Source organism: Populus trichocarpa, chromosome 2, assembly GCF_000002775.5.
Source record: "Populus trichocarpa isolate Nisqually-1 chromosome 2, P.trichocarpa_v4.1, whole genome shotgun sequence".
NCBI classification, from domain to species: domain Eukaryota; kingdom Viridiplantae; phylum Streptophyta; class Magnoliopsida; order Malpighiales; family Salicaceae; genus Populus; species Populus trichocarpa.
In genome coordinates this window covers 16052427-16114377 of record NC_037286.2, presented here as the reverse complement: position 1 = coordinate 16114377, position 61951 = coordinate 16052427, and the positions used below count along the sequence as shown (strand labels likewise).

At 34.4% G+C, this 61951-nt stretch overlaps 4 protein-coding genes across 4 annotated transcripts; 2 read left to right on the top strand and 2 right to left on the bottom strand.

Annotated features, from left to right (window-relative positions):
- Positions 1-4649: 4649 nt before the first annotated feature.
- LOC7460443 (transcription factor MYB63) lies at positions 4650-8237 on the bottom strand. The gene is made up of 3 exons (XM_024595213.2): positions 7962-8237; positions 7693-7822; positions 4650-5930 (listed from the first exon to the last, which is right to left on the bottom strand). Exons 1-3 carry the CDS (start codon positions 8092-8094, stop codon positions 4985-4987), a joined length of 1209 nt encoding a protein of 402 aa, XP_024450981.1. The 5' UTR covers positions 8095-8237; the 3' UTR covers positions 4650-4984.
- An 8450-nt stretch (positions 8238-16687) lies between these two features.
- Positions 16688-21127, top strand: LOC7460444 (dnaJ protein ERDJ3B). Its single transcript, XM_002301465.4, has 10 exons — positions 16688-17055; positions 17142-17290; positions 17403-17535; positions 18106-18217; positions 19117-19233; positions 19416-19502; positions 20231-20290; positions 20386-20463; positions 20586-20657; positions 20760-21127. Exons 1-10 carry the CDS (start codon positions 16985-16987, stop codon positions 20916-20918), a joined length of 1038 nt encoding a protein of 345 aa, XP_002301501.1. The 5' UTR covers positions 16688-16984; the 3' UTR covers positions 20919-21127.
- A 15464-nt stretch (positions 21128-36591) lies between these two features.
- LOC7478864 (phospholipase A1 PLIP2, chloroplastic) lies at positions 36592-40588 on the top strand. The gene is made up of 5 exons (XM_024596077.2): positions 36592-37473; positions 38207-38707; positions 38982-39041; positions 39273-39689; positions 39774-40588. Exons 1-5 carry the CDS (start codon positions 36847-36849, stop codon positions 40350-40352), a joined length of 2184 nt encoding a protein of 727 aa, XP_024451845.1. The 5' UTR covers positions 36592-36846; the 3' UTR covers positions 40353-40588.
- Positions 40589-44266: 3678 nt separating this feature from the next.
- Positions 44267-46130, bottom strand: LOC7478865 (uncharacterized). Its single transcript, XM_002302717.4, has 3 exons — positions 45829-46130; positions 45443-45662; positions 44267-44649 (listed from the first exon to the last, which is right to left on the bottom strand). Exons 1-3 carry the CDS (start codon positions 46020-46022, stop codon positions 44434-44436), a joined length of 630 nt encoding a protein of 209 aa, XP_002302753.2. The 5' UTR covers positions 46023-46130; the 3' UTR covers positions 44267-44433.
- Positions 46131-61951: the final 15821 nt, after the last annotated feature.

Genomic DNA, 61951 nt, shown 5'->3' with positions numbered 1-61951 from the left:
TAAATTATTTTAAATAAAATAAATAACAAAAAAATTAAATTTTTTAAATTTTTATTTGTTGAGTATGAAAATAATTTATAAATATAGTACAAGTAAGCAATAAATGTCCAAATTTCTCTTGAGTTACAATTCCAATATGATCTCATTGCACCATTAGCCGGCCCATACTCCTCTTGAAAGAATATATTTTTCAAATGCAAAAGGTCAGTATCATCCCCTGAATTAGTAAATTGGAGGAAAGACTTTTTTGTGCAGAACAACAAGAGGCAAGTTAATCTCCCTAAATGGGAGATTCTAGTCATAAAATATATAAAGAAACCATAGTTAGAATTGAGATCTCATTTAAAGAGAAAAATATCAAATATCTAGAGTTTTTATTTTTTGTATATTATACAGATGATTCGATCGGCAAGAATTATGATTGAGAATTGTTTGATCATCTTTCTCCGAGAAAAGAACGAGACATAATCAACTTGAATTCGAGACAACTATTCAAAATCTTAGTGAATGACTGAATTTTTTTATAGAATTGTCTCTTACTAATTGAGAAAGGGTTGATTGATTCGGAGTTTCTAACTAGTTATTAAAAAAACTAAGGATTCTAAAATAGACACTGGTTTATTCAGAGATCGAGTACTGAGTTAGTTATATTTAAGGAAAGATAGATACCACCCTAACTGTATCTTTTTATATGAAATGCTATCGTTGTCCGTGTTTTTTTTTAAATTATTTGATGTTATAAAATTTTGAGTTTATTTATAATTTATTTATTTAAAACTTGACATCAATCCTTAAGAAAACCTTAATTTATTTATTTTACCAATTTGAATTTTCAATAAAATCTTTAGCGAATAAGAGATTTTGTCAATTTTTGAACAAGCACCCAACTTCACACTCAAAACTTGACTTTATGCATACAAATGACAAATAATAAGTATGTGCATGTGCGCATGGCTTGAAGATACATCATGAGAGCGGCATGCTATGTGATTTATACACAAAGGAAATAAAACCGAAGGAACTAAGTCCTAAGCATGCATATAAAAAAACTTTGTTAAGGGTAAAAACGGGAGTTGCAGTTTTGGCATTGTGAACATTCAGACAACCTGCATTCAGAATCTAAACACATTAAGGCCATACTACGGGCATTCCCAGGGACTCTTGTTCTTTCAAAACACAGCAAAAGCTAAAGTTCCTCTCATTCTGGCAACAACTGCCCCCTGTTTTCCTTCTTGAAAGCTAAAACAGGAGACGAACCTCGTTAATTGAGCAATGTTTTCACATGATTTCAAACAAAAGAACATGGCAAAGAGCCAAAGATCAAAGCTTCATAGCAAACCCAATAGTTAATGCCATGACCGAAACCAAAGAGAAAAAGAGATTCGTCTTCTTTCTTACATAACTACACCCACAGACCAACTGGTTTGTGTTTTTTTACCTGTACACTTCATTCAGCACACAAAGAGGAATGGATCGGACCTCTTGCCCGTCTTGTTTTTTAAAGACAAACTCATGCTATAGCATACTCAGGGCATCTCCATAATTCCTCTTTGTGTGCTGAATGATAGTTTGTTGAACTATTTAAGTATTATTTGATCATTCATAATAATGTGTGTGCTATGGGATGTAAGAACGATGTAGTTTTTGCTATTCTTACAGTCGTTCATGGGTATCATAGAGTTAAACTATTTAACTATCATGAAATTTTATAGAAGTTTCTTTTTCAGCTATGAACATCCCTCTCATGCCAAGTTCTATCCTTTTCTTTTTAATTTGCATATTTATGTTGTCTGCAGTGCTGCTCTGCATTCATGTTGTTGCATGTCTAAATTGACCATGAGATTTATCAATTAAACAAAAATAAAATAGTGAAAACACCGATGAAATTACTGATGGACTTGTTTATTATATCAACAATTTCACACTTATTTATTAGTAAAGATACAAAAGATTTGGGTATTTTTGACGGAATTAATTATTAAAAATTTTATCCTGACGGGCTTGCTAATAAAAAATAGGTGATTAAATTTGATTTTTTAATGTGAATTATTTATTGATATTTTACCAAAAAAATATCACGACGAACAAATTTCTATTGAAAATTCCTTGGAGTTTTTTAAATCTAGTAATGAACGGAGGCAAAATAAAAATAGAATTAAATTATAGGAGGTTTGATATAATTCTTCACGCAGCAATGGCATGCATGCTTGGTGCAAGGGGAACTGTCTATCGAGTAAACGTCGACGAAGATGGGCCGTGCCTCTGGAGGCTTTTAGTGCACGGACCATTATATGCCGATCTTCCTTTCTGATTTCTTGATGTTAATTTTTTTTTGGCTTGAATGGTCGGTAGATACTCAAACACCAACGATGCAGGTAAGCGCGGCTACGGGTGTTATTGAAAGAGTGATTATGATTATTTTTTAAAGTGTTTTTATTTATAAATATATTAAAATAATATTTTTTTTAGTTTTAAAAAATTATTTTTGATATCAACGCATTAAAATAATCTAAAAATATCAAAAACATATTAATTTAAAGTAAATAAAAAAATAAAAATTTTAAAATATTTTTGAAACATAAAAAAATAAAATCAACTATGCTAACATGCTTAATCATTTTACAAATCATGTGGATTCTAGAAATTGGAGTATTCTTGTCACAAGGAAATCTTTTTTTATAAATTCGAGATTCTTGTTACAGATTGATATTGCACATCATGATTTTGGAATTAATGTTCTAACAAATGGTGGGAGCATAGTCACCATCGATGACCCCAAATGGCTCATTACCCTCTGGTCCTTCTACCTGTTTATTTTTATATTCAGAAAGTTTTTTTTTTAATTTTTTTTAATTTATTTATTTGTTTTAAATTAATAGTTTTTGATATTTTCAAATAATTTTGATACTATGATATCAAAAATAATTTTTTTAAAATAAAAAATATTATTTTGATGTATTTCCGAATAAGAAACACTTTGAAAAAAAAAACCAAAATCACACTCCCAAACACTCAGGGAACGTGCAAATTATGATTTTTCTTGTTTGGTATTGCATTTTAAATAGGGGTTGGGTAAGTTTTAAAACTTTTTTGTTTAAAATTATTTTGTTTTATGTTTTTGGATTGTTTAGATGTGTTAATATAAAAAATAATTTTAAAAAAATAAAAAATATATTATTTTAATACATTTTCAAGTAAAAATTTTTAGAAAACAACATCATCTAAACTGTATATATTAATGAAACAGTTACAGCAGAGGGGTGATTCTCATGCTATAACTTATTAGGTGAATTTGGCAAATCCACCACTCTAAATTAATTAAGATATATATAGTCAAAGTTTCCAATGCATGTATATCATTAACTTACTTTAAAAATGTATAATTAAACAATAGCATTATATATAGTTCTATATAGAAAAAACAAATTAAGAACTTCTTTTTTATATATATATATATATCCAGCCATTTTCATCAAGGATTTTCTCTTCTCAAATTACGTATATATGTAGACAAATCCCCGAACATTTATTCAAATTAATTATCTAATCTCTCAAATCTAAAAATATAAAACTTTCATATAAAAGGAAATTAAATCATACCTACAGTAATCATCAGATCGATCTAATAATTTCAGTGATATTTGAATATTATAAGAAATAAACAAAAAGACAAGAAAAATATGATCATCCGTATAAAAGAATTCAAGAAAATTAAGAACATTAAGAAAGGGGATTGATAGGGTGGTGAACAAAAAGACAAGAACTTTCGTTACAATCGCTCTCAAAAGTCAAAATTAAGCTCTCAGCTTAATTTATTGCTGGAGGTTGACCAAAAAAATTAGGAAAAGACAATTTGTATTAATGACTTAAGTATTTGCCTAACTACTTTAATTTGCTCGCATTAAATTTGAGTCGAAGATCACTTCAATGTCAGCCTTGCACGGTTTATAAGGAAATTAATATGCTATTTTTCTTGATTTTTTAAGTATAAATCCTTTCAGAAAATTAAGATTTCAATATCGACTTCAAGAAGTTGATTTAATATATATATATATATATATAGTTAATTAAAGAAATATTTTATATTCCTTGATTTTTGAGTATAAATCTTTGAGGAAAAAACTTAATAGCTTTTATATGGGGAAAAAAATCACTTCGATATCTCTTGGGAGACGAGAGGTTTATTTAATTTTGCAGCCAATTTTCCATAGCTATACTGTATGTGGTCCATTCTGATTTCTCTTCTGTTGGAGGATTATTTTCTTTCTCTTTTTTTTCTACTTTATTATTATTATTATTAAGTAAACGATATGCGGTATTAATTTTAAGGGATATAACTTAACCGGTCAGGTTTTAGATTTATTTTCTAGAGATCATCAGTTCAAGTTCTGTAAATCTTAGGATCACTGGAAATTTACATGGTTTTAATTTTAAAACTCGTATAATTAATTGAGATGAATGTAAGCTGATGAAGATATAAATGTTATATTAAAATCAGACAGATAAATCACAGATCGACCCATGCGAGGGCTTAGATGATAAAACTGACAGAAGAATTGAAAGAAGAAGGCTAGGCTAATAATACAATCAACTGCATAAAAGTCTTGTAGGATTTAAGTCAAAGAATATTTAATATATTTTTCCAAATTAAATAAATAAAATTGAATTTATTTAATTGAAGACATGTTTATTAATCTAAGTAAATTATACCGGTTCTTATTTTTAATTAGTTCCGGCGGACAACTATATATATTTATCTTAAAACAAATGTTTGTTTCTCTAGTTAACAACTAATCAACCAAGAGCTCGGTTTCCTAAGAGCTAGCTGCTGCTCTCGCATCCTGATATTTTACAAACAGAAATAGGAAATCAAACCAACCGAGAATTAATGCTGTCTGCTAGCTAGCTATATAGTATAATCAATCTTTCCGGTAGACTAATAGGAAATCAAGAGAGAAGCCACGCAGCCATGGCATTTTGCTTCTCATAGTCCAGTGCCTCCTCCTCCCCACTCCACCTGATCGCTCTCCCACAAGCAAGATAGCATGTTGTCTTCTTGAATCAAATGATCTCCTCCTCCTTCGACATGTCCTCCCATCACATCATCCCAGATCCAATCATCAAAACCTGATATACTTATTGAAGAACACGAGTGCCACTCACCACTCTCTCCATTTGAGCTCAAATAACCAATGGAGTCATAAACTGTTTTGTTTGGACTTAAAACCCCATTTTCTCTCTCTTCACTGCGAACCACGAGACCATCTTGTCGCTCCTCATTTAATGTCGAACCCCCATTTGGATCCAGCAACTCCTTGTCCGTAACCTCATCAAAACACAGTGTGTTCTCAATGCCTTGATAGAATGGCCCTGAGCTGTCATTTTCTATCTCGCCAACACTAGGGCACAACATTGAATTCCCACTTGTAATTTCGTCACTGTGGCTTACGACCAGGGTTGCTTTCTCCCCACTTGAACCCACCATTCCTCTTCCAGTTTCTGGATAGGGACTTGGCATAACGAGGTCCATTTGTTCCTTATCATCTTCACATGGATCCCAAATTACCGTATCATTGATTGCACTTGACAAGGTTTCTTTTTCTATTGCTGGTGTCTGCAGCAATTGCATGACTTCAATGTTTGAATTATGGCAATTACTGGTATTGTTTTCCATGAGAGGTTTCTTTGTCGACGCCCTGGTGGCATCTTTTGGAGTGTGGCTATTTTTGTTTTTCTTTACTGCAAATCTACCTGCTCGACCTCCTTTTCCTTTGGTTAACACGCCCTCCTTGGCTGTTTCCGTGATCAATGGTAGACTTTCACTTGCAGACCTTCTAAAACTGTGGATCCTTCTGCTCAGATGAGAATTCCAGTAGTTCTTTATCTCATTGTCCGTTCTTCCTGGTAAGTAACTGGCTATCAAAGACCATCTGAAGCCATCGAAATAATTAGCGATGAACATTAAATGCCATATTCCCATACAAATAAAATAAAATAAAATATAATGCATGGCAAAAGTGGTGACCCACCCTGCTCCTTTATGGTGGGAAAGAAAACAACGTCATCAAAATAACAAAACTGTGTGATCAGGAATCATCCAAAAATTTAGCTGGGGATCTTTTCATTTATAAAATTTTCTCTAAACAAATCCAATGTGTGACTAGAGAGCAGGAGAAACGTCCCCAGTTCCGTTGGTCATGGTTTCCTCGTATATATACCCTTAAGAAGTAAGTCGTCTCCATAACTCTATCGGCATATTGTCTCATCTCTATCCCTTTTATTTATATATATATTTTTATTATTAATTACATAACATGTTTAAATTAATGTTATGATCAATATTTCTATAGAACAACTGATATAACCATGGATTGCAAATAAATAGCATACCTTAAGAAGAAATGATTAAAATATAAGTAAATATATAAAAGATTTAGAGCATGACATGAGTTATTAACCTGCAATGAACATGACATAGCTTATGGAAGTATAAAAAGAAACGATAACGCTAGCTAGCATCAGTAACGGGCTGCATAATGGCTGATATCATCGAGATGCTTGCAAAATGTCATATCGATTTAAGAACATATTAAACACACAGCGGGTATGTCAAACTCCGTCGTTAACAGCTAGCCTGTTCTTTAAAACCATGTTAAACACATCTATGACCAGTAGAGGGTAGCTAAATAGCATCGGCCAACAGGGGCAGGACAAGTTCGATCAGAAGAGATTAACATTTAATTAATTAAACTCACCAAACCCCTCCCGAGCGAAGCTAGCTAGGGATAGTCACTAACTAAGTAATTAATTAACCCATATATATATATAACACTAAGTGAAGCTTCTGCTAGCTGTCATCTTTTAATTATTAATTAAATCACAGCGTCTTGCGATTAACCTTGACTCGGTTCCCAACTCCGTAGAGATCTCAATCTAGCTACCTGAGTCTGTTTCACTCACCGTTTGTTTCCCTTTCATCTTGAACATACACTTTGTAATTATGCAATTCTTTAGCTACTTCCCCCCCCCCCCCCCCCCCCCACTTTTTTTTTATTACCAATGGATATACATTACTGGGAATTCTTAAATGATTTGGAGTAATCTCATTTTTTTTTTAATATATAGTTACTACAGCACATGAATTATGAAAAACGTCATAAAAATCTTAAATACTCGAGTAAATAAAAAAGACGTTGTGGAAAACATATATTTCTTAGATATATTCTTTCTTTTTCGTAGCAAAGGCTGTGATGATTCCAGTCACCTAATTAGGCATTTACAACATTGTTTTTTTCTAGTTCACTACGCCAAGGCAGGCACGGCCATTTTTCTCTGTGGCCTGCGTATCATAGCAAAAAATATTAGAGGTTTTATTTAAGTTCACTTTGCCTTTGAAATGAATATCACACGGGTAGCATATGACTATTTTCTCCAAAGATGCTTTCTTTTTCTTTTTTCTTTTTCTTGACAGCAATTTTAGAGTTAAAAAAATGTTGTTGTTTAGTGGCCATCATTCCAGTTCTTTCCCAACTAATTTACTCACTGAACATTTATGAAGGGAGATTCCAAAGCTGTCAGGAGAGGAAGTGAAAGAAAAATAGAAAGGTAAAGCAATGAAAAGAAAGCAGGAAGGAGGGACCAAGAAGTTGAAATAACTAATGAAGGAAAATGCTGCCCTAATAATGCACTTACCTGTTGCCCAAAGAAGCATGCAATTGCACGATGATCTCTTCCTCCTCTGTCGATATGTTTCCTCTCTTCAGATCAGCTCTCAAATAGTTAATCCATCTCAGTCTGCAACTCTTCCCACACCTCAGTAACCCTTCAAAATGACAAAATAAAATGAAAACAAATCCCATGAAAAAGTCAACAACATGCTCAATGTAACATTGCATTCAATTTCAAAAGAAACAAGCTCGCAACCCATAACGAGCGACGTTCTTTTGAACAAGCAAGTATACCTGCATTCTTGGGCATTGACCTCCAAGACCCTTCTCCATTAGCTTGAATATACTTGGCCAATTTCTCATCCTCTTCTGCAGTCCACCTCCCTTTCTTCAAGCCCACTTTTTCACAACAAGGTGCCCTTCCCATTCTGTATCTAGTGAGAAAGGGCTGTTGCTACAGATTATAGTGTGTAACTTTTGGTGTAGACGAAAAAAAGTGTAACTTTGTATTATATAGCCAGGAGAGCCAAGTAGGATTGGTTCTTTTTATAGACGAGTGAAATGTTAAATTTGTGGCGGCAGACTTTACAAGGAGAGGGACAGCGAGGGTGGGGGGCTAGTGCTGTACATAGATCTGTGGTTGTTCGTTGGGCCACGTGAGCAACAAAATAACAACACATTCGTGGCATATCTCCACCGTCGAGAACCTGGTGCATCTTCACGTTGATGCCCCTTGCACAACTGTAGAACCCATGATAGCTATAACCTATGGTTTACCTACCTGTAGTTAAAATTATGATAGAATTTATTTATTAAACTTTTTATCTTTTAAAAATTTATTTTTAACATTAATATATTTAAATAATTAATTTAAAATAAAAAAATTAATTTTTAACGGTTAGACTAAAAAATATAAAAAGAAAAAGGGAGTTAAATTATTAAAAAAATATAAAAAGATAAAAGCTAATATATTCAAATTAAAAATAATTAATTATTCTAATATATTCAAGTTAAATTATTTTTTAATTTTTTAGAATAGCTAATATATTCAAATTAAAAATAATTAATTATTCTAATATATTCAAGTTAAATTATTTTTTAATTTTTTAGAATTTATTTTTGACATAAATATATTAAAATAATTTAAAAAAATTAATTTTTTTAAAAATATGGTTGGACTACAAATTAAAAGTACTAAAAATTATAAAAATAAAATAAAAGGACGTGAATTAATTTATCAAAATTAAAGGAATTGAAGAAATGCTTTGAATCATTCTTTAGGATTTTTTCTTTCTAACGAAATATATATACAATAAATCTTTTATCTTCATAGAGTGTTACAGTCTAACAATATTTTTTTATTTTGCTCCCTTTCTTTTTTTTATATAGTTTTTTTAGTGTTTTGAATTATTAAATTCCTTGGACCATGTACTTAATGATTCCAATACCTTTTTGTATCTTAATCTTATTCTATACATGTTAGTTAGGAGATTTATTTTGGGTGTTTTGCTGAAGAGAACATGGAGAGGAGATTTTTTTTATCGACGTGAGTGTTCGGGTCAGCTTGCCCGCATCTCGACTAATCCCACAGGCCCTAAAGTTAACGACCATGTAAGCCTCCAGTGGCCTTAAGGTTTGTGTGACTCGAACTGGTAACTTCTAGGGAACAAACTCAGGACTTAACCAATTGAGCTACACCCCTCAGGATTTTAGAAAAATTACATTGAGCTAGCACTGACAACCCCATGTCCATTATATGTCTATATATGCTTTCTTTCTGCAATACCGTTTTGTTAGGAAGTACGTGGACATATAAGTCGATGATGAATCCCACTTGATGTTAGGAAATCTTTAAATTGCCCAAATATATACTCTCCCTCATTCTTAGTTTGAATTTGTTTGATTTTGCAAGAAAGTAAGTTTTCAGCAAGTAGTTTAAAACGAATGAAGCAAGAGAAAACTTCAAATGAATCTAGAGTAATCGTCAATGAAAGAAACATAATAACGACTCCCATCATTAGACACAACTGGTGATATCCATACGTTTGAATGAATAAGATCAAGAGGAAATCCATAAACTTTGTCTGAGAGAACAAAATGTGACTGAGTACTCTTTCCTAGCTAGCCTGTAAGATGAGCAAACAAAATCACAAGGAGTAGTGCCGATGATGGGAAGATTAAAGGAATTGGTTACATTTTTTATGACTTGTAGAGACAGATGGCCAAGACGAGCATGTCACACATCAACAAAAGTTTTAATTCCTATAAAGGAAACAAGGGATCGAGTTTTATTTGCAGAATTAAAAGACACATGAATGAGATATAGTCCTTCTTCACTTGGCCCTTCTAGTAGTGTGCATTCTGTTTTGCTATCCTTTGTTGAATAAAATGAGAGAAGTAGGAAAATAGATAACAAGATGACATATTATTTTGCAGAACTGAGTTGCTTTATATAGGCAAGTCAGTTAAATAAAAATAGGAACTAATAATTACATTCATTATTCTAGCCATAAAATCCTAAATAGACTTCTAAGAATAGGAAAACAATATTGAAACTAAACAATCTAGAGAAGAACCGATAAACAAAGTTAACTTGGTCAGTTATTTTGATTGACTAGTGTTGTAGTTTTAACATCCCTTCTTAACATCAGCGTCTTTTCTATTAACCATCCCGAGCTGATGACAAAAACTTTCAAACTTATTGCCACTCAAGCTTTTTGTAAACAAATCTGCAACTTGATCTTTTGTGTTAACATGTTTCAACTCAATTTCTTCTTGCAGAACCTTTTGTGATAAAATGATAATGCACTTCTATGTGCTTAGTTCTTGTATGAAAGACTGGATTTTCAGCCAAATGTATTGCTGATTAGTTATCACAATACAATGTAACTGCTATCTTTATTGGCTGACATAGATCCTTAACTGGAGTCTTGTATCGTTCTTCTTTGAGAATAGCTTGGCAAATGTATCCCAAGCTTCTTTGGGAGTTTTGGCATCCCTTATATGCTCCAGCATATCATCGTCAATTGTTGTCTTCAAAGCGAACAATGATTTGCCCATTTTAATCTTCCACTTCCTCAACGTACCATGTGTGTCTTCTGCTTCTGGTTGTAAAGTTTCACTTTCATTGACAACCTTCCACAAATCTTGACCTTGCATGTAGGATCATACATGTAGACCAAGTGTTGTAGTTAGTATGGTTGAGTTTTTTTAATTCTGCTAAGAACTTATAGATCACCCATTTTACAAACAGAAGAAAGAAAATACACAAGAATATAACGCCCATGATTGTGAGGCTCTGATATCAAACTGTTGAATAAAATAAGAGAAGTAGGAAAATAGAGAACAAGATGATATATTATTTTGCAGAACTGAGTTGCTTTATATAGGCAAGTCAGTTACATAAAAATATAAACTAACAGTTACATTCATTATTCTAGCCACAAAATCCTAAACAGACTTCTAAGAATAGGAAAGCAATATTGAAACTAAACAATGTGCAGAAGAACCAGTAAACAGAGCTGACTTGGTCAGTTATTTTGCATGACTAGTGTTGTAGTTTTAACATCCTTCACATAATAAGGTGTTGGGGAAGCCATATCACTACTGTCATTGGTGATATGCCTATTTGCTCCACTATCAGCAACCAGGTATTATCTTCCAGCATGGAGCTACCATGGCAACAAGTTGAGTGGGAGGATGTTGATCTTGGTAGTTAAAGTCAAACTTGTGGAAGAAAACTTAGGCAATGTGGTTAATTTTCCTTTGGCGAATTTGACAAGCATAAAGATTAAGAACTTCACTGTTCGAATTTTGATTTTTTATGAATGGTTGAAAATCCCCTTGTAATTGAGATTAACGAGCCATCATAGCAAAATTGCCTATCAAATAGTTCAAGGTTGATAAGTTAAATTTAATGAAAATATTAAATAATTTTTCATGATTTATATATTTTTTGTTATGTTTAAAAAGATTTTCACAAAGTGAAGTCGTTATGCCATGAAATTTCTAAGTGGGATCCATAAGCTCCCATTCAGGAAACCAGGATGAAAAGAATTGTTATCCATGGTTTGAGATCTAAATACAGGGGTTTCATTACTATAGTACATGGATGGCAAGATCAACCATCACTTGTTGAGTTTGAAAATTTGCTTGCTGATCAAGAAGCTTTAGCTAAGCAAATGGGAGGAGCCTCACTAAAGAGTGAAGAGGAAGCACTCTACGCCAACAAAAACAGTGGGAATTTCAAGCAGTATGGAAATGGTGGATTTAAAAAGCACAATGACAAGATTAAAAATCATCATGGTGTAAGAAGTAGTCGTGCAATGAGAGGTTGGAAAAATCAGGGTAACAATAAGAAATTTGAAGGAAAATGTTACAATTATGGAAAGAAAGGTCATATGGCAAAATTTTGTACGTTGCGAACAAAGTTCATGGATAGTAATGCTGTTACTTCTAAAATTAAAGATGAATGGGATGTTGGGGCATTATTTGTTATAGAAGAAGAAGATGATGAGCTAGCCTTTACAACAACAATATTTGATCAAATCAACTATGAGAAAGATTGGATAGTTGACTCCGGTTGCTCCATCGTATGACTGGAGATAAAGAGAAGCTATAAAATTTGACAGAATATAAGGAAAAACGTGTGGTGGTAACAGCTAACAACTCAAAATTACCAATAACTCACGTTAGTAATACAATGGTCTCTAACTATTACAGTGATAATGAGGTATCACTTCAGAAAGTCTATCATGTTCCATATATGAAGAAAAACCTTCTTTTTGTATCATAATTAACATCTTCAGGGCATTTTGTTTTGTTCGGTCCACAAGATGTGAAAGTATATCACAATCTTGAGATTGCAAAAGAACCACTGATAAAAAGGCAGAGGCTAAAGTTAGTCTATGTAATGTCTGCAGAAACTTCATACATAGACAAGACAAAAAAGAACGAGACAACAGACTTATGGCATATGCGTTTGAGTCATGTTAGTTATTCTAAGCTAGCTGTAATAATAAAGAAGTCGATGTTGAAGGGACTTCCTCAACTTGAAGTAGGAACAGGCATAGTGTGTGTAGGATGCCAGTATGGGAAAGCTCACCAGTTGCCTTATGAAGAGTCCAAGTTTAAAGCTAAGAAACCACTAGAATTAGTCAACTCCGATGTTTTTGGACTTATGAAGCAAGCTTTTATCAGTGGGATGAGATACATGATGACTTTTATTAATGATTTTTCAAGGTATGTGTGGGTTTATTTTCAAAAAGAGAAATCTAAAACCTTTTTAAATTCCAAGAGTTTAAAAGTGCAGCAAAAACAAAGATTGGTGAGAAAATTCATTCTTTACACACAGACAACGGGGGAGAGTACACATCAGACGAGTTCTTTAATTTTCTACTGGAATATCGAATACATCATCAATTCACATGTGCCAATACTCCACAGCAGAATGGCGTCGCAGAAAGAAAAAACAGATACCTCACAGAACTCTGCTGCAGTATGCTCTATGTAAAGAATGTTCCAGGATGTTTTTAGGCAGAAACAATAAAAATTGCCTTTTATGTGATCAACAGGCTTCCTTGACAACAGTTATGTTTCCTTTCACCTTTTGAAAAAATTTGGAACATGAAACCTGCAGTAAGTTATTTTCGTGTTTTTGGATGTGTATGCTATGTGTTTGTTCCTGATCATTTACATAACAAGATTGATAAGAAAGCTATGAGGTGTATTTTTGTGGGATATGACAGTAAAAAAAAAGGGTGGAAATGTTGTGATCCTTTAACTGGGAAGTGCTACACGTCACGAAATGTGGTGTTTGATGAAGCATCCTCATGGTGATCCTCAGAAAAGAAGACATTACCAGATTCAAATTCTTTGCATTCTGTCCAACTTTAACTGGATTTAGGTGAAGGAGAAGTTTCAGATGATAGCAAGCACAACGTCCTTAGTGAACAGGTGTGGATGAACAACCAAGTGAAGAAGAAGAGCCTAGCAGAACAGAGGAACCAAGACGATTAACAAGAATTAAAAGGCCAAATCCTAAATATGTCAATACTGCTATAACAGAAGAAAAAGACGCAACAGAACCTGAGACATTTGAAGAAGCACAACTCAGTTTGGAGTGGAATAAAGCCATGGAAGAGGAATTTGCTGCCTTAGAACGAAATCAGACCTGGGAACTTGTACCAAAACCAAAAGATGTGAAGCCTATTTCTTGCAAATGAGTTTACAAACTAAAGCGTTGCACAGATGGATTAATTGAAAGATACAAAGCACGTCTGGTAACTCGAGGTTTCTCTCAACAATATGGACTGGACTATGATAAAACATTTAGTCTAGTTGCAAAGATTACAACTGCCAGAGTCTTACTTGCACTTGCAGCTAACAAAGGTTGGAGTCTGTGGCAAATGAATGTGAAGAATGCGTTCTTACATGGAGAGTTGGATCGAGAAATCTACATGAACCAATCGATGGGATTTTAGAGTCAAGATCATCCTGAATATGTCTATAAGTTACGAAAGACACTTTATGGATTAAAATAAACACCAAGAGCCTTGTGTGGTAAAATTGCAGAATTTCTAACTTATAGTGGCTATTCAGTGACATCTGCAAATTGTAGCGTGTTTGTCAAATCAATTTAACACAAAGCTAGCTATTGTGCTAGTATATGTTGATAACTTAATCATAACAGGAGATTGTGAAGAAGAAATTCTCCTAATAAATCAAAATTTGTCAGTTCGCTTTTAAATGAAAGAGCTCGGGCAACTCAAGCATTTTCTTGGTCTAGAGATTGATTATACTCATGAAGGGCTGGTTCTTCATCAGAAAAGATACTCCAGAGATTTATTGAAGAAGTTTGGAATGGTTAATTGCAAACCAATCTCGACACTAATGGAAGCAAATGCAAAAGTTTGTGCTCTCGAAGGGAAGGATTTAGAAGATGCAACAATGTATCGACAATTGGTAGGCAATTTGATTTACTTAACTTTAAGTAGACCAGATATTTCTCATGCAATTGGTGTGATGAGTCGATACATGCAAAATCCAAAGAAACTTCCATTTAGGCTATGTTTGTTTCCCGGAATTCACTTTCCGGGAAACCATTTTCCAAACTTTCCTGTGTTTGTTTGCCATTAGGAAAGTTGGTCAACGAAAAACACTTTCCAGTCAAAGAAAAATTTGGCTTGGTTTCCAGGAAAGTGTTTTCCTGGAAAATTTGAGCGGAAAACACTTTCCGGAAGTTGTGAAAAATTTAGAAATGTCATATTATTTGCTGATTATATCAAATTTGGTCCTCAAACTTTTGATTGCTATATATATTTTGTCTTAAATATTTATTTTTCAATTTCATCTCTTAAAATTTATTTTTTATTTTAACTTTGGTCCTCATTTTTATAATTGTTATTTGCTTTTCCCTTATCATTTTTTTATTGAAATTTTTTATCTATCAAATTTGGTCCTCATTCTTTTGATTGTTACTTATTTTATTTGAAATAATTTATGAAATGTTTATTATTATTATTTTAATTTCTTCATCTTTCATTTTTTTTATTTTTTAGATTTGATCTCTATTATTTTGATTATTATTTATTTTATTTGAGATAATTTATGAAATTATATTTTTTTTCAATTTCATTCTCATTCAAATTTTTAATTTGTAAGATTTGTTCCTCATTATTTTAATAAACTTGAGAAAAATAAAACATTAATAAGTTATTTTCCAGCTCATTTTTCATGACATAACCAAACACTGGAAAGTGTTTTCCAACTTATTTTTCATTACACTACCAAATATCAGAAAATAATTCACTTTCCCGGAATTCACTTTCCAAAAGAAAACTACTTTCTAGCAAACAAACAGGGCTTAGAAGCAGTTCAGCGAATTTTAAGATATGTGAAGGGCACACTCGATGATGACATTCTTTATAAGAAGGATGGAGACCACAAACTAGTTAGTTTTTGTGATGTTGACTGTGCAAGTGATCATGATACTCGACGCTCAACTACCGGGTATGTCTTTATGCTTGGAAGGAGAGCAATCTCTTGGTGCAACAAAAGACAACCAACTGTGTCATTATCAACGACTGAAGTAGAATACCGACCTACAGTAATGACAGCACAAGAGAGCACTTGGCTCATATGATTATTGAATATAAAAGCATGTTAAGTGATGAAATTATATAAAAAAATTATACATAAATTAGGTTTTTTATGATTGGGGTGAAAAGCTTGACTGATAACCGTTTGAGTCATTTGAAAAAAATAAGTTTTTTTAAAAATAAAAATATTTTAATGCTCAAGTCAATATATGTATATATATATATATAAAATATTAGAAAGAGAAAAAATAAAATGAAAATTAGAGTGTATATCTAGCCTAAAATTTGTATGGTATAGAGGAAATCTTGAAAATTTCCTTTTGAAGTTTCAGTAATAGAAAGGTCTATTTAAATCAATATTTTTAATAATTTATTTTATATGTTTATTCATTAGAAAACTTTAATTCATTTAATCATTTCTCGTTAATAATCCTCCTTAAAGAAAGAATGGCGTTAACTCTCAAATATTAAAAGAAAAAGAAAAGGAAAAAAAGAATTGGGTTCACCGGATGCATGCAATTACGAATATAAATTGGCAGTTCGCCGCCGCCATGAATCGCTGATCGTTGAAAATCAGATTTGCAAAGATGGCCTCAAATGGAAGGGCCGGGATGTTCTTAGGCCTTACCCATTTCTCTCAATCCTTTTCTCATTTCATTCATTACAGATAAAAAGGTTAAGGGCTAAAAGGCCCAATTCTTAATGGACCTGTGCCCATTTCCATGACTCCTTTCTTGTTAAAAGTAGCGACGTCGTTTAGAACTATACCTTCAGTCAGCTCTCTCCATGTGGGTGCCGTGTGTAGCTGGCTAGGCAGCACCATGACCGAAGAAACAAAACGAGGCAGAGACTCACGTGTCAGTACTTCATTGGTTTTAGCAACCTAGAGCCTCCTCTCATTGGTTAGTTTGAAGAGAGAACACGTCGCCAAAGCGTCATGTTTTTTAGCGTTTTGGTTTAACTTCCACCACGCCATGCAGTCTCTCCCTGGAACACAAATATTATAGCATAGCAAGAGATCTTGTATTCTTTGTGACGATTCGAGAGAGAGAGAGAGAGAGAGGGCGTGTGTGTTCAGAGGCGACAAGTCATTCAACATTGCTCTGCTTTGGCAGAAATCAATCATCAGCAAACCCTAGTGGCTTTAAGTTAAGTTTTGGAGAGATCCACCAATTCTCTGTCCTCCTCCTGCCATCTTGTAATCTTCTCTTCTGAACAATGGCCAACAAGCTCTTATTCTTATTATGCGTGGTGGCTCTATCACACTACGCTCTCGTAGCCATTGCAGGGTGCGCATCTCTTAATCTCTCGCTCTTTTACGCTTACGGCTTATTATTAGAGCGTTGGATTTGCTGATTAATAATAGTGGGTGCAGGAAGAGCTATTACGAAGTGTTGCAAGTGCCGAAAGGCGCGTCGGACGAACAGATCAAAAGAGCGTATAGAAAGCTAGCTTTGAAGTATCATCCTGATAAGAATCAGGGAAATGAAGAGGCTAATTTGCGATTTGCTGAGATTAGCAATGGTATATTTCTTCTTCTTCTTCTTCTTCTTCTTCTTCTTAATTTACTTACTATTTTTTTTTATGTTTATCGATAATCTGATTGATGTGTTGGGTGGGTAAATTAATTGTTCAGCGTATGAGGTGTTATCGGATAGTGAGAAGAGGAATATATACGACAGGCATGGTGAAGAGGGACTTAAGCAGCATATGGCTAGTGGAGGCAGAGGAGGAGGAGGAGGAATGAATTTTCAAGACATTTTTAGCCAGTATGTTCAATTCTTCTTTTCCAATATCTGCTTGCTCACTTCTTCAATGTTTGTTTTAAAATGGCATGATGCTCATGCATTTCGCTCAACTTTAATCAACAAAGGGTTACAAGATCTTGCAAACATTTTGTTGCATTCTAGTTTTGTTATGAGGTTAGGATCCTTGCTATATTTAGATTTAATGTTCCTTTTGTTGTACTCTGATCTTCAATGTTCCTTTCGCTGTACTCTGTCTTGCCCGCAGCCATTCATTATTCTTATCCTGGTTGTGCCTGCATAAACTGCTGTTTAGTTGTGCTGGTCATCTATCGCTGTCTGAAAACTAAGGTTACCATCGTACTCATGCACAAGTGGAGAGTGTTAGTGCTGACTGTTTTTCTTTGAAATTAGTGGGTCTGTTATGCGTGCATAAAAATTCCATTTCACTTGAGCTTCAGTAGATAACGACATTTCTGCTAATTTATTAATATGGTTTTGTGTTGTGCATTTGTTTGTGCATAACCATCAATTTTTTTTCCTTTTAAATCCTAATGTCAAAATCTCATATTACTGACCAAATGGTTCTTCTAGATTTTTTGGTGGAGGTCAGATGGAAGAGGAAGAGAAAATCGTGAAGGGTGATGATGTAATTGTAGAATTGGATGCAACATTGGAAGACCTGTACATGGGTGGGTCACTGAAGGTAAGGGACGCTTAAATCTGTAATTGAACATTCTTGTTGTAGAAATTGAATTCCATTGGTTAATACAAACACATTTTTTGGAGGTCCTATAAACCCTACGTGATGCAATAGTTAAACGTTTGATTTTAGCCTTTCAAATGGGAACTTGCATGTTGTTTGGTGGGATAAGGCTTAGTTGAGTCAAGTCGTTAACTATTGAGTTACAAGCTCAAGCAGCAGTCTTTGAGATATATTTTGTACTCTACTCATTTTCTGAAAATTGTCAATATGCTATGTAATAGAATGCAGTCAAAGTAGATCATTGCAGTATGTGTTACCAAACTTAGGATTTCATGATATGTTTGGTAAATGTAATGAAATGTGGTGGTATAAGAAAGCATGAAAGTCTTTCTTAGATTACATTTCATGATGCCAAACCTAGCCTTTTTAGTATGGTGCTAGCATCAGTGCGAGAATTGTTTGCATTAGCATCGATTGATGCATCTGGACCATGCATGCAGTACGCCTATGATTGGTCTCTCATGCTCATGCAAGTAGACTATTTTGCATGCACGGTCCAATTGTGACAGCCGCCACTGATGCACTTCTCTTAATGAATATGCAATATGGGAATGTTTTTGTGCAAACATAGTGAGTATGAGCAAACATAACTTCAAAGTTGTGGCAATTATATGATTATGTTAGTGTCTTGTGTTCTTCTTGGAAGCTAGCACGGAAAACACGAGCTAAGGGGACAAATTTGTGTATGCGTGTGTGCATTTACTTGCAGCTGTAATCCACAAAAGTTAGGGTCATTTCTGTTTTTATTTTCTATTTTGCTCGAGAGAAGTAGAAATTGATTGCAGTAAGATTTTCAATTGGTTTGTTTTTGAGCTTGACTTCTTTTTTCTACCCATCAGGTTTGGAGGGAAAAAAATGTTATAAAGCCAGCCCCTGGCAAAAGACGCTGTAACTGCAGAAATGAAGTTTACCACAAGCAAATTGGTCCAGGAATGTTTCAACAGATGACAGAGCAGGTATACTATGACTCAACAATCCTGTTGTACAAGTTCTGATGGATCTTGTTTGAAATTATTTATAAGTAATATAGTACTTGGAGTATATTGACCCCTTGTTGGTTTGAATGTTTAGTTTCACCCAACTCCAGTACTGTAAGATTTCTCTCTATTCATCACATTTCCTATTATTTTTCTTTCAGGTCTGTGAGCAATGCCAAAATGTCAAGCATGAAAGGGAGGGATATTTTCTTACAGTTGATATTGAGAAAGGGATGCAAGATGGACAAGTAAGCTCCCTGCACCTGCACCATTATGCTTAAGATACTTAAATATTGCTTTCAGATGGAAATTTTCGTTTCCTTTTCTGTATCATTATGAAAGCTGTCATCAACTTCTCTTTTCTTTTTAAATGCTTACTGCCTATCTTTTATGGAAGTTATGTATATACAGTAATAGTAAATTAATGTCTAGCTACGAGCAGCATGCATGACCTTAATCGGTCCTTTGTTTTGGCTTTCCATATTCTGTTTCCATTGCATTTTAAAGAAGGCTTCTTGTTTGTGTGCCTCACATGGGCAATTTCTTTAGATTCCTTAATTGACTTGCCTATTTGGGGATGATGATAATCAATTAGAACCCTCAACTGTTATTTGGAACATTATCAAGCATGGAATTGTGGGTACCATACGCCATTGTCCTACTTGCCATCTGAATATGCATTTAACGTGTGCAATCGGCAGATTTATCGGTCATATGTTATGCAATTTCAAAATCCATGGAAAATTATTCTCTCACAATTTGGGTGGCAAACTATAACTCTCATTGTTAGATCCGCAATTATGTTTCTTGTCATAATTCTTCCTAATTATTAATCTCATGTCAGATATTTGGATATGATTTTTGCCAAGAATATTTACAGCTGGGATGGTATTCATCATTAGTTATGGTTGTACGGGAATCCTTATTTATGCCATTGTCATGTCTTTTTAGCATAATGTTACTGTGCATGTTACAGGAGGTGGTTTTTTATGAAGACGGCGAGCCTATAATTGATGGAGAGCCTGGAGATTTGAAGGTTAGTTCAAACACAGTTGTGAAGTGGTTTCATTACCGCTGCTGCCGTTGTTTTTGTTCTTGAAACAAAAAATAATTTTATCATGCTTCTGGCAGTTCCGAATTCGGACAGCACCCCATGACGTCTTCAGAAGAGAAGGCAATGACTTGCATACTACTGTCACCATAACACTGGTAAATTTTGTGATGATTGACGTATCCTTCACACACACACCCTTCTTTTCCTTTAAATGCTCTATGAGATGAGTTCTGCTTCCACCGCTGAGTTGAATTTATGAACCTTTACTTTTCATCAGGTTCAAGCTCTTGTTGGTTTCAAGAAGACCGTTAAACATCTTGATGAACATTTGGTGGACATTAGCTCGAAGGTAAGTTTCACATGTTCTTTATAGTTCTGTGTTTGTTAATAGATACTTGACTTGGTAGGTCAGAAGGTTAAGAAACAGCAATGACATGTAAATTGTGTTCAGGGAATCACTAAACCCAAGGAAGTAAGAAGGTTCAAGGGGGAGGGAATGCCACTGCATTTTAGCACAAAGAACGGTGATCTTTACATCACGTTTGAGGTTCTTTTCCCCGCGTCACTATCTGAAGACCAGAAGACAAAGATCAAGGAAGTTCTTGGCTAGGCTGTAGAAATTAATTTCTTTCGCGTCCTGAACTGTTCAAATTGTAAAATGGCATTATATAGAAAATCAGAAAGCGGCATGGTTTTTGTTTCTTACACTTTGTTGAGGAGTAGCATACATACTATTTGTTTCCATCTAAGCTAAAATCTCCCTTGTTTCTTAATGGATTGTTAGTGAAAAGTGCAATAGAAGGTCAAATTAAAGATGAATTGCTTTAGGTGTTCGCGTGTTCCACCTCTATTGGAAATGACTGCTTCAGTTTCCTGATGTGCGCTTGATTTCCGATTTTAGATAATTCAACCTGTACTGCCATGGATGACATTTTATTAATAATCGAGTTCTAAACCTGCGTTATCTCTCAGGCTTCCTGAAGTTGGTTTCGAGGACCTTTCAGAGCTGCGGCTTACCCAAAGTGAGGTTATCTTCTATGGTAAATGTCTGCTTCGTTAGCCTGCGTCCTGCACAGCCAATCCTTCTGAAGTGGAGCTTTTGGAATACGTTCATAAGCACCCAAAGTGAGGTTATCTTGTAATTCAATTTTTTTTATTATTATGTTTTTATTTTAATTTGTTCTTAAAGCTACGAGACAATGATGCAATAAGAGTCTTGATAAATGAGTTATGGAGTCGACTATGATTAATAGAATAAAATTTTAAAAAATAAAAATAAGAAAATTAATGAAAAGGTTAAATGAAAAACAACGATTGCTGTTATTAGATCAAATCTAAAATCTTATTAAAAACATATTTTAAATAAAAAATATTCAATTAGATAATTTTCAAGAATTTATTTAGATAATATGTCTTGATGGATTTAAATTAAAAGTGAAGACCGATTGCATGGGTAAAAAAATATATTTTTTAAGCAATCTATTTAGAGTCAATTCTATTTGTATTAAAGGTAAAAAAAAAAAAGGGAACAAATTTAAAGAAAGAAACATGCTAGGCAGTTGGATTTAAGTGGGTTAGGCCGTTAGGGAGCCTTGTCCTTTTAAAAAAACCACGTGGGCTTGCTTAGCGAGGCATGGCCGCCTGTCCTGTTGGTATTTTCTTTTCTAGGTAATAGAATGAACGACATATCATCTGTTTTTTTCAGATAAAAAAAATAATAATTAAACAACACCTTATCTGTTTTTTTTTTTTTAATTCTGGCCATCAAGAACGTGGATAAAAAATCGAGTTGCGAGTTTCTTAACCCCAAAAGTTATTTTCTGACCTATTATAGCCTAAAAACACATAAAAAAAAAACCCTTAAACTTTCAAACAATTAATTTATCAACCCATAAAACATGTAATTTTTCTCAAACATACAATTAAACTGAAATAAAATCTTCTTTCTCAAACTCGATTTATCCTTTTCTCAGTAAGATAATGGGTAAAAAACAAGATAAAAGATTAAAAAAAAAAAAAACACCTCAATGAAACTTCTCTTGTTGAATGAAACTCATTTAAATAAAGTGTTGCTACTCAACATTGCGATGATCTTGGAAAGAAAAAAAAACAAATATCTGACATCTTGTTCTTTGAGGAGAAAGATCTTGTTTAAGGAGTTGTTACCTAGTATCATGGTCACTATAAAACCTAATTAATCAATAGAGATTCTATGGTACAAGACTGGTTATGCTAAAAAAAAAAACAAAGCAATTTTTTTTTACAATGCTCAAAATGCCACAATGGTGTTTTTTTAAGTACTTGGCCACAAAAAAAGATTAATGGAACACTAATTTTTCTCAATATTCTTTTTTATCAAAGGATGGCTATGGTTCTTTTTTTATCAAAGGATGGCTAAGCTATTATATATGCAGCATACACACACACAAAACAAAATTAGAATGATTCATGTCCCCTCCCAACACAAAGATATTGTTAAAGTAATTGAGATCAAATACAAAAAGGAGGCTACAATTCTGAATAATCTGTTTATTATGAATGCATTGTGTTAACCTAAATACAAATAAAGTATATATAGGTCAAACTGAAAGTACTATTCTACCCTTAATAAATAAGACTACTTAAATATTATTTAACATCTCCCCTCAAACTCACGATGCGGCAGCTACAAGCATCGAGAGTTTGCCAACCAGAAAACAAAAACGAGAGATGGAATGCGCCTTGGTAAAGAAATCTGCAATCTGCAAAGAAGAAGGAACAAAAGGGAAAGCAATGGTGCCATGTTTGAGATGATGACGAGTAAGATGACAATCGATCTCAATGTGCTTAGTGCGCTCATGAAAAACCGAGTTATGAGCAATCTGAATAGAACTCTGATTGTCACAATACATAGGAGTAGGATGAGAAAAGGAAATTCCCATATCAGCAAGTAACCAACGTAGCCAAACAATCTCTTTGGTAGTAGATGTTATGGCACGATATTCTGCTTCGGTGGATATTGAGAAACAATAGATTGTTTCTTGCTCTTCCAAGAAATAAGAGAATCACCTAAAAAGATACAGAACCCGGTAACAGACTTGCGATCTGTGGGATCACTACCATGATCAGCATCAGAGTATGCACGCAACTCCAAGGAAGAGGTGGATGAAAGTAACAGACTCTGAAAAACTGTACCCCGAAGATATCGCAAAATACGAAGAACAGCTGCCCAGTGAACAGTAGTAGGAGAAGCAACAAACTGACTAACAACATGAACAACATATGCAATATCTGGACGAGTAATGGTGAGATATACCAAACTCCCAACAATAGTACGGTATAAAGTAGGATCTATCAAAGGTAAACCATCAGAAGAAGAGTACCTCGCGTTGACCTCAATAGGAGTATCTACAGTCTTGTTATCAGTAAGTCTAGCCCGCTCAAGAATATCTGCAACATATTTTGACTGAGAAAGAAGGTAACCTCTAGGTGAGTATGCTACCTCAATACCCAGGAAATATCGAAGATAACCCAAATCCTTCATTTCAAATCGTCTAGCCAACTCTGTCTTCAAAACTGAAATACCATCAATATCATCACCAGTAATAATCATGTCATCAACATATAAAGACAGAATGATACGACCTGCATCAGTGCACTTAATAAAAAGAGCAGAATCATGACTGCTAGAAACAAAGCCAAGAGAGGAGATCAAAATAGAGAATTTCTCAAACCAAGCACGAGGTGCTTGTTTGAGACCATATAATGCTTTCTTAAGCTTACAAACATATCCAGAGTCATGTGAAATACCAGGAGGGGGTGTCATATAAACTTCTTCTTGAAGATCTCCATTCAAGAATGCATTTTTAACATCAAGCTGAGAAATATGCCACTGACGAATCGAAGCTACGGCAATAAGAGTACGAATAGTAGTCATTTTGGCAACCGGGGCAAATGTCTCCTCATAGTCCATACCATACTGTTGAGAGTATCCTTTTGCAACCAGCCTAGCTTTGTATCGCTCAATAGACCCATCAGAATTAGTCTTGATCTTATACACCCAACGACAACCAACAACACTCTTACCAGGAGGTAGAGGAACCAGATCCCAAGTATCTGTCTTATGCAAAGCAGAAAGTTCCTCATCCATAGCTTGCTGCCAAAGCGGATCAAGAATTGCCTCTTTATAGGAAGAGGGCTCAAAGAGACAATGAATAGAAGCTAAAAAGGAAGTAAATGATGAAGAATAACAAGAATAAGCAAAATCTGGTAGTTTTGTGGACTTACGAATGCGGATGGACTGACGTGGAGGTGGATCCACAATCTCAGATGAAGCTTGAGGGGCTGTAAATGAGAATGGAGCTTCAGGTGTGCCAGAGAGTAAAGTACCAGTACCTGCAGAGTTATGAGTACAAATTGATCGAACATAGGGAGAGGAATCATTACCAGAATCCTCAGAAAAAGGATCTATATGAATAAGATCAAATTTTGTCAGGCTATGAGTAGTGGATGGAATAGAAAAGAAAGGTATATGCTCAAGGAAGACAATATGACGAGACACATAAAGTTTCTGAGTTATTGGATCAAAACAACGATACCCCTTTTTACCTTCACCATAACCCAGAAAGACACAAATAGCGGATCGAGAGGATAGCTTATTGCGTTCTACATGAGGACGAAGAACGAAACAAGTACAACCAAAGACTCTAAATGAGGAATAATCAGGGACATGCCCATATAGCTTTTCAAAAGGAGATAGACCCGAACTATGAGAAGATGGAATTGTATTAATCAAACTTACAGCAGTAAGAACAGCTTCTCCCCAAAATTCACTAGGAACAAAAGCAGACAACAAGAGAGAACGAGCAGTTTCGACAATGTGCCTATGTTTTCTTTCAGCTACACCATTTTGTTCAGGAGTATCTGTACATGAAGTTTGGTGGATGGTTCCATCTAAGGCAAGCATTTGACAAAATTTATTAGAGGTGTATTCCCCACCCAAATCACACCTAAAGCATTTGATCACAGCAGAATGTTGAGTTTTGATAAGAGCTCGAAAAGCTGCATATATCTCAAAGAATTCAGAACGATGTTTCATTAAATAAACCCACCAATAACGAGTATGATCATCAATAAAAGAGACATAATATCGAGACCCTCCTTTTATGGAAATAGGAGAAGGTCCCCATACATCAGAATGAATCAAATCAAATGGTGAAGATGAAACAGAAATACTTCGATTAAAAGGTAAAGCAGAAAATTTTGCTAGTTTACATCCACTACAATCAGAAATGTCACAAGTTTTCAAATTTCCTAAAGCTCCTGTGGATGCCAAAAATCTCAAACGAGAAGACGAAACATGACCTAGACGGGAATGCCATAAATAAAAACTAGAAGATGAAAGACTCAAACGAAAGGAAGACAAATCAACAGTAGTAGCAGCAGCGGCAGCAGCAGCAACTGGCACTTTTAACTCATCCAAAATATATAGCTCATTCTCCCTACGGCATGTCCCAATCAGCTTCTGAGACTGCAGATCTTGTACACAACAAAAAGAACCAGAAAACATGACTAAATAATCACCAGAATCACATATTTGACCAACAGACGCAAGATTCAATTTGAGTTTTGGAATAAGATAAACATTAGGGAGAGACAAGTGAGGTGTGACAACAGAACCAACACCTGCTAAGGGCATAGGAGTGCCATCAGCAGTCATAACAGGAATGGAGGACAAAGGGGACACTGAGGTAAAAGATGAGGAATCTGGAGACATATGATGTGAAGCACTAGAATCCAAGACCCATTCAGAGTGTGACATACCTGAGGAATTATGAGGCAACTGACCTATGGAAGAAGCGGACATTGCTTGTGGCTGCAAGGAGAGAAACTTCTGAAATTGCTCAGCTAAAGTATTAGGATCGGTAATAGAGCCTGGGGAAGCTACTGCTGCAGTATTGTGGTGTGGTGGTTTATAACCCTGAGGTGATCGATGAGCATTAGATTGTGACTGACTGCCAGACTTCCAAGCTTGATTCTGTTGTCTCAACTTAGGACACTAAGCCTTCCAATGACCTTTCTGCTTACAGAAACTGCACTCATCGAAGCCAACCCTTGTGTAAGGCTTGTTCTGATGATTAGAGAATGACTTAGAAGGTACTGCTAGTACAGAAGGATTTGAAGCAGAAAGAATTCTCTTTTCAGAATAAGACTGAAGACGTATTTCTTCAGCCAATAACTCACTGACAACAGAGTCAACAGAGGGCAGTGGAGAACGATGCAGAATTGAACCTCTAAGTCCTTCGAAATCACTGCGAAGTGCTGTTAAAAATTGTACCAATCGTTGCTGCTCTCTACGTTCAATATAAGCACCACATGCTTTTAATTCTGCCGATTCTGTAAGAGCCAATTGATCCCAAAGATCTGTCATGGCAGAATAGAACTCCTGAATACTCATATTCTTATGGTGAAGAGCTCGTATGTCATTCTCTAACTGATACTGTTTTGCAAAATTTGATTGCGTGAATAACCGTTGCAGATGATCCCAAACCTCCTTTGCTGTCTCATACTTTGCCAACTGTGTACCTATAGAATGCTCAACAGAATTGTTGATCCAAGTAATGATCTTTGCATTGTTTGCTTCCCATGTATCTATCGAGACAGTATCTCCTTCTTCAGTATTCTTAGGTACCACATAAGTTCCACTAACATATCCCCACATCTTCTTACCCTTAAGAAAATTTCTCATTACATAGCTCCAATACGAATAGTTCTTCCCATCCAACCTCACACTCACAGACTGAAGCGAATCATCTCTTTCAGTAGCCATAATCAACAATCACAAAGAACCAGAATGCAAAAGCAGCGGAAAACAAAATACCAAATTGCAGAAACTGAACAGAGATTGCAGAAACTAAACAAATATCTTCTCAAACTTATACGATTACTCCAAAACACAAAACAAATTTGCAGAAACTGAACGAAATTACCAAATTGTAAAAGCTGAAGGGAAGACGAAATACCAAAATAATTGCAGAAACTGACGAAATACCAAATAGTTGGATCCGCGAAGCTGTGTTCGGGATTAAGCTTCGTTCCATAAAACCAGCTCTGATACCATGTTAAAGTAATTGAGATCAAATACAAAAAGGAGGCTACAATTCTGAATAATCTGTTTATTATGAATGCATTGTGTTAACCTAAATACAAATAAAGTATATATAGGTCAAACTGAAAGTACTATTCTACCCTTAATAAATAAGACTACTTAAATATTATTTAACAGATACATCATATAATCCCTGGTAGTTGAAGAAGAGTGCTCCCTTTTGTCTTGCCAAAGTTAAAGGCGGCAAGAGAGTTGATAGGCATGCATGCCTTGCACTGATATTCATCACTAAGTAAAGGGTATAGCCAGGATTCCATACAAACCAGACACATATGTACTGATATTCATCACTAAGTAGAGGGTATAGCCAGGATTCCATACAAACCAGACACATATGTACTGATATTTTTTCAACTTTAATGCGAGTGATTTGGGTAAAGCCTGTTACGTTATGTTATTTGCTTAGAGATTCATAGAGACGGGTCTAAGAAAATATTAGATAAAATGCTTACTTTAAAAGGGTTTCGGAAAGATTTAGAATGTTAAATTATATACCTTTAATAGCACCAATTGTCTAATGGGATAAATTCAATCAAATCAATGCCCATAAAATAAAGAAAAAGAAGTAGTCGAGTAACATTCATTATGCATCAGCAGTTGGTAATTTGATATGTGCACAAGTATACACTTAACATTTGCAGTAGAAATATTAGAAATGTTCTAAAGTAATCCAAAAATGGACCATAGAAAATCTGCTAAAAACTTTATTAGCTACCTATAAAGAAATAAGAATTACAAGTTGACTTAGAGACATACTGATCACTTTTAAGTGGTTGGTTATTCAAACTTGGATTTTGCGGGTTGTGTAGACACAAGAAAGTCTACTTCATGATTTATTTTTCTTCTTGCTAAAGAAATTGTGTCTTTAGAGATGTAATAAGCAAACTATTATTGTTTCATCTTCTACTATGGAAGCAAAATTTATTGCAAGCTATGAAGCAATGACATGCAATTTGTTTAAGAAATTTTATTTATGGTCTTAAAGTTATCAATTTCATATCAAGACTATTAATAATATATTATGTAATTCGGCTGTAGTTTTCTTCTCTATGAATAATAATAGTGGAAGTCAAAATAAGCATATCAACACAAAGTATTTCATTGTGTGAGAAAAAGTGAACGAACATTAAGTGTTCATTAAGCACATTGACACCAAGCTAATGATTGCAGATCCCATGACTAAAGCATTATCGGTAACAATATAGAAATCATCTGGATAGTATGGGTCTAGTTAACTCATTTGATGTTTGACTTTAATTTTTTTAGTTGATTATCTAGATGTTTTTCTTTATGTTATTCTTAGAGACTAAAATGATGTTTCGTTCACACAAAGTATTATTTTGTATATCTATCGTGATATATAAAGTTGGGCCCAAATGACTTATTGAAAGTTCATTCATAAAATTTATTTCATCATCAAGTGCTTATTTTGGGGATGCAATATATTGTAATACATGAAAGGAAGTACTTGATTATAAAGTGTGTCTGTTATGATTCATATGTTGTATTCTTGATTTAAATGTGAGTGTTTCCACGTACCACATATCTTAAACTCTATAAAGATATTGTAATTTTTCAAGTGATGTCAAATTAATGGATCAAGTGGTAGAATATTAGAAAAATATCTTTGAGATAACTCATATATCATATAAACTTTAAATTAAACGACAATTAAAGTTCAAAGTTCATTGGACTCTAGTAGTGGGACAAGCACATCCATGATGAATAAAGATGCAAAAGTTAGATTATATATAAAAGTTCCCTAGTCCAGAAATAAAAAAAAACAAAAGTCATGTCTTTCATCCACGCAAAGCAACCCTGCAGTTTAGCATAGATTAGAAAAAAATTTATTCTTTATAGCTAAAAAATTTCTGAACAATTACTACAATGCTATTAATTTTCAGCGGTGTTTATATATTTTGCGTATTAAAATTATTTTACAGTGGTCACAGTACCTGTCTACTTCAGTCACTCGCAACAGTAGGCCACAAAGGAGGCCGGTGCAATTACGAGCCCACACTGTTGTTGCCATGGCTTGTGGTTTTGACATAAATACATTTGATTCTAGTGAGAAACATGTGCTGAATTTATTTTTATTTGGGTGGTGGCAATTGTTATATGCCACTACTTTTAGGTGCCGATGAGTCGGAGCACATGCATGATGGAGCAGCTCGATCGAGTATGGCATTAGTATTTGGAGCTAGGATCGGATTTTGGAGTCTTGATCTCGGGTTGTGTGACCGGTTCACCACCAGAAAAGAGGGTTTTTTTCTTTTAATATATATGGCGGTAATTTTGGTTATTTTATGAAATTTAAATCTTTTTGAGAAACCAACCTCAGTCCAAACCATCCATTTTACAGTGAGTGAGTGGTGAGAGTACGTACAGACAACAACACTTACATTTGGGTCATCGCCAAAACCACACATCATGTGCTGCACTGTTGCATCCATGTATCCATCCATCAAAAAAAGAGAAAAAAAAAAGATAGCTTGAAAAACATCGAAAGTCGATTCAGTCACTTACATTGTTGTCTTGCTGAAAGATTCCTCGCTTATGCTTACAGTAAGCTTCCAGAGGCTGTGAAGAATGGACCCTCCTCCCCTCCTTTTGGTTTCGATGCACTAGATCTGGTGTAAGTTGCTTATCTATCTGCCTGCGATATATATATATATATATATATATATATATATATATATATATATATATATGAACATGTCCATTAATTCCAACAAAAAAACAAAGGTGCAGGAAATGTTACTATTCATGTCGGAGTGGGGTTGGGATGGCGGAGTTCGAGACCGGCGTCCTGAGATTAGGCCAATAGTAAGCTTTGTCCCAGCAAGACTGTGATCATGCACAGGCGTCGGCCCTGGGCTTTTTTAATCCTCTTGTTTTTGCATTTTAGTAAATGTTATTATAATAATGATAATGGAATTTTTTATAATTATTTAAAGTTATTACTCTTAAAGAATAATATAAATTATATTCTGGTATTTTATCTAATAACTTAAACTATTGGGTTGAGATGATTCTTTGACATGGTATCAGAACTTTGATGACCAAGTGGTCTTTAGTTCGAACCTCACCATCCCCATTTATTTGATAAAAAAATTAAGCATAAGGTAATGTGGGCTTGTGCAAGTTTTAAGCCCAAAAGGCGGGTGTGTTAGAGAATAATATAAATCATATCCTGGGACTTTACCTAATAACTTAAACTATTGGGTTGAGATGCTTCCTTGACAACCTATAATAGCTATAAAAAACTTTTATTTCTTATGTTATTACTCATCAATTTAATTAATTAATCATCTCGTGATTTCAATAATTTCAGTATTAGGGTACAATTACAACTTAAAAATTGTATTATTATCTTTAAGAAATAATTAAGTAAACACATTTATTTTATAATAAGTAAATGATTATGAATTGTAGTTAAGTAAATCTAATGTACAGTAAAAAATTATACAACCCTCCCTCTCTAATTTTGCTAATTGCTCTGTAACTATAATAATTATGAATATAGAATGGTTTTTGGATTTTGGATTTTGGAACGTCGGAATATGAATTAATATGGGATCAATCCTCTGTGCCAGAAAGAAGGAAAACAGCAGGGATTAATCCTCAATCCCACTTTTCGTTTTCTCAGAGTAGCGATTTTCTTACAGTCTGCGTGAAATGGAACCGAGAAATAATTAACTTCGCGTTTAGGACGTGGTTTCTGAGTTGTCCATGGGAAAAGCAAAGCTATTGCCCTTCATATGCTCTCACCAGTCACCCCCACCTTGCATAAATTTTAGCACAGAGAAAAGGAATATTTACGAGGAGCTTCTATTCCCACTGCTAACACAAGAAGTCAAGAACAGGAGGTGAAGGTCATGGCGATCTTGGATATATAGGGTGTAGAATTAGATCATTGCACCCTAGAACGTTGGAATATTAATTCCCTTTCTTTGAACGATTCACCCTTGTCGGCAGTGCACTGTTTTCCCCTCTGATCGAGCTACCATCCCAGTTCACGCTTGTAACTGTTTCATTTAACTGTGCGCTAGCGATTCACACAGTAGCTACAGCCTTCCCGAATTTCTGCATTTAAGAAGATTGATATCACCACCAGTCTAATCTAGTTATAAATCCGCGATGCCGTTTATTGCTGGATGTCTTGCGATATTAATTTTGGAGTATGCATACATAAATCAACCATATAATATTTTATATTGTAACTCGATGCTTGCTGTGTTTTGTAAGCTAGCGGGATGAGCTCACAAATAAGGAAGAATATTCCTAGGCTCGTGGGGATTCATATAATGGACTGTTCTTCTGTCCAAAAGTAACCAAGGAAAGCCATCATCAGAGCTAGGAGTGAGGCACACCTAAAGGTAGAGGAACCGCTTTCCAGCTCTCAAAGCTCAAATGGACTCACCATGGCCACAACACCTTACGACTCTCAACAACCACTATTAGGGTCTTTGCCTAGTCCCATGTGGGACGCACACCATAGTGAATATTATGAGCTCCAATAAGTCAGAGGTCGCCCCACATATCATTTTCATGGCACGCACTTAATTTTTTATTACAACATTCGAACTCATATGTTTATGAATGAATTGTTGCTGTTGGTGATTTTCTTATTAATAACTATTTTCACAACTTGTTTTTTTAATAGATATCAATTTTGTTTTCTTAATTTTTTATTACAACACTCAAACTCGTATGTTTATGTATGAATTGTTATTGTGCCTGATTTTTTTATTAATAATTATCTTTCATCAACTGTTTTCTTAATGGATATCAACTTTTTTCACCAATCACTTATAAGGACCAACTTTATCATCAATGGTATAGCGAGACACAATAACTAATAAACATATGAGGAAAAACAATCACTTTTTATGAAGTCATAGCTCCACTCTCCATGAGGTAAACTCATGTGACCGAGGTATATCATTAGATAAATAGACAAGTCCACTCCATTTATAATTTTTGTTCATAAGAAGAACCATAAGAGATCACAAAACACAAGTTCATACAAAAATAAATATATATTCTCCCACGTAATTCACTTTCATATACATTATTTCTCTTTTTATATTTACTAACTTAGACATTAAAGGTTTTCTTATTCTAATAGAGACCTCTTTTTCAGGAGAGCATTGAATGACCTAACATAGGCACCCCATTGGCTCATCAATCATGCCAAATACATTTACCCTTGTTTTCCCGTCAAACAATTGTAAAAAGACCTAGATTCAATGCTTTCATCATATATATATATATATATATATATATATATATATATATATATATATAAGCTGGGTTTAAAAAACCTACAAATAATACAAATAATAATATATGTTTTTGTTACTCAAAATATGAAACACACAAGTTTTTCCAAGTGAAACATAGAGAAAAAAATGATGATGATAAGAGAAATTTCGAAAACATGAAAAAGATATTTCCAAAAAAGTAGTTATAAGTAAGATGGTATTTTTAGAAAATTAGCATATTTAAAAAAAAATGGGAAACTAGCACAAATAGAAAAGGATTCTGGAAAAAAACACAATTTGATAAAAATTACAATTACTGAGTGCAGTATTTTAATTTTAGAAGAGAGGAAAGAGAAAGAAAAAAAAAACCCTTGAAGCACACCAAAGCTCCAATAACGTTATCCCTGGTACCATTAGAATAATCTCGTCAAGACAAATCTACAGATACAAAGAAAGGTCATCAATAATGGTCCTATATGCTCCGCTCAAAAACAAATAAATCACTTATCATCTTTGAACAAATTTTTTAAAAAACTGGTGCTAGTGTACCAAAACATTTTTCAAACTATGCTAGTAAGGAAAAACACCCTACTTAAGACAATTTGAAGATTATGTTTTTCAATATCCTAGATCAAAAAAATCATATATGAACATTGATCTAATTTTCATTTTTTTATGGAGATATTTTTCTACATTTGAAAACAAACCTATTATTTTTCTGGAAGAAACATATTTTTTTGGTTGTCTCTAACCATAAAAATTTATCTTCTTCAGTACATGACAATCTTTTAGACCATTATGTGTTTGACAATATTTCTCATATCATAAATATTCTAAAACTCAAAATTATTTTGCCATGATAAACAGGTAATTTTCATTCTATTATCATCAATAAAATAAGAGATTTTTTTTCTAAGGATACCAAAAAAGTCACCAATGATAGTTAGAGTGGCCTATTGTTGTATATGTTGTGTAATCAATTGGTTGGTTACACTTGACATTATCTTTATTCTTATAAATGTATATTTATTATTAATAAAGGCTTTATTTATTTTTAATATTTATTTTTGTTTGATTAATGAATATAATATTTGATTATTGAATTTAAATTAAGGATAAAGTCTTTGCGACAAAAATACTTTGCAAAACAAATTATAGAGTGGTTATAATTATAAGACTCCTAATGCATCAAAATATTGTTCCTAAGTGTTCATAGTCAATGTTTTATTAAGACCAGACATTAATTAGAGTCTTTGAGACAAATACATATTATATATATATATATATATTCGTATAAGTGGTGGTGTTGAAAACAAATATGATTTAATTACTCTGAGAAACTTTTCACTGAAAGTTAAGTCAACTCATATATAACTTTTCGAATATTTGAAGGACGATGACATGTATTTAATTTTCAAATATAAATCAATCAATTTGTTGAATTGATAATGAGTTATATTGTTAATTTATTCAATCCAATTTTATTTAGAATTGTAATTTATATTTGGGCCAACTTATCTAATAGGTCACACATATAAGAAGCATAAGTTATAAATTAAACTGTGATAATTAATCAAGTGTAACTTGATTACAAACAAGTTTTAGAAATTGAAGAGTAGGATATAATTAATATAAGGAATTGCAATTTTAAACCTAGAAAAATCAAGTAGAGACTTGATTGAATAAGTTTATCAAATTATCCTAAAATAATATATGTGATATTATCAGGGGATAAATTAATATTTTTTTTCATTTATAAAGTTATCAAGTTTCTTTATAAATAGAATGATATACTTTATATTTTATTTGTTGAGAAAAACTACATAAGTTATAGATAGAGAAATACCTTAAAACATAAAAGAGAGAGTTAACACTTAACGGCATGTCGATCTCTCTCTCCTAAAAGGATTTTAGAAGATTTTTTATTTGTAATTCGTGTAGATCACTGTTACAGGATGAACATTTGAACAACTTGTAATTTGCAATAACCTAGTCTTGAAGAAGTCAATTAGATCTTAGAAAAAAAATATGTTTTTCAGATAATATTTATTTAAACCCTAAACAATCATAAACTGTCTAACATAATTTTTGAAACTCCTAAAAAAAAATTAAATTATCATTTCTATTGTATTTATTTATTTTGGGAAACCCAACACCGTCACTTTTGGACAAGACTTGTTTATTTTCTACTCTTTTAAAGTCGACTAATGCCTCTAAAGGTAATTTCACATTTTTAACTTTTTGAAGAAGCATCATGGTTCCATTCTACTTCATTAAGATTCTTATTGGACTCATGGAGACAACTTGTTTAAGCTAAAGAAGTATTTTTTTTTTTCAAGTTATTCATAAAATATCCTTGAATAAATCACCACAAGCCGATCCGATAACCTCAAGAGTTTTTCTTGTCAGACTATTCTCCATCAAAAAACAACTCAGGCATGACAAGGTAGAGATAGAATTGGGTCTTGTTAATGGTGATAAGAAGAAACTAATCCACTTCCACTCATCTACCTCTGTAATAACATATGATATACTTCAAAAGAAAGTAAACTAGTTCCTGTTTTTGAACGTGAATCATCTTCCTCCTACGCTCGAAGCCTTGAACCATGGTTTCCTGACAGTAGATTATCAACTCTGCAGAAGTCATGACGGTAACAAGAGCTGACAAGCAAATTACTTAACAACTTTTGTGGTTTCTTTTCTTTGATTTAATCTATGTTATTGAAATCTTGGATGGGATAAAAAGATTCGATTCTTTCTGGGCTCTTAAAAGAGAGATTTTGTTAAAAAAAACTTCATGGCAGAGAAGGACAGGTGTTGGCTATGGAAAGAAGGTAGACAGATAACCACGGGAGGTATAGTTTAACTGGTCAAGTAGTGGATTTGTTCTTTAAAAATTACTTGTTTGAGTATTATAAATTTCAGAGCCACTAGAGACTTATCTAGTCATTAACTTCAGGGATTCAGGGGATTAATTAAAGTGCATGTAAGTTGATCCGAAGACCAACAGATACCAATGAATAATTCTGAGGAGTGTAGCTTAATTGGTTAAGTTCTAAATATGCTATTGTTTGAGTGCTACAAACATTAGAGTCACTGAAGGCTTATCTGATTGTTAATTTTAGGGTTTTGAGTAATTAGTTGAGGTGAATGTAAAGTGATTCGGATATTTATGTTTACCAAAAAAAAAACAAGGTGTACAGATTATAGATACGTTCGGTAACCATCAATACGTATAAGAGACGTGTAAACTGTAGAGCAAGGACACCTATCTACACATGGAAGAAACAGGCCAGAAATTAGGAAAGCCTTACGGACACGTCGCCTGTGGATGACAGGGTTTTATTATTATCTGCCTCCACAGGTGACGTGGCATTTCAAGATAAATCTTCTCTGTCTCGTGGGTCCCATCTTCACACGTGTTCTCTTAGTGGACCAGACTTCCTTATGCTGCAACACGCTGTCGATGCAGAGAATCGCATCCCATGTGAAGGAGAAGCAAAATATATAAAGAAAGAAAGGGAAAAAAAAAAATAATGTTGTTCAATACAGTAACGACGCCGTCGACAAACGACGACTGTTTTAGTAAATATATATATATATATATATAAAAAGGGCGAGAAAAAATGGGAAATAAAAGGTAGCTAATCTTTTGCGTGACAAATGGCAAACCTTTAATGGATCGGACGGCCTCAGGTTGCAACACGCTTTTGACGTAGAGAATCATTTCATTCAATGTGAAGAAGAAGCCAACAAAGCAAAATAATCATAATAATAATGTTGCTCACCACAACAACGACGTCGTCAATAGACGATGGCTATTTTAGTAAATATACATTAAAAAAAGAAGAAGAAGAAGCAGCGAGAAAAGAACGGGGAAATAAAAGGTAGCTGAGCTAACCAAACCTTAGCTTTCTTTAAATTTACACCCCTCTTGAAGATTTTGTTAGAGCAAGAAAAGAAGAAAATAAGAAGACGGAGGAGAGAAATTCAAAGATTGTGGTTTGTCCATAAACCTCGGCGTCTTGGCTTGGTAGAAATTCATTGGTAGGCAGACGCAACAGAACAGGAGAAGCAAACACAAAAATACTCTGTTAGTTTATAATAATAATAATAATAATAAAATGGATAGTATATGCTTAAAAACAGCTGGGATTCATGGGATAGCGTCAACCATATCAACCGTGAGTGGATCCCAGGTGGAGGCGCGTTCAATTACGAACGCATCTCAGCTGAGTGCGGTTGCGAGGGATAAATCGACGGCGCCTCAGAAAACGGCGTCGCCAACGTTCTCTTTTAGTCTTAGACGCCCTTGGCAATCTCTGTGGTCTGGAGGAGGTAAGAGTACCAGGTACAATGGGATGGCTTCAGACGATGCCGTGTTGGTGGAGAATGGGGTGGAGGGCGAGAGCGAAACAATGGGATCGAGTGAAGGGGAAAATGGGAACTGGGTTTTGAAGATTTTGCAAGTGAAATCACTTTGGGAAGATGAGAGAAAAGGAAGCTTTGATGTTGTTAATGAAGAGGTAAGGAAAGAAGGTGATGCTGCTTTGGTGAATGATGAAGAAGAGGAGTGTGATGTGTGTAGAGTTGGAGACGATGATGATGAAGAAGAAGAAGGAGAGAAAGAGATTGAATTTGATAGAGATTCGTTTTCGAGTTTGTTAAGGAGGGCCTCGTTAGCTGAAGCCAAAATGTATGAGAAAATGTCTTATTTGGGCAACTTGGCTTATTGCATTCCTGATATCAAGGTACCAAATCTATCCATTTCTTTCTTTCTTTTCATTTGCTTCCAAGTTTATTGCTTTGATCGCTGTTTTCTCGCGCTGGAGATGAGAGTTCTGCGTAAATGTTTCTTTCTTATGAGGTCTTGGATATGATTGGTAGATTTATTGGATCTTGGATCGACCTGTACATGGTGGATTTTATAGTTTTGGTGATCGGATTTTCTATATTAAAAGAAGATGATCTTAGTTACTCTGCTTTGTTGTTAGATGACTTTCAATCGTATGGCTTGTTCTTTTTAGATATTCAAATTTTCTGTTTTCCTCCCTGTTTGGGGAATTTTTTATTTTTTTCTGAATTCTCATTTCAAGTGTCTTTTTGTCGAATTTTAATTCGTTGGGGAGCAATTTTGAGTATAGATCATTACTGTGCTTGCACGCGAATTTCCTGAGTTTGTTGTGATCCCTTTTGTTAAACAATGTTCGTAGGACGCCACAGCTGACATCTGTGAGATTTGGGATGCTTTAGTTTATTAAGGTTGTTGTTTTAGCTGTTGCATGTTGTGCCTGTGAGCCAAAAGTGTAACTGGGCAAAAAAGTGCTCAATTTGATACTTATTTTCTCTGAATTTACTGTCTCCGCTGTTCATTATCTTATTTTCTGTTCCTTGCTGATCGAGAAACTTACTGCTTTAACGTTGCAATTTAAATGTCTTCAAGTTGATGAATTGAACTTTTCTTCCTTCTTTTGGTAAATTCAGCCAGAAAGTCTCTTGAAACGCCGTGGTCTCTTCTTTGTGACTTCATCAATAGAGAGAAGGGAAATGGCCATGAGAACTGAGAAAAATCATGTGCCACCTGAAGATGAAGAAGCAGAAAGCACGATTGCAAAGGATGAGCTGGAAGGCAATGAACAGGAGAATGCTGGGAATCGCATAAGTGCCTCATCTGCATATCAGATAGCTGCCTCTGCTGCTTCTTATTTGCACTCACATACAAAGAGCATACTTCCTTTAAAATCCTCAAAAGCTGATACTAGTGAGGATTCTTATCAAGGAGGCAATAAAACCATTGGGCCCATTAACACAATGAACCCAGATGTGGCATCTTTTATGGCAACCACTGACTCAATGACAGCTGTGGTTGCTGCGAAGGAGGAAGTGAAGCAGGCTGTTGCAGATGATTTGAGCTCGACACGTTCATCACCATGTGAATGGTTTATATGTGATGATGATCGGGGTACAAGATTCTTTGCGATTCAGGTACCTCATATTAATTTATTCTGTATAGTGTAAATTGTGGTCTGAGTGTGATGTAACTGGAGAATGGTCAGTGATCTCTGTTTATAGATTGCATCTCTGTTGAATATTTTAGACTGTGATCCAAAGATCATATTCCAGCTTGCAAAAAATGATTCCCATCGGACCAGTCATGACAATGCTCAAAGAAACTTCTAATTTGATTGTTATTAACTTATTGTTGGTATCGTCTTTGTGACTATAATCCTCAGGCAGGTTCTTATTTTCTGATGTGCAGGGATCCGAGACACTAGCATCTTGGCAAGCAAATTTACTGTTTGAGCCAGTCCTGTTTGAGGTAATAATTTTTTGAATTTTCAAATCATCATTCACTCTGCTCAAAAAATTTACTTTCTTTGCTGGTATAGAATGTTGGGAAAAAGTTTTAGCAATTCAAGCATTATCTTGAGAAAGACTGCTTAATGTTTAAAAGACTTCTATTCTGCAGACATTTAGTGCAGTAGAACAGCGTGTTAATTCTGTACATAATCCCACAAATTGATAAATGTGATTTGCCTTTGTGGTTTAGGGATTGGATGTGCTTGTGCATCGAGGTATTTACGAGGCTGCAAAAGGAATGTATGAACAGATGTTACCCGAAGTTCGTGCCCATCTAAAATCTCATGGCAGGGGCGCTACCTTTCGTTTCACAGGGCATTCTCTTGGAGGAAGCTTGTCGCTACTCCTAAATCTCATGCTGAAGATAAGAGGTGAAGTGCCAGCCTCTTCCTTGCTTCCTGTTATAACATTTGGTGCACCCTCCATCATGTGTGGAGGTGACCGTCTTCTTCGGAAGCTTGGCTTGCCACGTAGCCATGTTCAAGCAATTATGATGCATAGAGACATTGTGCCTCGAGCCTTCTCTTGCAATTATCCTAATCATGTAGCAGAACTTTTGAAGGCTGTTAATGCAAACTTCCGGAATCATCCTTGTCTCAATAACCAGGTAAAGTTTCTCTTAAAGTATCTACTTAATTGTATTTTTTTATCTTGATTATTTTACTAACTTGTTTGTGTACTTTTATCACAGAAACTACTGTACGCTCCAATGGGGGAGCTTCTCATTCTGCAGCCGGATGAGAAATTCTCACCTCACCATCATCTTCTTCCATCAGGTAGTGGTTTATATTTTTTGAACTGTCCACCGTCTGACACCAGTGATGCAGAGAAGCAGCTCCGCTCTGCACAGATTGTGTTCTTAAACTCTCCGCATCCTCTTGAGATCCTAAGAGACCGCTCTGCATATGGTTCTGAAGGAACCATCCAAAGGGATCATGACATGAATTCTTACTTTAAATCTGTCAGGAATGTGATTCGCCAAGAGCTAAACCGCATCAGAAAAGCCAGGAGACAGCATCGCCGCAAATTCTGGCTTTCCATCGTGGCACCGCATGGCAATGATGCCAGTATCCTTGTAGGTAGGCCTGTGGGATTTATGAACATGGGCCAAAACCAATTCAACTTCTCAGGGATCTTGCAGACTGGGAGAGAGTCCTTGAAACGGTTCAGTAGGCTCGTTGCATCACAACACATGCATTTGCTTGTGGTTCTCATGTGTCCTGCTCGAGTGTTGCTCTTCGGGGCATACAGTACCATCAATTACCATTGAATAGCCTTGTTGTCTTAGGCACATTCTGTCTCGTTGGTGGAATATTGTACAGTTGCTGGCACATGGCAGGTAAGACCATTAGATTATTCTTTATTCATTGCTTCCACCCAAAAAAAAAATTAAATGATTCAAGTTTTCTTGGCCCTTTATCGAAATATTTATGTAGAGTCGAACTACAATTGAATATTGATCAATACAAAAGAATTACAGTTTGAGTTCAGTCATGAACTCACAAATTGTCTTCTCTGGTGAAAGTAATCTCATTTTATCGTGATGCTCAGCTTCCAGTCATCTTCTTTTCTGACTAAACTGATTATTGTTGTAGCTTGCGGTATTTGTCTTCTTAGGCTGTCTATATGCGAAAAGACCTCAACGTATCAAAGATATGAAAGTGAGATACGGCGTAGGTAGGCGTTACAAACACGATATTCCAGTTACTCAGCTCATCGATGTCTTGTGGACGTTGATTATTTAGCTATCAAAATATCTTGGTCAGCACCTAAAACTATCTGAAGATCACAATCAGCCCATCAATAATTTAGCCATGCCTTTATATAGTACGCAAACCCCGGCAGATAGATATCATTAGGAAAACCTGTCCACTTTCGGGCGAATCCTTCAGCTTGTGAAGCTCCTTGAACATTTAGCTAGCTCAAAACGCAAGAGGAAACTTCAATTTCAAGGACACAGCAAGGGGGAATCTGTGTCCAGAGCCATTCGATGACCCACGTTAAGAACATGGAAACTTTCAAGTAGGACCGTGCACAAATAGACAAGCCACGAGGCTAAAGTCCTGGTCTTGCTTAAGGGCTGCACTAAAAGGCTCGATTGGAGACAAAATAAGCCCCAAATGTCTGTGTTCGTAACACATATCCATCCAACAAGGCATCGTCAGCCAGCTAGATTATGGATGAACAGTCGGTGAACTTTTGAACCTCCAACTTGCGTCGTGTACAAAATGCGTGTCGTGCCGGCGTTTAGTTGTTGAGTACCGTCGTTTTCATTGAAAGTGTCATCTTCCTCAATGTGATTTGAATGATTTTGTTCTGCCAAATAGCCTCAACTAAGTTCATTGGCCGCTCTATAGATAGAAGAAAAAAAAAAAGAACAAAATAGAATACCTGTGATGTGTCTTTTTAAAAAATAGATTTTAATTATAAATCAAACAATTTTTTTATCTAATATTAAGATTAAAAAAAAATATTTCATCTACAGAAGTTAACATAGGTTGATCTATGAAATTCAAGAGATTAATCTTGAAAAAAACAAATTGAAAAGCTTAATTTTGAATTAACTCAAAGTTAAAGGGTAAACTCGGTAAAAAGTAACATTTATTTTAGAAAAATTAAGTGAACTCGAGTCAACAAAGCAAACTTGCGATACAAGTCATGCACGTCTTCGGATTCAATAAATTTTTTATATCACAAATTATTTTTCATTTAATTATATGATAATAAATCGCTTGATAATCTTTTGTATCAAATACTTATTTTAGAAGTAAAAAAACCACGATAGAAACGTGGTGCTGAGATAGTAAAAGTACATCATTGATAACAAATGATGCAACTGTATTTTTTTTAAAAAAATGAGAGGTAATAAAAGCATTAAACTAAAAGGAAAAGAAAAATACTAATAGTTCAGATTCTGTATATTAACCCATTAAACCTACGAATCAGCTTATCAACTCAATTGTTTTTAACAATTCTTTTATTATTTTTTTAACTCAAATATAAAAGATCAAGAATCTTAAAAAAAAAAAAAAACTAAACATGTGGGCCTTGCATTTAAAAAAAAACAGCCTTGGCTCGTGGGCCTTCTAGCCCAACCTGTGTTCCTGGGCCTATCTTTATTTTTTTAACTTTTTATTCTGCTTCATTTTAAAAAAAAAAGAGTTGAAGACATGTCGTCTATTTTTGTAGAATCTAGCGACCTCTGGTTGCTGAAAAAACAAGGCTTCAATTTTTTTTTAAAAAAAAAACTCATTTTCAACCTATTTTTTTACCCAAAACACTTAGAAAACACCATGATAAACCTATACATAACCTAAAAACCAGAAAATAGCTCAAAAAACTAAAATTAACCCAAACCCAAAAATATTATCATGGTAGACCTCCCTCCTCGGGCAAGGAGAAGGAAAAAGAACACTCAAGTAAAATTACCCTCATGAAATGGAACTCATTAACACCAATTTCAAACTTTTGGTAGCATGAATCATCATAAACAATGACTTTGTTTCTCCAAGTTAGAATCCGATATCCTTTCTCTTTTCTTTGACAAAAAAAAAAGAGTTGAAAAATAAAAGAAATAGGTTTTTGTATAAAAATTGAATTTTAGATAACTAAAGGGACAGATCAACTATAAACTAAAAAGATGGGGAGCAAATTATTTTTTTGTATAAAATTCAAAACCATCACCTATTTTACCTGTTATTTTCATTTTGATCCGCTATTTTGATTCTCTGACTTTCAATTCAAACCTTTTTTCCAAAAAAAAATATGCAATTAGACGCTAGTTTGGACTAAAAAACTAAATTGTGTTATAAAAAAAAATTTAAAGATAAAATTAAACTTTTTGAAAAAAATAGACTATTACAGTCCATTTATGAGATAATGAACATTGTTGGGAGCTACAATCTTTTCCCGTATGAATTAGTTTCTGTTAATTTATTTGCCCTTTATTATGCTTGAATCGAGGGGACATCGGGATGGAGAATTCAATCGAAAAGTCGAAGGTGGACCTCCAGGGAAAGATTCCAGAACTTTTGAGTGTGACATTACGGGTGGTTAGGCCTATTATTAATAGGGCCAACCATACAGATGAAAAGCATTGACATGGAAAAGATGCACAAACCATCATTGCGATATTTCGGTGTTTATGGGGCATAGGTGGGATAAAAGGCTAGAAATATCATAGAGTGACGACCTCAAGGTTTTGTGTAGAACCCACGCATGGCACTCTTTGATCTCTTGTAAAACAGACCCAAAGACTCACAATTCGTGGGTTGCACTCGCATCACAAGTCCTTGTAGAAACAGATAGATAAACTAATCTGGTGACTAAATTTCTTCCCATCCCTTTATAACAAACATTTTAGTACTATGAGATTTGTTTACAGAGTATCCCTAATTCAGATAACTTGGAATAATGAACATGGAACTCATCTGTTTCTAGAGGGTCTACTTACCTTATTCTAAAGTTAAAAACAGGGAAGATCAGTACCTACTGGACAAACCCAAATAATCTGTGTCCACACTGAAACTAGTTATTGGGCTTCTGACAGGCAATTAAGTTTAGAAATAATCAAGACCCATAAGAGGATGGATAAAGATACGTCACCAGGGCCTTTCCAACTGCTTAAGGTTTGCTGCAAACTTGGCCTCCTTGTAACATTATTTCAGAGTTCATGCTCTAATTTATTTAACACTAAGCTTAATTTGTCCCAAATCCATAATGTAATTCGCCATTAAACAAAACAAAATTCAGTTCAATAATACAAGTATAATGTATTTTTAAACAATTGATCAGCCTGGATTTGCTCAAGCAACCTATCCATCCAGCAACCTATCCATCCAGCAACCTAGGCAAGGTAATGGCATAAGAATCCCCCCCACCACCACCACAAAAAAAAAAAAAAAAACATGTTCTGAATTTACTCTTCAGAGATCATTAGTTCGAGACCCACAAACTTTCAGGACTACTAGAGACTTACATGGTCGTTAACTTCAGGATCCGTGAGATTAGTCAAGGTGCACACAAGCTCGCTCAAACACCCACGTTAATCAGAAAAAAAAAGAACATGTTTATGGCTATGAGGTTACTGGGGATGGGGCATACAGTAGGGAGAAATAGGCAAGAGGTCATCACACAAAGATTCAATTTACAACATAAGCTCGAAGTTCATCAAAACACATTCGATAACTTTCGAGAATAGGTGTGCAGAATTTATTGCTAAGCATGTTCTCACAACAAACTTCTTAGTCTTGACACATTCGGAGTACATGAGTTGGCACGGGAACAATCAGAGAATACTAATGGTAAAGTAGACAAGTCCATGGCCAACTAATTTTCAAGAATATCACAAATTACAGATTAATCTTACCTGCCAAGTACCATGAGTGCATGGCAAGACTGCCAAATGACATGATATTAGCAAGGGATGATAACCCATGAATCATTCCGAATTTCTTGTTCATGGCAGCAAGCTTTGGATTGGCCTTCGCCACTTCCCTGTTCTTTGTCCATCCAACTTCAGTCCCAATGTTCTCTTCACGCTCCACCTTGTGCCTTTGCTTCATCATCTAAACCACCAAACAAAGAAAAGAATTCACAAATCAATCCTGAACGCATCGATAAACTCAGACATAAAAGTCAATGGCAGCCTCGGAGTTCAAACAGTAATTTTCAGGGGATTGAATATTATTAACTCCAGTTTTTGTGTCTGGTAGTTTGGTCATGTTTCTTGAGGGAAAAAAAGAACAAAAAAGAGGTAGTTGAGAATCAAGGAAGAATAAAAAAGATTAAACAATTAAATCATGATGGAAAAAAAAGAAGCAAAAAAGAGGTAGTTGAGAATCAAGGGAAGAATGAAAAAGATTAAACAATTAAATCATGATGGATTTTCGTGACCTTACCAACGAAAATCTCCAGTCAATCAAAACAAATTCAAGCATTTGACCAAGTTTATTTAACCAATTCAACCATTTGAACAATGAACAAGAGGCAGCAAACCTTTTCTATTTCTATTTTTTTTATAAAAAAAAGTGCAAAACAACAATGAAAATTGAAAATGAAAACAATCATCAAGTTTCGTAAGACAACGAAATAAAGATATAGGGCATGTTTAGTGTTGTTTTTGAACCATTGTTTCATCATTTTTTTTTGTATTTTTAGATCGTCTTAATATAATGATGTTTTTTAATTTTAATTTTAATTTGATATGAAAGTGAACACAAGCTCTACCTCACTTTGAATTCCACGTAGTCACATGGCAGGAAAATTCTACTTCCAATAATTAACGAGGAAATGGGTAATTTTAATACACTTCGAGAGTTGAAGTGCACATAACTAATATGAACAAAATGTAATTTATACCTCAATTGTCATTGGAGTAAAGACAAACAGATTGGTGAGATTGAAAGCAAAAGATGAAAGCAAGAACCCAAGCTGGTACTTCTCTGCAGTGGATGCTGATTTCCATGGATGCAGATAACCAAACGCTGCCACAGAGATTGCACAGCAAACGCCCACCAATAAAAAATACGCAGGAAACATCTTGCTTTGCAAATTACCAAACTGATGCCTCGGCAAGTTCCTAGATAATTTCCACACGATTTAGTCATCGCTAAGCAATCATTCCCAGTGAATTGTTTTCATTATCATTATGAATTTCCGTAAAAAAATCATTATATATTAGGCATAATTAAAGTAAAAAAAAAAGAAGGGAAGATGAAATAATTAGCAAGGGTTAAAACTGATACTTGAACATGATGATGCCGCCAATGAAAGTGACCCAGAGAGCGGAGCCAAAAGCGGTGGAGAAGCAGAGGAGGTGAGCCAACTTCAAGTAAGCGGAGAGATGAGTGACCGATTTTGATCCGAACGTTTCTGGAGAAAAGAGCACGCCTATAGCAAGGAATGCTATCGCTGCTAGGAATCGACTTAGCCAACCCATCTTTCTCTCTCTCAGAAGAATACTTTGCCGCAGGAGATTGAAGAAAGGGAGGAACGAAGGATTTTTTATTTTAATTTCTGAGCTGCGGGTACAAATACAAGAAATTGGTAGTTGTTTGAGACTTTAATGGTGGCCGGATTTAGTTGGTTTGACTAAAATGCCACTTGTAATTCTTGACAAAGAGTAATTTCGATTTACTCCTCTTTTCCTAAAAAAAAAAATATAGATATATAAATACACTAACCATAAATGAATAGAAAACATAAGATAAATATTTTGCGCTAGGCCAGATTAGTTTTTTTTAACATAAAAAATTAAAAATATATAAAATTTGATTAATTGATTTAATTAGATTCAATAAACTTGGTTAATCTAATAATATGGTTGGAAAAAAAACATAAAAAATTGACAATAATTGAATAAAAAGAAGCACGCTAATAACATGAAAATATATCTTTTTAATATTCTTAAAAGGTCCCTATGATATTCTTCGTTAACAAAACAAAAATTAAATGAGAATGGGATGATCATTCAGAAAGCAAAATGAAAAAAAAATATATGAATCTCAATTCTTATAAAAAATAATATTGACTGATGAAATTAAAAAAAAATAAAAAGAAAAAAAAACAACCCAAGTTTATCTAAGCCATCAAGCCATATCCATGATCTAGTTGTGAGACCAAAATAACTCTAAGAAAAACAAATCGAATAAAATCATGAAGCTTCATTATCAAATAAATTAAGTGTTGAAGGTGCAAAATAAGAAAAAATAATAAAAAAAGCAATATAAAAAAAAACCTGAGTCAACCCTAATAAACTCGCTAAATTCATGACCTAGGACATGAGGTCGAGATAAATCCATAGAAAGAAAAGTGAAAAAATAACGATTGCAAATCCCCAATCAACACAATATTGAAAGCTGAAATTGAAAAAAAATCAAATTTAAAAAGAACTTAAAAAAACTAAATCCAATGCGGTTTAATCTCTTAAACTCGTGACATGGGTCATGAGATCGAATTGAACCATAAAAGTCAAAACCAAAAAAATCATGAAGTCAAACTCCCAGTCAAAAAAATAATGAGGGGTAAAATTAAAAAACAAATCAACAAAAAGGATCCAAAACAAAAAAAAATTTGAAAAGAATGAAGACCAAAATTGATATAAAAAAATATTGAGAAATAAAATTAGAAAAAACAAATAACATTTAAAAGAATAAGGCGCAAATTTGATATAAAAATCAAATGTCAATGGATGAAATTAAAAAATAAATTGATACAATCAAAATAATAAGGATCAAAATTAAAACTTAAACAAAAAAGAAACGTAAAAAAAAGACACAAGTCAACCTTAGGGTCCGTTTGTTTACGCGGCTGTAGCTGCGTTTTAAATAAACCAAAGATTTAAGATGTTTGGTAAAGATAAAAACGAGATTTACTGTTCATGGGCTCCATTATTTACCGCGTTGCAAACGCAGGGGGAGAAGAAGCAGCTTAGAGCTGCTTTTTTTTGCAAACTGTGCTACAGCACAGTAACTAGAGGCGTGCAACTTTCTTCTTCCAGTAACTAGAAACGCACAACTTCTTCATCTTCTGCACTTCCATGTCTCCACTGTTCACGTGAACAGTGGAGACATGGAAGTGCAGAAGAAGAAGAAAAATGAGGGGCTGGGGAAAACAGGAAAAGAGTCCAACTCCAGCACTAAGCAGACACTGAGAGGAGAAGGAGCAGAACAGAGGAATAGAAAAGTGCCCCACTTTCATCTTCCTCCCGCTTTGCTTTTATCAACATTACATTGTTCAAGTGAATTTTAATTCACTTGAACAGTGTAGCAACACGCGTGTTGCTTTGCCCAGCCGGGTCACTGGCTTGGGCCAGTGATCGGGCCGGGCTGGCTGGGTTTAGCCCAGCCCATATGGATCGGACCGGGTCCGATCCAAACCTAAATGCATTGACCCGAGTCCGTCCCAAATCTAAATGCATTGAACCAGGTGTGACTTAGTAAAATAAAAAAAAATCCAAAAAATTTTCACAGATATTGTGTTTTATTTGAAAAACTAATGTTTAGCATGATTCAAGGGCACTACATAATTACATTTGAATGAGATCATATGATGACGTAGCATTTATAGAATTTGATCGCAATCTCAATTTTGTTCTTGATGATATTTTACCTGATGTTGTTGCACGCTCAGGAAACCATGGAAAACTATAGTCCTTGTTGGATAGATTTCATACGTGATGAAATTACACATAGTTTAATGCAACAATAAAATATAATTTATATAAAGTATTGTTTATTTTATGATGTAATATCAGTAGTTAAATCGATAATATTTCAATGAAAAACCATTAATATTAATATATGTCTTTTTTAATTATTTTATAACCTCAGTTTGAAAAGCATTCTTTAACCAAACACATTAAACTACTTTTTATTCAACCTCAATTTCAACCACAGTTTTAACCAAACATATATTTTTCCAAACCAACCTCAACTAAAAGTACTTTTTATAAAACAACTTTTTTCAAACCACAACCACAACAGCTATCGCAATACCAAACACTAGTAAGCTCGTTGAATCCATGACTCGCGACATGAGATCGAGATAAACTCATAGAAAAAAAGTCAAAAAATAATGAATACAAATCCCCAACCATCACAGTGTTAAAAGATCAATTGAAAAAAAAAATTAATTTAAAAAAATAAATAAAGAGAGACCAAGTACAATTTGGTCTAATCTCTTAAACCCATGACACGAGTCATGAGGTTTGATTGAACCATAAGAGGCAAACCCAAAAAAATCTTGAAGCCAGATTTCCAATCAACCAATTAATGAAGAGTAAAACTAAAAAAAAACAAAAAATGATCAAAAACAAGAAAAAATAGAATTGAAAAGAATAAGGATTTTTTAATTTCAACCACAGTTTTAACCAAACATATATTTTTCCAAACCAACCTCAACTAAAAGTACTTTTTATAAAATAATTTTTTTCAAACCACAACCACAACAGCTATCGCAATACCAAACACTAGTAAGCTCGCTGAATCCATGACTCGAGATATGAGATCGAGATAAATTCATAGAAAAAAAATCAAAAAATAATGAATACAAATCCCCAACCATCACAGTGTTAAAAGATCAAATTAAAGAAAATATTAATTTTAAAAAAAAGATAAAGAGAGACCAAATACAATTTGGTCTAATCTCTTAAACACATGACACGAGTCATGAGGTTGGATTGAACCATAAGAGGCAAACCCAAAAAAATCTTGAAGCTAGATTTCCAATCAACCAATTAATGAAGAGTAAAACTAAAAAAAAACAAAAAATGATCAAAAACAAGAAAAAATAGAATTGAAAAGAATAAGGATTAAAAATTTTATAACAAGAAAAAGAAATTAAATTTAGATGGATGAAAATGAAAAAAAATCAAGTGTTAAAAGATATCGCAATACCAAACACTAGTAAGCTCGTTGAATCCATGACTCGCGACATGAGATCGAGATAAACTCATAGAAAAAAAGTCAAAAAATAATGAATACAAATCCCCAACCATCACAGTGTTAAAAGATCAATTGAAAAAAAAAATTAATTTAAAAAAAAAAATAAAGAGAGACCAAGTACAATTTGGTCTAATCTCTTAAACCCATGACACGAGTCATGAGGTTGGATTGAACCATAAGAGGCAAACCCAAAAAAATCTTGAAGCCAGATTTCCAATCAACCAATTAATGAAGAGTAAAACTAAAAAAAAACAAAAAATGATCAAAAACAAGAAAAAATAGAATTGAAAAGAATAAGGATTTTTTAATTTCAACCACAGTTTTAACCAAACATATATTTTTCCAAACCAACCTCAACTAAAAGTACTTTTTATAAAACAATTTTTTTCAAACCACAACCACAACAGCTATCGCAATACCAAACACTAGTAAGCTCGCTGAATCCATGACTCGAGATATGAGATCGAGATAAATTCATAGAAAAAAAATCAAAAAATAATGAATACAAATCCCCAACCATCACAGTGTTAAAAGATCAAATTAAAGAAAATATTAATTTTAAAAAAAAGATAAAGAGAGACCAAATACAATTTGGTCTAATCTCTTAAACACATGACACGAGTCATGAGGTTGGATTGAACCATAAGAGGCAAACCCAAAAAAATCTTGAAGCTAGATTTCCAATCAACCAATTAATGAAGAGTAAAACTAAAAAAAAACAAAAAATGATCAAAAACAAGAAAAAATAGAATTGAAAAGAATAAGGATTAAAAATTTTATAACAAGAAAAAGAAATTAAATTTAGATGGATGAAAATGAAAAAAAATCAAGAAAAGTATAAGAAAAAAAATAAAAAAATGAGGACCAAACTTGATATAAAAATCAAATACCAAGAGATGAAATTGAGAAATAAATAAATTAAATTTGACATAATAAAAAGAATGAAGAATATATTTGATAAAATTAACAAATGACCACACTTTTTTTTTTTAATTTTTGCAAGGACATAATGTTTTTCAAGGCTAAAGAGAGAGAAAAGAGAGGGAGAAGTAAAAACATTGTCGAAGCTCCACCGTGTAAGGGACGGCGACATGGGCCTCACTACTGTTAAGAGGGCAGCTAGACACATTGCACGTCGTCTTAGAATGTGAAATTTGACCATTTGAAGGGAGCGAGAGTCTTCCACTTGTTGGCGCGTGTCCACCAACTTTTTATTTAAAATAATATTATATTTTAATTAAAAGAATTAAATGCCCCTAAGTCAAATTACTAATTATAAAAATACCTACATGAAATGACAAAAATACCATTTGATCTTAACTTTTTTAAAAATAATTTTAAGGGTAATTTGGGTATCTCATCGTGCAAGAAATTTTGAAATTCTTGAAAAGCCCCTCACCTTTAAGTTCAATTAAATTAGCTTCTAAGGGTGGTTTAATAATTTTATTGTGCAACTAACAACTAAAAAGACTTTGATACCTCTATGATCTTTGAATTGACAGTTTAATCATGTGAATAAGACCGTTGAATTTCTCAAACCAAGTTATAAGTATGTGGTTGTTAAGTGCAAAATAGTAATTTTACTGTATGAATAGCCAAAGCTAGCTTAAGGTGAATAAGGGCTTTGGACAAAATTATAAATGAGACCTTTTAAAATATTAAAGAATTAAATATATTTTTTTAATTTTTTATGTATATCGGACAGATGGGATCTTGAGCGATTTTTATTCTATATTTGGAATTGTTTTTGTTAAGTGAAGTCAATTTTCATTTCATAAAATATAATTAACAAATATATTTTATTTATTCTTGAGGTTTTTTAATTAAATAAAAGCCTTGAGTCATTATTTAAGTAGTCGTTAACTTAAATCTGATGTGAATAGCCATAAACTCTAGTATTAACTAATCTCTAGTATTAACTAATTAATTCTTGTTAAGAACATATAAATTTTACATGCATACGTAATGCTATGCAATTATTTAAAATGTTTTTTATTACTATAATCAAATAAAAAAAAATATTTTTCCAACTCAAGTTACTTTACATCAAACAACTCTACTAGTTGCAATAAAAAATTAATTATTCTTTTATTACGACCCTCAATTTTTGGCGACGTGTTGAACCGATGATTTTCGTCCACCTACCAGCACATTGTCGCATTTGATCCAGTGTTCTGACTAAAATGCCACTGGTAAAATACTAACCAGGAATTTACGCGAGAGATGGAAATAAATTAGTTGCCGGCGGAGGAAAAGGAGACACCATTGCGAGAGAAATTGCATTGACATTGTTCTTTGTATTTTTTTCCCCGCATTTTCCTTCTCAGTTAATTAATTCTATTTTATTTAATTTGTTGGCATGAAATATTTTACTAATATTTCCCTAATTCATTTGAAATTTCCTCTAAGATTTTGTGGGTTTGAACAATTAAGTAATTTTTATCATCAATGTAAAATCTAAAATTTATTTTATCATTGTCCTATCAAATTATATCATTTAATTTTTATGCAAAATTAACATGATTTTTTTGTTTGATATTTGTTGACCACGTTTCAACTAGTACGGGTTGTAACTCGAAACTTTAAACTCATTTAATACTGTTGTAATAATAATTGTTTTTAAAGTATTTTTTATTTGTAAATACATAAAAATAATATTTAAAAAAAAACACATCTAAACAATATAAAAACACTAAAAAAATTAATTTGAAACAAATTTTTTTTTAATTATTTTCAAATACACTTTACAACACAAAAACAAACAAATGGAAAGAAAACTTGTTCCCAAACTAACAAAAGTGTTGATCATGACCCATGCTAAAATCTTTGTATTCTATTAGATTTAGTAATATTTTTTTTACAATATCATGTTCTAAACATTTGATCATATCGGTTTCAAGCGTTTCCGCTATTGGATCATTTGTTACAGATTTTTGTTTACAATATTTAACATTATAAAATAATTTCAAAATGTTTCAGTGTTTTATTTTGAAAAAAGACACTTCAAGGCCAGTTTCTTGTGAATTTCTCAAAACACGCCCGTGAAAATACCTCCTGTGAACGTCTATGGCTATGCAATTCTGCATGCTTGCGTGGAGCAGAGGAGAGCAAATTGACTCTTGGCTTGTTTAGCAGGGATAATTAAAAAAAAAAAAAAACTTTTAAGGTTTCATCTTGTTTTTATTTTTTTATTGCTCATTAAAAATATATATTTTATATTTTATACGTATGCTGACATTTAATTTATTTTCAATAAAAAGTCAATATTATCTACAAGATTGTAATTACTTAATTTTAACATTACAAACTTGGTAATTGGGATGACAAAGTATTTTATCCATTTTAAATTTTGTATTGAACACTTCATTTGCATAATCTATACCTCACATTTATAATACTAGACTTGAGTAATTTAGATCTTCTTCCTCTTCTCAATCAAAGAAGCGCAAAATCATAACCAGGATCAATAATTTTATTGTAGTGGTATGATCAACTAATAAGTAGAAAGAGTTGTATTAATTTGGTAAACTGATCCAGATGCCTTAATTTTTAGTTTATCAACAAATAACATTTTTAGTATATCAGCTAATGAATCAAGTTTTTATCAGTATATTTTTATTAAAAAACACTGGATCAAAAAAGATTTATGAGTATAAATTTTCAGGAAAAGAATCACGCTCAAGTGAAAGTGCGTTAAGCTTGATAGTGTGCCACGTCCTTGGTGTTATTTGGCAGTGTGCTACACCATTAGGTCTCTGGGCTTGATAGTGTGCCAATTCTCCTTCTTTTCCAACAGAAAGCAGCCTCTATAATGATTGAAGTGGGTGTTGTCTCCCTGAGATCTCTTGTTGAAGAGGAGTGAGACCCCCTTAGTGCCTCTTGAGCAATCTTATTAGTAGGAAGGTCAGTTGCAGGGATGTCTTCATGGACATCCTCAACTTGGACTGAGATTGTAAAAATTTCTTTAATGTTCATTTATATAAAAGACCTAACCCTTTGTCTTCGCTCCAATAATTGATTTTCTTCAGAAGTATATATTGTTCTACACTTTTTTCTTATTCTAGCTTGTTGAACTCCTCAACCACTTCATTTTGATTTCTAAATCTTACACATATTACCTCCTTCATACCAAATCTCAGCCTTGTATTCTATATACAAGGCATCAATCTCTACCAATTGAAAAACATATATGAAATGCATTTTAAAAAAATTTCTACATTTCCTAATCTAACCATAAGGATTATCTCCAAAAAAATTAGGTAATTTTACCCTTGGCATGGCTATATTATACCTTGTTTTGATTCTTTCTTAAATTCCCAAAACATATCCCTTATTGTTATTCTAGTGAAAGGAGTTGTTCCCTTCCACAGTGGCGCATTCTCTCATTCCATGCTCACCATCCAAATTAGCTTTGAAGGAATTCAAAGTTGATAGCACTATATCCAATTATGATTGCAATTGTTCCACCTTATTGCACAATTTATCTTCTTACACCTTCATTTTTGCTTTGATATCCTGTATCTAATTATTGGTGTATTTACTGTGCTCTTCTAAAGCTTTTAGTATGTTATTGTTTTCCATGAAAAGTTAGAAGTGTTTGTATGGATCTTTAGTGCTCTGATACCACATTGTCAATGAAGGTCTTGACAATGGAGTTTGATAGAAGGAAAAAAGATTGAGAGAAAGAGAAATAAAAAGAAAAGGAAGAAGAAGCTCTAGAAATTTTACAGAAAAAAGATTCTTATTAATTACTCTACTTATTAATTTGACAGCAACTAACTTCCTAACTGTCTCTAACTAACTATTAAAATAATCAACTAATTGTTACACACATGTCAAATGCTTGGATACTATTGCTGCTACCATTGTTCCTGCTGAGTTGCTACACTGCTACTACCATTATTATTGATCTTGTTGAGCTGCTATTATTGCTTTCTTCTTACTTATATAACAAAAAACCCTTTAAGTTTCTTTTCTTTTAAGATCATTTTTTTCTCTTTTCTTTTTTCTTGTACTTAGAGCTTTTTTCTTGTTGCCTCTTCAATTCATGGTAGCCCTATTTATAAACCTTATGTGACACCCTTCTTAGCCCATTAACATCAAAATACATCATCACCTTTTTATTCTTCACCTCTTAAATTTTCATATCTGTCGCACGTCCCCCGCGCGGTGTTCGATGGTGATTTTTTGTTTGTTTTGCTTGATTGGTTCTTTGGAGTCGCCACCTAGTATTATGGTCACTAGGAAACCTAACTGGTCTTACAGAGATTCTAAGTTAAGGGACTGGTTGTATAAAGGGAAGGTATTAACACCCTTAGTACGCCCTACCTAAGGTAAGCTGCTTGATGTTTGGTTTGCCTTATAATTGCTATGGTGTTGGTGTTCTCTTAAATAGGTTTTCTATGATAGGTTTGCTATGATGAATGGATTTAGGTTCAAAGTCTAAAAGCAAGAACCCTTGGTCAATGTGGATCACTCTTAAATATGTCTACAAAGTACCAAGAAGAACCAATGCAGATCTCTTGAAATCTGTGTTTGATTCAGACTAAATTTATAACCTATGATTTATGAGATAGGTAAGATAGAAATCTAAGGAGATTCAATGTGCTTAGGAGCTTATTTTTCCCTTAGTATTTCAAGAGTTTGCGACTCGTAAATCGCAAGGAGGAGAGACAAAGATTCAGAAATCTAAGAAAATTTAGAGCGCTTTAAAAGCCTCATTTTGTCTTAGTGTTTCATACTCATGACTCGTAAACTGTGGAGTCAAAAATTAAAATGTCCTCGATTATAATCGAGGCTTCTTTCAAGGATATGTGATGACTTATTATTCCTAAAAAATTATTTTGGATATTTACCACTTAGGGTTTCTTTATCCAAACATTAACAGCGAATAATAACAAGTTATTCCCAATAATATTTTGGATATTCATCCCTTTGAGATTTCTTTATCCAAACATTAACAGTGAATAATAACAAGTTATTCCCAATAATTTTTTGGATATTCATCCCTTTAGGATTTCTTTATCCAAACATTAACGGTGAATAATAGATAAATTCCCTCAAACATTAACAGCGAATAATAACAAGTTATTCCCAATAATATTTTGGATATTCATCCCTTTGGGATTTCTTTATCCAAACATTAACAGTGAATAATAACAAGTTATTCCCAATAATTTTTTGGATATTCATCCCTTTATGATTTCTTTATCCAAACATTAACGGTGAATAATAGATGAATTCCCTCAAAATAAGATTTTTGTACCTTTTGGAATATTGGCCAACACCCTTTGGAGCTTTACAAACATGTTGTAAAATTCAGAATGCAAGAAAATAATTTTTTGTGTGTTTACGAAATCCATGCTAAAACACATTTTCTTTTTTAAACTTCAAATATTTCTTTTTTTTTAAAAAGAGAAAATTCAAAATATGTTAGGGTATTGGCCATATGCATGAAAACACACACACACACACACACACACACAGATATATATATATCTCTGTGTGTGTGTACTTGCCGTATTTGTGTTGAAAACCGGGTATTCTAAACGCGAGATTGATATATATTTTTTTATAATATAAAAAAAATACATACCTTAAAATAAATATGCTAGAAAATCATCAATCTCTCTCTCTTCTTTTTTGAAAACAAAAAAGGTGAAACCAGTAGATCCGACCGGGTCACTTGCCTAAACAAGTGACCCAGCTAGACACAAAAAGCTCAGCTACTGTTTAATTGAATTATAATTCACTTGAACAGTAAACACAAAAGGCATGCACAGTAGGTATGTAATTAAAATGCAAAGTGAAGAGAATGCATGGAAACTTACCTGGCGCTGAAACGGGCGAAGGGGATGGTGCTGCAGCTTCTGCACATGACCGGTTATCACTGATTCTGGAGACAATGATGAACGCTGGTAAAACCGGTGTTGGTCTCTGTCTTTCTCTTCTTGCCGATGCTCTCTCTGGAGACGGCGAAGACGATGATGAAGGTGTGATGTGCTGGTGGAACAGACGTTCTTCCCTCTGTGTTTTCTTGCTCTTTCTCTGTTTTCCTGTGGGCTGCCTCTCTCTCGTTGCTTTTCCTCCCTCTCTCTCTATCTCTTTTTTTTTCGTTTCCCTGCCCTCTCTCCCCTGTTCTGCTTTCTGTGCTCTCCTTATCTGTACTGTGCTTGTCCATTTTCCCTCTCTCTCTGCTGGTTCCTTTTATATATGCTAGTGTTGAGGACGGATGTCTACAACCGCGGCTGAGAAGAAACAAACTGCTGTCTGCTGGCTTGCATGTTCTCCTGGTTGAAGGAGTTGTTGATGACGTTGCCGCTAATCTTGACTGCAACCAACGTTAGGGAGGGAGCTCACCGTTGGAGGAAACGTTATTGATGCTTGAGGATGGAGTCCTGCTATTGTAAACATGAACTAGCTTTACTGTCGTGTTTCTCTCAAAAAGGAACCAGCCGTGAGGGGCAGGGATGATGTTGTTGCTGTGGCACCGAGAAGAAGTTCGTTGGACTAGGAGGAAGAAAAAAAAAGACGAAGGCCTCTCTTGCAACACCGGATGAAAGCTTATATGGTGGCTTTTGGAGCTTAAAGGGGGTCCTCTTCTGCTGGGTCTGTGAGATGGGGAGATGGAGAGGCGACTCTCGTTCAAGAGAGTGATCTCTGTTTTCTTTTTTTTAAGGGAGTGGCGGCTGCACCTTTTTTCAAAAAAAAAATAATATGAGAGGGTGGTTACGGCTTATTTGTTAGAGAGGATAGGGTTAGGGTTTTTTTTGTTTTTCTTTTTTTTTCTAAAAAATTATCCCCCTTCCTAAATATTTTTCTTCTGAATGTTCACTTATATAGAAAATCCATATATGTTCTATTTAAGGAAATATTGCAATAATTATTACAGAGATTGTCTTCTATAACCAGCACCAACAAATCCTATATATATGGTATTTTTTATTGCAATGATTATTTTCCATAACCAGCACGAATCAAATCATATATCTATGGTATTTTATATTGCAGTAATTATATATGATTCAGTAATTATCTCCTTGACATATCGCTTCTTTAACCCTGATGCTCTATGTTATCGCCACATGTAAACCTTTATTTTTTTATTTTTTATTTTTTAATTTTTAATTTATCAAAACATGGGTCAAAAATTGGATAGCAACAATATCAATAACATGAAGATGGAGGGACTTCTAAGTCATGTAGGAGACATCACTCAACCCACTATGAAAAAGGGATTCCACACGAGATATTGTCACTGATCAAATCGATTATATAATTTCTAGTGTTAGATTGTGAATTTTGAGATAGACATATTGAGATTATAAAGAGAGTATATTGAGTGTGGGTGTGATCTATATTATATATAAGGTTGATTTCATCTTTTAATTCTTTTTGAAATTTTTGTTTGATCTAGGATGTAAAGTGTAATTTCTCAAAGTATAGTGAGAAAGTGAAAACATGATTAAATCTTATGAGGTTTTTTGTAATTATCCATATTTAGTATCGTTGTACTGTTTTGTGTTTGTAAATTAAAAATAACACTAGCTAAAATTATATTTGTAATTGCTTGCTATGATTTTTTAAAAGATTGTAATTCTAGTTAAGGAGATACAGATTCCATGAAAAATTATTTTGTTTGTAGAAAAATCAATGAGTAGATTTTTGCTTGTTTGATAATGCAATACATGATGTTTTTAAAAAGTAGTACTTTTCAGAATTTTTATTTTATTTTTAACAGCAACACATCAAAACCATCAAAAAATATTTAAAAATACATCAATTTTAAGATTTTTTTGGTGAAAAGTAATTTTAAAAAAATAAATTACTATAATGTCAAGCATGCATGTATGTTTGCTAACAATGCATGTAGTTCATATAATTCTCTTTACGTGTCTTGGGCTTGTGCATTTACCTTACGAAGAAAATGACAAATTCAATATACTTGTTAATTTCCTCTTATTCTTGTTTAAAAGACATGAATACTTTGTTAATTAAAAGCAAAATAAATCTCAATTAAATACAATTTTAAAATTAAAAGTAGAACAAAAAAATGTTCTTTAAAAACACATTAATATTAAACATGTAGAAAAGAACTATTCTTTAAAAATACTGTAATATTAAACATGTACTTAGAGTTGAAAATATCCCAGCAAATAACAACAACAACAATAATAAAAACTATAAAAACATAAGAGATTATTGAAATTACTGATATGGCAAGTAATGAATGTTGATGTTTGGATGGTTTATTGGCTTAGCTAGTGACCAATTGAAACATTTCAATTTTACACACACACACACACCTCTTCCACCTATATAGTTCCATTATGAGAAGAAGGGAAAACAAGGGGGGATTTTATTATTTTCCTAGATTTCTTCTTGTTTGTAAAAAAAATGAATCTTATAGATCATGATTTCTAAGAAAATGGAACAATTTTAGATATTTGGTTGTATAATAAAAAAAAATCTAAAAATCATATTTTCATAGAAAATAGAACATTTCTTAGTCATAAACCTTTTCAAAACAGCATAATTTTAAAACAACAATAAAATTTTTTAGTTGAATTAACCGAGTTGATTGGTTCACATCGAGACAACTCTTATACAGTTTAGTTTTAAACCCGTGTTAGGTAAAGAGTCAAGTCGAGAGATTTTAAGATTAGTTTGTCGAACTAGATTTAATAAAAATATCAAATAGTTTTTTACAATCATAACAATTTTTATTACATTCAATTTTTTTTTATCAAACTCACAAAGTGCACAAGTCTATAAACTAATATTTTTAATTTTAAATCCATGTTAAGTAGGAGTTGAGTCGAAAGATTTCAAAATTGAATTATCAAACTTAATTTATAATAATGTCAAATAATTATTTATAGTTAAAATATTTTTTATTTCATTCAATTTTTTTTTTGTCTAGCTCACGAAATGGACAAGCCTATAAACTAGTATTTTCTCTATTATAGGAATCACAACATTCTCAACAATACATTATATGCACTATAAAATCAAATTAATATGATTTTTCTATGTTATATGTTAATAAATAACAATACATTATTTTCTTAAAATATCATGCTATACATACACACTAGTTAGGTGTCCGAGCTGCGCCGCGAGCTCATCGTTTATTTTCAAAAAAAATATCATAAAAGTTTATAATAAAAACAATAATTTTTTTTAATATTAATAATAATTTTTTTTCAAATTTATTAATTATTTTATTAATAATATTAATTATAATAAAAATTATAATATTTATAACACAAACGATAATATTTTTAATATTAATACTATTAATTATAATAAAAATAATAATATTTATAACACAAATAATACTATTTTCATATTAATACTTTTAATGATAATAAAAATAATAATATTTTTTTAAAAATAATTATATTTAGAAACCTATGACCCAGCAACCATGAGTCGTGATGAAGGACTTAATAGAATTGGGTCCTTCCAGGACCCATTGAGCTTGGGTCCTGAGGCAGGACCCATTCGACTTGGGTCATGCACAGGACCCAAGCGATTTGGGTCCTGACACAAGGCGCATTACCATTGGGTCCTGCGCCGGACCCAAGGGGGTTAGGAGTTGGGTCGGGTGGGGACCAAAAGGGGTTGGGGTTGGGTCCATGATCGGACCTAAATGGGATGGGTCCGTGTCCGGACCCAAGAGGGTTGGGGGATGGGTCCGTGTCCGGACCCAAGGGGGTTGGGGTTTGGATCTGTAGCCAGATCCAAGGGGGTTGGGGTTTGGGTCGTGTTCGGACCCAAAGGAGTTGGGGAGTGGGTCGTGTCCGGACCCAAGGGAGTTGGGGCTAGGTCCGTGTTCGAACTTAGGGGGTTTGGGGGTTAGGTCCGTGTCTAGACCTCGGACCCAAGGTGTTTGGGGGTGTGGGTCCGTGTCTGGACCCAAGAGGGTGAGGTCCTTGGTCGAAACCAAGAGGGTTGAGGTTTGGATCTGTGACCGCACCCAAGATGGTTGGGGGCTGGGTCGGTGTATGGACCCCGAACCCAAGGTGGTTGGGGGTTTGGGTCCGTGTCCGGAACGAAACGAGTTAGGGTTAGGGTCCATCACCGTCCGGACCCAAGGGAGTGGGGTCCTTGGCTGAACCCAAACAAGTTCGGACTGGGTCTGTGTCCGAACCCAAGGGTGTTGGGGTTTGAGTCCTTTTGTGTCCGAACCTAAGAGGGTTGGGGTCGAGTCCAGACCTAAGGGGGTTGGGTATGTGTTCGGACCGAAGCGGTTTGGGTCAGTGTCCAGACCCAAGCGAGTTGGGTTTCGGGTCCGGCCGTGTCCAAATCCAAGGGGGTTGGGGTTTGGGTCTGTCCGTGTCCGAACCCAAAAGGGGTTGGGACGGTGGCCGGACCCAATGGGGTTGGGTCAGTGTCCGGATCCAAGAGGGTTGAGGTTTGGGTTCGAGTCTGCATCTAGGGGGGTTGGGAGTGGGTCCGTGGTCGGACCCAAGCAGGCTGGGTTTGTGGCCGGACCTAAGAGGGTTAGGGGTTTGGGTCAATGTCCAAACTCAAAAGGGTTGGGGGTTGGTTCCGTGTCCTTACCCCGGACCTAAGGGGTTTGGGGATGGGTGGGGTTCGTGTCTGGACCCAAGCGAGTTGGGGTTTGGGTCCTTCCGGGTTCGGACCCAAGAGGGTTGGGTTCGTCTGTGTCTGGACCCAAGTGGGGTTGAGGGTTGGGTCCGCGTCTTGATCCAAGAGGGTTGGGTCTGTGTCTTGGCCCAAGGGGGTTGGGTCCGTGGCTGAACCCCAAGGGGTTAGGGGACGGGTTGGGTTCATGTCCGGACCCAAGCGGGTTTAGGTCCTTCCAGGTGTGGACCTAAGCGGTTTGGGTCCATGTCCGGACCCAAGGGGGTTGGGTCCGCGTCTGAACCCAATGAGGTTGGATCTATGTTCGGACCAAGTGGGTGGGGTCCTTGGCTGGACCCAAGAGGGTTGGGTTTGGGTCTGTGGCTGCACCCAAGGTGGATGGGTCTGAGTCCGGGTCCTGACGCAGGACCCATTAGCCTTGGGTCCTAACACTGAACCCAGGAGCACTGAGTCATGTTGCAAGACCCAATAGTACTGGGTCCGGACGCAGGACTCAAGAGAACTGGGTCCTGACGTCGGACCCATGAGCCTTGGGTCACGCCAGGGTTTTTAGCCATGCATACGGGTCAGACCCAGCACACAGGCAGGGCAGTCCCAACACCTGGTGTCCCCACATGGTGCGCGGGTCTGGCTTAGCGCCAATGGCAAGGCAGCCTCAGCGCCACGTGCGCGCGGGTCTGACCCAGCGCACAGGCAAGGCAGCCCAGCGCCAGGTGTCCCCACATGGGGCGCAAGCCTGGCTCATGCCCAGGGCAAGCCAGCCTCAGCCCCAGCGCCAGGTGCCCGCATCCCAGAACCCGCAGCCCTACTA

Excerpts from the sequence above, each read along its gene's own strand:
- LOC7460444 (XM_002301465.4), top strand. The coding sequence starts at position 16,985 with ATGGCCAACAAGCTCTTATTCTTATTATGCGTGGTGGCTCTATCACAC. Across the intron at positions 19,234-19,415 it reads TTCAACAGATGACAGAGCAG|GTCTGTGAGCAATGCCAAAA; the intron begins GTATACTATGAC and ends TTTTTCTTTCAG. Across the intron at positions 20,291-20,385 it reads GAGAGCCTGGAGATTTGAAG|TTCCGAATTCGGACAGCACC; the intron begins GTTAGTTCAAAC and ends TGCTTCTGGCAG.
- LOC7478865 (XM_002302717.4), bottom strand. The coding sequence starts at position 46,022 with ATGGGTTGGCTAAGTCGATTCCTAGCAGCGATAGCATTCCTTGCTATA. Across the intron at positions 45,663-45,828 it reads GGCGGCATCATCATGTTCAA|GAACTTGCCGAGGCATCAGT; the intron begins GTATCAGTTTTA and ends GAAATTATCTAG. Across the intron at positions 44,650-45,442 it reads TTACTCCAATGACAATTGAG|ATGATGAAGCAAAGGCACAA; the intron begins GTATAAATTACA and ends TTGGTGGTTTAG.
- LOC7478864 (XM_024596077.2), top strand. The coding sequence starts at position 36,847 with ATGGATAGTATATGCTTAAAAACAGCTGGGATTCATGGGATAGCGTCA. Across the intron at positions 39,042-39,272 it reads TTGAGCCAGTCCTGTTTGAG|GGATTGGATGTGCTTGTGCA; the intron begins GTAATAATTTTT and ends TTTGTGGTTTAG. Across the intron at positions 39,690-39,773 it reads ATCCTTGTCTCAATAACCAG|AAACTACTGTACGCTCCAAT; the intron begins GTAAAGTTTCTC and ends CTTTTATCACAG.
- LOC7460443 (XM_024595213.2), bottom strand. The coding sequence starts at position 8,094 with ATGGGAAGGGCACCTTGTTGTGAAAAAGTGGGCTTGAAGAAAGGGAGG. Across the intron at positions 7,823-7,961 it reads GTCAATGCCCAAGAATGCAG|GGTTACTGAGGTGTGGGAAG; the intron begins GTATACTTGCTT and ends GTCATTTTGAAG. Across the intron at positions 5,931-7,692 it reads CATGCTTCTTTGGGCAACAG|ATGGTCTTTGATAGCCAGTT; the intron begins GTAAGTGCATTA and ends CGATGGCTTCAG.